The 60,948-nt window shown below is 41.3% G+C and overlaps 1 protein-coding gene and 2 long non-coding RNA genes across 3 annotated transcripts; 1 reads left to right on the plus strand and 2 right to left on the minus strand.

Annotated features, from left to right (window-relative positions):
• Positions 1 to 27,356: 27,356 nt before the first annotated feature.
• On the minus strand, positions 27,357 to 29,470 carry LOC129776595 (succinate--CoA ligase [ADP/GDP-forming] subunit alpha, mitochondrial). The gene is made up of 4 exons (XM_055782328.1): positions 29,261 to 29,470; positions 28,545 to 28,990; positions 27,951 to 28,235; positions 27,357 to 27,889 (listed from the first exon to the last, which is right to left on the minus strand). Exons 1-4 carry the CDS (start codon positions 29,295 to 29,297, stop codon positions 27,674 to 27,676), a joined length of 984 nt encoding a protein of 327 aa, XP_055638303.1. The 5' UTR covers positions 29,298 to 29,470; the 3' UTR covers positions 27,357 to 27,673.
• Positions 29,471 to 50,673: 21,203 nt separating this feature from the next.
• On the minus strand, positions 50,674 to 52,056 carry LOC129778479 (uncharacterized). The gene is made up of 3 exons (XR_008743446.1): positions 51,944 to 52,056; positions 51,448 to 51,884; positions 50,674 to 51,391 (listed from the first exon to the last, which is right to left on the minus strand). It is a non-coding gene; the product is annotated as an uncharacterized LOC129778479 (long non-coding RNA).
• A 2,478-nt stretch (positions 52,057 to 54,534) lies between these two features.
• LOC129778380 (uncharacterized) lies at positions 54,535 to 55,621 on the plus strand. Its single transcript, XR_008743428.1, has 3 exons — positions 54,535 to 54,647; positions 54,707 to 55,143; positions 55,200 to 55,621. It is a non-coding gene; the product is annotated as an uncharacterized LOC129778380 (long non-coding RNA).
• The last annotated feature ends 5,327 nt before the right edge of the window (positions 55,622 to 60,948 follow it).

Here is a 60,948-nt window from a genome sequence, read left to right on the forward strand (position 1 = left end):
ATGCCAAAAGTTGTTTAATAGTTTTTATTTTACTGTCTAAAATTTTCAAAAGGATCGGTCTACTGGGCGAATTTCTACAGCGTTTTTTCCGTGATGCAATTTGATGTGACACACCCTTTATGTAGATGACATACTAGTAGCGACCAAGAACGATCGGGATATAACACGGTTGGAGAATGCGTTGCGGGAGAAAATCGAGATTACGTCTCTGGGCGAAGTTAGTCATTTCTTCGGTATAAAAGTGAGGAAAGATGAAACAGGTGTATTCTGTCTCAGTTAGCAAGCGTTCATACGTGAGATTAGTTGTCGTTTTGGGCTTGAGGATGCAAAGCAATCAAGGTACCCCTTAGATACCGGATATTGGAAACAAGAAAGTGAAGCGTTTCCTAACCAGGCTCAGTACCACAGTCTAGTCGGTACACTTCTGTATGTGTCAACAAATACGAGACCAGATATCGCGGCTGCAGTGTCAATACTGAGTCGCAAAAGTAGCTGTCCAGCACAGCATGATTGGATCGAGCTGAAGCGCATAGTGCGTTACCTCATTGGAACAGAGAACTACGAACTACGATTGGACGGTAGAACAGCAAAACAATTGAAGCTCACTGGTTTCAGTGACGCAGATTGGGCAGGTGATTCACAAGATAGGAAGTCAACCAGCGGATTTGTGTTTCAAGTTGGTCTAGCGACGATTAGTTGGGCGAGCCGTAAACAGAATTGCGTGGCGACGTCTACCATGGAAGCCGAGTATGTCGCACTCTCGGAAGCAGCATCAGAAGCTGTTTGGCTACGCAGGTTGTTGGAAGAATTGGGCGAGACGCAGCAAGAAGCTACAGTGATTCATGAAGATAATAGAAGCTGTATGGTTTTTGTTGCGTTGGAAAGGCAAAACAAGCGGAGTAAACACATTGATACTAAGATGCATCATACCAAGGATCTCTGTGGCAGAGGTATCATTCAGCTGCAGTATTGTTCAACCGATAACATGATCGCTGACATTTTTACAAAACCGTTGGGAGCAGTAAAGTTTAATCAGTTCGCAAATAGGCTTGGACTCATCAACCCGAAATAGAATCCGAGTTCAGTGATTCAGCGAGGAGGAGTGTTGGAGTGTACGCTAAATCACTGCACGCATACTATGACAGAGAAAAGATTGTATCACCTTCTTATGTATACCACCTTTGTTGTGTCATACGATATTTTCCTATGTACAGTTAGTCCGTAATAAAATACAGTTGAGTAAACACGTTTCGTACAAACGAGTCCGATTATATTTATTCCTATACGCGGTTGTTAATTCCCTGTGGTCATATCTCTGGCCATTCCTCATTCCGACAATAATGCGCCTAACTAGCATATGCAAGCAAAAGTGGAGGCCATATACATACATGGCAAATGCTTACCGAATTTGTTTGGATGAATATGCAACTTTGACCGGCTATAATAGCGATTATGTTGAAATTGAATTGCGATCTAATATGAATATATTCATGAATTGTCAACGCACCAAATACGACTTTTGCCATACTCATATACGATTTATTACAGACATAGAAAAAACAAATGGCGCAAAATATTTTCGTGAAATGTTTATTATAGCCTCACGAATTGCCATTTTTATATATGAGTATTTATGTTAGTAGAAATAATAATTGTTTGATTAACTTATGTTGGGAGTGAAATATGAATGTTTAAAATGGCACAGATTGATGTTTGGTGAAAACTGCTCCGATGTTGGTTCGAACTCCGGTCGTCTGGATTATCATCCACCAGCTATCTCGCGCGGCTATCTGAAATTTAATTCAACAGCGGTTAAAACTTTCGAGTGCATCAGCATTTCATTGACATTTCAATATGATGTAATATGTTCTATATTAGGATCTAATATGATTTACTGTTTCCTGATTTACGTCAGCATTCAACACGATTTACTACAGTACTGAATCGATTTAAATTATACGCTTATACAACACACAAACTGCATCAGCGTAATATACGCATATGATGCAGATCAAACTATATTTTACGACAATGTACATCATAAAAATGATGTTTATACCGAATTGCGACTTAATTTGATAATGGTATATAAAATCGAGTTTTTACATTTTATGCGATTTCAAATATACACGATACATACTTTGATTAATATTATATGCGATTATGATTTATTCGGATTTCTTGTAAGACTTGGCACGTGCAAAATTATACGATTTAATGTTTGCTGGGAGAGTAGCTTACAGTACTGGTGAAAAACTTCTTTCCGGTGAAAGAAGTGAAAAACTTCTTTTTCACTGGTGAAAAACTTCTTTTCGTGCTCATAATGAAAGGCAACACGTACTTGATGTTAGAATTCAACAAATGGCAGGGGACCGGATACTTTACGTTCCCAAGGTAAGCGATGGCCACGTATATATCACCCACATCAAGTTCACGAAGAAGGTCATTCTCTGACAAACAATAAGGGAATGTCCAAGCCGCTCCTCTTTCAAGTAATATGGTGACCTGGGAGATATACAGTACGAGGTGCTTGCCGGAAGTTGCGAAGGTGATATGGTCTTTATGCCGGACCTGCGATCAGCCCATTATGCCAAAAGATCACTGGAGGATGGATCGGCTGGAGATAAACATTGTCGCGAAGACCGCCAACCTTCCCAACATCCCCCAGCTGTGACCGATAGAAAACTTTTGGGCGAATGGCCAAAATGAAGAGACAGTCGACCACCAAAGCCACGAAAAAGTAAAAGAACACGCCGATATGCATCTTTTCATCGGCCATGGTTGAGGTTTCGGTCAACTTCCGTAAGGCCGCCAAGCGCATCATTTACGATACTTCATCAAACGACCCTGCCTCTTCCTGTCCCGTACACACTAGTTCTTCCGGCTTATTTCACACGTTAAGCCCTGACCGAGCTAGGGAACCAAAGATGAACTTTTCATCTGACTCACGTTGGTCCCTGCGGATCAAGAGGGGACTTTTATAAAAATAATTTTCTAATTTTGTTGCTGTCGTTTCCATTTGATACTCTCTAAACAAAAAGTCCACTGTCGGTGCGATGAAACCAGCTCAACGTATTAACCTTTGAAAGCATTGGAAGCTCTCTTGAACAGTCTGACAAACAAAAGTTTTTTTTTTGAGGTTCATCCATTTAATAAAATCAACATGATCAAATTGTAATATTGAAATATATTGATATCGAGGGACATCAAATGCGGGACGTTTCGCGGGATGTAATAATTGTTGAAATGCGGGAATGTCTCGGGTAACGCGGGACGTCTGGTCAGTTTATTATAACATCAAATTGATATTATTGGATTATTTTCTTAATTTTTTTAGAATGTTTTTGTTTTGGCGTAGGATAACGTCTTTCGGGAACATATTGGGGTACAAATTGAAAATCGAAAATCGAGCACATCTTGAAAATTGTACAATTTCAAACGCGTATCGCTCAGTCATTTCATGATGGATTGATCCAATTTTTGCGTCAATCGATTTCGGCACTCCATAACAATTTTTTATATTGAATAGAATAATATATGTCATGAAACTAACTATCGAACAATTGAAAAATCTCAACCCCTTGTTACGGTTGAAAACAACCGGAACAAAATAGAGCCATTGATTCAATAATAAGAATTGAATGACAGTTTAAATCGCGCAACCTAAAATAAATCCCACTCATACTTACCCAATCCACTTTGATACCTACCTGAAAGGCAATGCATGCTGTCAAAACAAAACGGAAACAATTGTGAAACTACTAACACAATATGTACAATGAGACCTAACATTCGGTTGGGAGATTTCCGGTCCCGAATGACGAAGGAATAGCTGGAAAGGAAGCAGTAGAGAAAGAGAGAGAGAGAGAGAGAGAGAGAGAGAGAGAGAGATGAAGAGAAGAAAGAAGAATTCGAGCTTTGAAGGAAAGAAGGATGACTCGACTCCTTCTTAGCTCACGGACCGTCGAAGGAATCAAGTCGAGATTCGAGAAAAATTAAAGTTGGAATTACCTACCAAGAGTTCAAGTGAAAGTGCGGGAGTAAATAGGGGCAGGAGAAGTCACAGCTCCCAGGGACCGTCCACGCCGGGTGACATCCGCCCTCCTCGCAGAAGAAATCCGACGGTGGAGGTACCTCAGTGCCGGTGGTCAGCGAGCCCCCCTCGTAATCGTTGTTCCACACGCATACGGGTAAGTCGGTTGGACGCTTTTGAGGGCAGTACGGTGAGGTCTGGTAGAGCCTAGCCCCACTCACCGATACTGGAACCGATGAGATCGACCCCCGTGTGCGGGCACCGTGCGTGAGTAGAAAATCCGCCAAAATCTCTCTCTCTATTCTTCGGACTTACCTGGTTCCCATCTGTTCCTGTTCGGCCGCATCAATATACTAACCTTTAAACCTTAAAAGAAATAAATATAGATATATAAAGATAATTACCTTTCTCTTCTAAATGAATAACGAATCCTCATGATATAGTGGTTCTACTTTATTCCGTAATCTTCCGTTGAAAAGTGAGTCCACGGCGCGTTATCGGTGAAGAGCCGACCCTGAGGCCATAATAACCTCTGAGCTAGCCGATACTTACACCCTATCCTAACGAAAGTATCCACATCTGATTGGTCCAAATTGACGACACATGCGACGGTTCCCTAACAGAGGCATCAGAACCAAGCTACCTGGGGGAATCGGCATTGCAAATACATAAAAGTAGGGAGAGCTTTTGTTCCCACCGAAATGTGTTCCCTAACAGAGACATCAAAACCAAGTTGCCCGGGGGAAATCGGCATTGTAAATATATGCAAGTTGGGGGCATTGTTTATATTGCAAATAAGGTGAGTGATACGATTGATTCTAGAAAATAAAATTTAAATGTTAAACTTTAATGTTGGTTACTTCGTGAAATTTCAATGACCGATCGTGTATTGTGATAAATTTAGCACAAGTGTAAGTGTAAAATTGTATATAGTAGCATGTGTGTTACAGATGACTTGATATATGAAACGTGTTGGTATCGCTACATCGACAGACAGGCATTACGCCCTTTATACAACCAGCCTGCGCTGACCACACCCGATGATCTGACAGGGGATTGTTGATATTCAACAAAGCCAGGAAAAAACAAAAGAAGTTGAACAATTCACAAAGGTCCATTTTGTTAAAAGAAAACCACCAGCAGAGTGATAATTACAATTTATTGAATTATATACTAATTTGTGCTTAAATATAATAATATAACTTAAATTAATCATAATAAGCTATAGGTATTGAATGTAGTTAAAATATTAAATGAAAAATCCTAATAGTAATTATGTTTCAGCTGAATCCTAAATTGTGTTAGATAGAACACAGGAAAACACTATTTCTAGGGAACATTCGCGATAAAGTAACAAAAATATTATGATACTATATATTAGAACTATTTACACTTTCTGTTAGTATTGAAGGATCTACAAAAAAAACTAAGTTGTACTAAATTTCGTGGTACGATAGCTAGAAGAGCCATTAACAGTATGTACTGCTGAAATTAATCTATGTTTAAGACTAAATTTGTTTCCTTGTAGAAATTTTGTAATCTCTTCTAAATGAAGCGATTTACGGAATCTTCGTGTTACTACTATCGAACAACAAAACGATTTATTTCAATTTTCATATATAGAAACCAAGGTGTGTTCCCGCTCGAGAACGTGTCGTCCGGTTTAAGCTGTCTGTTTTGTTGTGTTCATTTTCACCCAAGGAAAGTTCATATGGCGATAAAAGTTGGGAAAGTGAAGAAATATTCGAAAAGGTGATTTCCCTTATGCTTTACATATAGTATTAGGTGTTATAAGTCCAATTAAAATTCGCATTGGGTTGAATAAACACTCAGAAAGAAAAAAATATAAAAGGAAATTAACTTACCCATTTCAAATATGTGTTCTCTATATTAAAGTAACATGTTTTTACTGATGAGAAAAATTAATAATTGTGTTCGGTATTGATAATTATTTTATATTACATTGATGAGTTTTTTTTCTTTATTCCATCCATACGTAACACAGGAGGCATCTCGTCTACGGTCACAGGGTGGTTTTCATCATATCTCATTCCACTTCGGCATCTTCTATCTTTTACGCATCATCTAACGACTAATTATGATCCTTCTGTCATCATCACTCGGTTATAAACACTGGTGGAGTGAACAAACAATACCCAAAAACCAAACAGAACGTCCCTTTTCAGGGCCACCAAATCATTATCAAAGAGTTTAATTCTTCAAACATATCGAAAATGAACAGATATCCTAACGGAATCCTACGTCAACTATGCGGTCGTGTCTAAGGCACAACCCTCCTGTGACTTTTGACGTAGGACTACGTCTAACCGGAAGATATAGGGGGTGAAATGGAAATCTAGGCACTGAACAAGTAGGAAAAAATGCAAGATTTGGAACGCTTATAACTCGAGCATTTCTCAATAGATCGCAAAGGTTTTTGCATCAATTGATAGGAAATATATCTACGCATCTATCATAACGAATAACATTTCATTTTTCTTGAGATAAATAATTGAATAATTGTGAAATATCAAGCATTGTCAAAATGCACTATGTGCCCATTTTTGATTGGTCCACTTTGTGCTCCTCAAATCGAACCGACCAAAACGGGCAACCAGAGCAGCAGCGAAATAGAATGAAGCACGATTGGAAAGGAAAAAGAAAAACAGGAAGTGGGTTATATCTATGGTATAACCGCAAGGGTGACGTAGGACTATCGTTGATTTAGAGATCATTTGTTTGAAGTTGAATCTAAATCCATCCTGAATGAATGAATAAATAAATATTTGGGTGACTTCAAAAACGAGAGTGTTACTTTGAAGACTCAAGGTTTTATGCATCCAATATTGGATACAAAAAACCTTGTTCTGAAGAATAATCTTCAGAAGCTTTCCTGTTAACTGCACTTGATTGACAAATCACAAAACCAAATGTATGTGATCGCAGTATTATATGGATAGAAAACATTAAAATAAACTCGCTTGAATGTAATTTTCAATTCCAAGGGGAACTGGCAGATTATTTTTCAGCAACGATCATTTCTTTCCATGTTTCCTCTCGATAACCAGCAAACGAAAAGAGTTGCGCGCGTGTATGTGTGTGTGTGTGGCGGCTGCTTCTATGTCTTCCCGAGGAACCGTATTTCGATGCTGATACTCTCTTGGTCACCTTCTCTTCTCCTTCTGATCGATCGGCTCTTCTGCGCTCCCTCACAGTTAAAACAAACTGATTGCATTTCAGGTCAGGTCAAGCCAGGTAATGAATACCTCGATCCCTCGCCGTTCAGCTCGTTCAGTAACGATGTTGTCTTGTCGATGTCCTCAGGCGTCGTGCACAAATTACGTAACGCAAAAATCTGGATTTTGAACCTCCCCCCCCCCTTTCGTAACGCAATTTCCTATCTCTAATAAACAGAAAGTAACGCAACATCTAACCCCTCCCCCCTTATCGCGTTACGTAATTTGTGCACGACGCCTCACGAAAAATGAATGGGTTTCACCACCAGAATATCATTTCAGTATGCTTTTCGTGCGTGATTGAATCGAGAGAAGGTGTGGTTTACGATGGCAATTTGGAAGGCAAACTAGAGGAGAATGAACTTTCTGAGTATGAAAATTTCGGCGACTGAGCAATAATCGATTGAAAATTATATAATTTTGGCGATACGAAACATTTTCCGTTTTTCATGTTATGCATCCATTATTGGATACGAAAATATCCTACTGATGGGAAAGAATAATCTTCAGAAGCCTTCCAGCTAATTACACTTGATTGAAAAATTACGAAATCAAATGTATTTGGTCGCTGTGTTCGCCATATAATTAAAAAACATTAAAATAAACTCTTTCGCATGGATGTATTCTTCAATTCCCAGGGAATTGGCAGATTATTTTTAGCAACGATTAGATCTTTCCGGAATTTTCTCGATGCTGTATGGCATCCAAACGAAAGTTCTCGTTTCAGTTTGGCCTGCAAAAAACTTTTCTGAACTCTAATCCATCAAATTTGGAGCCCTGAAAAGGGCCGTTGATTATATGCTAAGCTAATATAGCACCCTCTCCTTGGATTCGACGGGCCAGCTGAATGTCCTTGGGCATGATGTGACGCGTTTTACGTGGATAGCACACAAATTGGTATCTTCGAATAAGCCTCCTGCAGCGTCATAACCGCGGAACTTTGGAAGGGCAAGTCGGTTTTGAAGTCCTGAGCAATTCCACGAACCAAATGCTGCAAAGGTAGCTTGCGGATCAGCAATTCGGTCGACTTCTGATAGCGATGAATTTCACGCAAAGTTCCCGGTCGATAGCGATGTGGCTTCTCCACCTATCCTGCTACTGGTGCGCTTATCCGAGCTGCTTTCGTGTGCCTTACCACTGAAAGACTAACCTGCTATCTGCTTGGTCTCAAACAAACGAGTCGTCACGGTGCGAGAGTAGAGTAAGAAATGAACGAAAGCAAAGGAAGCGTCATTTTATAACCTGTTTTCGAAGCTATCATTAAGCTATTGAAACAATTTTCCGACTCAATAAATAGCAATCATATAACTCTTGGACATTTTATCTTTTGTATGAAATGATTATCACTGTTCCGTCGATCCGAAGCAGAATGAATCACGCATAAAGAAGGAATGGATTTTTTCTTGGAATTTACTCAGCAAAAATAATGCCCTTTCCCAACACTTAAAAACGACAAACGGTAAACAGTTTCATTAAAGTGATTTCTTCGATATGGGGATATATTCACTACATCATGTCATGTATTTCATATTCTTCATTATGAAATCCATATCCATGGCACCTATCGGTATCGAATTATCATCGACACCACGATTTTCGCTAAATGCTCCTTTCAGTTCGGCCTGTAAAAAACTTTTCTGAACTCTAATCCATCAAATTTGGAGCCCTGAAAAGGGCTGTTGATTATATGCTAAGCTAATATAGCACGCTCTCCTCGGATACGATGGGCCAGCTGGATGTTTTGCATGGATAGCACACAAATTGGTATCTTCGAATAAGCCTCCTGCAGCGTCATAACCGCGGAACTTTGGAAGGGCAAGTCGGTTTTGAAGTCCTGAGCAATTCCACGAACCAAATGCTGCAAAGGTAGCTTGCGGATCAGCAATTCGGTCGACTTCTGATAGCGACGAATTTCATGCGAAGTTCCCGGTCGATAGCGATGTGGCTTCTTCACGCTTCCTGCGGCTGGTGCGCTTATCCGAGCTGCTTTCGTGGTGCCTTACCACCGAAGAACTAACGAGCTGTCTGCTTAGTCCCGATGAAACGAGTCCTCACGGTGCGAGAGTAGAGTAAGAAATGAACGAAAGCAAGGGAAGTGTCGTTTTATAAAACATAAAAGAATCGAATGTAAACCCCACCCTCTTTATTGTATAAGCTTACTGTATACTCACGAATATAATAAGGGTGGGATTTAGATTCTATACTTTTATGGTTTATAAAATGACGCTTCCTTTGCTTTCGTTCATTTCTTACTCTACTCTCGCACCGTGAGGACTCGAGCTCGTTAGTCTTTCGCAGACAGCTCGTTAGTCATTCGGTGGTAAGGCACACGAAGTCAGCTCGGATAAGCGCACCAGTAGCAGGATAGGTGGAGAAGCCACATCGCTATCGACCGGGAACTTTGCGTGAAATTCATCGCTATCAGAAGTCGACCGAATTGCTGATCCGCAGCTACCTTTGCAGCATTTGGATCGTGGAATTGCTCAGGACTTCAAAACCGACTTGCGCTTCCAAAGCTCCGCGGCTATGACGCTGCAGGAGGCTTATTCGAAGATACCAATTTGTGTGCTATCCATGCAAAACGCGTCACATCATGCCCAAGGACATCCAGCTGGCCCATCGTTTCCGAGGAGAGCGTGCTATATTAGCTTAGCATATAATCAACGGCCCTTTTCAGGGCTCCAAATTTGATGGATTAGAGTACAGAAAAGTTTTTTACAGGCCGAACTGAAAGGAGCATTTAGCGAAAATCGTGGTTTCGATAATAAGTCGTTACCGATAGGTGCCATGGATATGGATTTCTTAATGAAGAATATGAAATACATGACATGATGTAGTGAATATATCCGAAGAAATCACTTTGGTGAAATTGCATTATAAAATTATTTGTGTACGAATGCCGCAATCGATAGTCGACTCTAATTTGCGTTGGGTAATTTCCTCGGAGGACTCGATTCCTCCTTTGAACATTAATAATCTCTTTCTGGCAAAACGATGTGGTATGAATCACATTATTTGAATGATAGAATGAAGAAGTTTTCTGCCAATTTCCTTCAACCTCCAAACGTATCTTTCTCCCGTTTGTCGTTTTCGCGTTCGCTAATCCTTTCTCACAACACCCATTTCTCGTTTGAGAAATTGTTGAGTAAACATTGTTTGCCAGTGCGCGTAGAGCGGGAATTCCTAAAGATTCATTGCACCTCTAATAAATTGCCGAAAGACGTGGTCTTACGTTGATCGCACTTGATTGAAAAAATCCAAAACGAAATGTATTTGGTCGCAGCATTATATGAGTAGAAAGCAAATAATCGCTCAAAAATGACTTGATTTTCGCGATGTGAAACTTTTTCCGTTTTTCATGATGGGGAGAAAAATATTCAGAAACTTTCCTGTTAATTGCGATTGATTGAAAAATAACAAAACCAAATGTATTTGGTTGCAGTGTTATATGGATAGAAAACATTAAAATAAACTCTTTCGCATGAATGTATTTTTCAATTCCCAGGGGAACTGGCAGATTATTTTTCAGCAACGATGATAGCAACGAGAATTCCGCGCGTGTATGTGTGTGTGTGTGTGTGGCGGCTGCTCCGATGTTTCAAGCGGCACCGTGGCATCACTCTCCTCCTGATGGATTCCCTTTTGGCCTTAGGTGCACAAACAGGCTCTTGGTGACACCGTTCATCAGCGCTTTCATGATAAACGAAATTAGCTTCACAACAACAGCGACAACATGCTCCAATCGCTGTTCAATCATAACTGAGTGGGTTTACGAGCGGCGCTCGCTTATATACCGATTGGTGATTTCAATAGCCTGTTTTGAAAGCAATTTTAAGACTATTGAAACAAGTTTTTGGATGAAAAAGTAACAAGTATATGACGCGTAGACATTTTATCTTTCAAATGAAGTGTTTATCATACCATTTCGTTCAGTTGTTTAAGAGCTATTAACGCTCAAAATCTCGGTCTCCAGCGTAACGCTTTCGTTCTCGAAACTTTGGTTTTACACCCCGGTATAGAAATGAAAGACGTAGTCCTACGTCAAAAAATGAACGAAACATTGGTCGCAATCTCACACATGCGTAATTCTCGAGCCAGTCAGTCAGCTTAAAAGTCCCCGCTCCGCTGCCGTAACGATCATTCTCATTCAAACCGTACATCACATCGGTTCGCATCACAACACATCAACAAACCAACCCAAGCAGCCATGTCTGGACATGGTAAAGGAGGAAAAGTGAAGGGAAAGGCAAAATCCCGCTCGAACCGTGTTGATCTGGAGTTCCCCGCAAGGGTAGCTAGGCCGAGCGCGTTAGTACCAGTGCACCAGTCCACCTAGTCGGCGTTATATAGTTTCGGCCGCCGAAGTGATCGAGTTAGCTGGCAAAGCTGCTCGCGACGATAAGAAAACCCGCATTCGGAACAGAACACATTCGGTTCGGTGGACATCAAGACAACAGGCAGTTGCAGCGAGTAGCGAGTGGTAAACGCAATCGCAAAACGGCATCAGGTAGCAGAAGAAAAAAGTTTGTTCTTTATACAAACTGCTTTGGTGGCAAATCCAGAACAAGGCGGCATCGAGGGCGTTCGAAACCACTAAGTTTTCTAAATTGGAACCATTCCATAAAACAAGGCGCTTTTCAGGGCCATTAAACCTTCCAAAAAAGAGTTTAGGAAATACAGTTCAATGCTTTCTAAAACAATATCCAAAATAATAATAAAACACAAATTGATTTTTTCATAATTTGTTTTCCAGGATATGATGAGTATGTGAATTTGGCAGTTGTTCTGAGCTTATTGATTTTCATCAATTCCTCAATTGCTTCTAGATTGTAAGTACAGTAATTTACACTTATCTCGACATTTAGCTAATTGGACGGACCAGTAATGCGACATATTTAGTTGGACATTTTTGCAAACATAGAGTTCGGGGTCCAAATTATGACCCCACATTGAAAGTCGACACTGTACCACTGTCATCGCAAATGTTCAATTACAGGTTAATATCGCCTCCAATCCGACACTGAGTGGCGCTTCGACACGTCGCATTGAATGTAATTTACTGTACAACATGTCACAAAGCTGGATGGGATGAAATTTTCCATCTGAAAGCTGTGGCGAGTGGCAAACGCAATCGCTAAATAGAAAGGTTTAGCCGAACAAGATGGGGATATCGAGTGATAACAAAACAATAAACTCTTTAGATTGAAGATAATTTTGTGATCCTGAAAAGGACCCTTTTTAGCCTGCATGTGAATCCAACGAGCGAACAAATCGTAATGAATTTTTTTCGTTTCTTTCGTTTCTTTGTTTTTAAGAGGCTTTAAACTTTGCAGTTCATTCGCCTCCAGCCCAGTGAAGAGCCACAATAAAACCAGTCCAGAGGGGACTGGCGAAAGGGAAACCAACAAAATCACTCATCAGACCTGTCCGCTCGACTCTCGGTTAAAGAAGAAGGTAGGAAGGGATCCTATGCTTCATAAGATATTTAATATATGCTGTAAAGAAAAGTAAAAATTTACTGATCCGAGGACCAAATCAGTAACGAAGCACAAGTGACCTAGCGAAAGGCGTGTTCCAAAGCCAAAAAACAAAACGGCCCCTCTCAGGAGGATAGGAAGGAAAGGAGTGGAAAGGATTTGGGTGGGATTAGTGGATTGGGAGGGGGTGGGAGTGGTATGGGAAGGAAAGAGGGGAGGAGTAGGTGTGGGGTGGGGTGAAATGAAATGAAATACAGTTTGAATAGATAATAAAATATAGTGGTTTTGAATTTAATGGTATACAGTATAGCTGAAAAATGGAGAGGTTTATTTAATGAATTTATTCTCCTTGGTGAGTGTGGCTGTAGGAATAGGAAGTTGATTAAAGTATAATGTAATGGATAGAAGATAGATGTGGGTATGAAAGTATATATTATATTATTTGTTATTTAATATTATTGAATGTGTGTATATACATGTATGAATACCTTCCTTCCGACCCGTACATACATGTGTATACACACATAAACACGCATACATGACTGTGAAGTGGCGAACTTTAATAAGCACTTTCCAAGGTATTTAGTATTTCGGTTTAGATTTTACCAAAGAAGTCGGTTTCTTTCAGAAACGCAATTAAATTGGTTTCTTGGGTCTCGTCTCTACTGAGGATATCTCGGAGACTCTGACCTATGTTGTGTCGGACTCGAGCATCTTTGGTATGTTGACATTCAAGTAAAAAATGGGTAACGGAAACCGGAGCTTCGTTGCAAGCACATTGGGGTTTTTCGGCTCTGCAGAACAAGTGTGAGTGGGTGAAGTTAGTGTGCCCAATTCGAAGACGGGTAAGGACTTGCCTTTCCCTACTATTGAGGCGGTCATCCCAAGGGAGAGTGGAATTTTTAATTTTATGAAGATGAGTGGGACGGCTGTTTATCCAGCCTATGTCCCAGCTTTCACGGACTTGCTGTTTTACCCAGCGGACAATGTCAGATGGAGGACAGGGCATGTCTGGGGGATCTATTTTGCTGCCCTTGCCGGCCAGTATGTCGGCGGCTGTGTTTCCACGGATTCCTGAGTGACCAGGAACCCAGCAGAAGGAGATGTTTTTATTTGAAGCAGCCTCTTCTGTTTGCTTAATCCATGGGTGTTTGCTGTTTCCACTCAGAAGATCGTGGAGACAGCTAGCTGAGTCTGAGAATATTGTGGTAGGAAGAAACTCATGGGTGCATTCTTGGGTAGCTATTAAAAGGGCGAAAGCTTCCGCACTGAAGATGGAGCATTGCGGTGGAAGAGAAAAGCTACCAGTGTATCTACTCTCAAAGACTCCACATCCAACTCCATCGGCACTGACTGAACCATCTGTGTATACCTGGTGGTTGATTTGAAAATTGGATGCAACGAGGTTATTGAAGCAGGCTTTGACTTTTGGAGAAGGGTCTCCCGCTCGAACTGTCTTGAGAAGTTCAAGGTTAATGTTCGGCGGTTTGACGTTCCAATTTCTTCCCGTCGCAGATGAACGTTCACATATATCGGGAAGATCTTTGTTCGTGAGATTTTTGAACCATGTTTTAGCTCTATGTATTAATGGGACATTGTGGTCGCTTTCGGGGAGTGACAAGTGACGGATGGCTTTATTCGTGATGGCTTTTGTTACCAGGTGGGTGAAGGGAAGTTGCCCACTTTCTGCCATTACAGCAAGAGTAGGACTGGTGGGAAAAGCGCCAATTGCGAGCCGAATTGCTTTATTGTAAATTGGTTGAATGGTGTTTAACACCCTGTCCCCTCCACGGCTGAAGGTGCCTATTCCGTAAAGGATTTGTGGGACCAACCAAACATTTACAACATTTAGCAACGTCTTTCTATGACCAGAGGCTAGGTTGCCTGCGATAGACTTGATGATGTTCAATTTCTTTCTGGTGGCTATTTTGGTCTTTTGGGAATGTGATAGGAAGTTGAGTTTCTTGTCGAAAGTAACCCCTAGTATTTTCAATGTCCTCATTGTAGGGATCGGGATTTTGTTGAGCTGAAGATAGGTTCTCCTTCTGAGAGCTTTTCCGATATGTATGTGTTTGGATTTCTCCGGGGAAATTTTAAAACCTGTTTTTAGAGCCCAGTTTTGGATGGAGTCTAAGGTTTTTTGAAGCCTCTTTCTCTGAATTAAGCCGAAGCAGCTCGTAGAGATAAGAGTGATGTCATCTGCATAGACTATGACCTTTATATGGTCCGGGATAATCTCGAATAGAGATTGCATGGCAATGTTGAAGAGGGTTGGTGAAAGTGCTGAGCCTTGTGGGAAGCCGTTTTCTGGGATTTTTAGAGAAGATTGGTGGTTGTTAATAACGGTTTTGAAAGACCGGTTTTCTAGAAAACTTTTAACGAAGAGACCTAATCTCCCACGAATCCCCCAGTCGAAAAGGCTTTTCAGCACTGGGTACCTCCATGCCCGATCGAAGGCCTTGGATAAATCCAGGGAAACAATATCAATGTGGTGTAATTTTTCAGTTGCGTCGTCTAGGATTTTTTCGATTGCTACAAGGCAATCTTCTGTACCTTTTCCCGCACGGAAGGCGAATTGTCTGGGATCAATCAGCTTATTTGACTCTAGAAAAGTCGTTAAGCGTCGATTGACCATTTTTTCCAAGACTTTCCCAACACAACTTAGGAGAGTGATGGGGCGGAAATTGTCAAGAAGATGGTTGTTCATGTCTGGTTTCGGGATACAGATCATTAAACCCTCTTTCCAGCAACTGGGGAGGGTTCCACTGTCCCAGACTTTGTTGAGGAGCTTCAGAAGTGCTTTTTTCCCGAGATGGGGTAGATTCTTAAGCATAGGGTAGCTAATGTCATCAGGTCCTGTGGATCCTTGTTTGACTTTGTTCAGTACCCAATCGAGCTCTTTGAGGGAGAGGTTTTTGTTGAAGTCAAATTCCACATCGGTATGAAAATCAATGGGAATTCTTTCGCATTCCGTTTTGTGGGTTAGAAAGGTTTGGTCGTAGTTTTGATTGGAGGAGGCGGAAGCAAAGAAATCTCCAAACGCCTCGGCGATGATTTTCCGGTCATTGGTGTATTGACCGTTAATTAGAAGATTATATTCTTTGCTTCTTTTCTTTCCATGAAGCCTGCCAATCTTACTCCATAAATCCTTTGTTGACGCGTTGGGATTAATTTCGCTGACGAATTTAACCCAACTGTTGTGCTTGGCTGTGTTGATAGCAGTCTTAGCTTCTTTGCGAGCCCTTTGGAACTCTGCAAGCAGAGTGGGTCTCAGTGGGCTGTCCGGATGGGCCTTTCTTAATTTGCGTAGGGCCTTACGTCGACCTTTGATCGCTGCCTTCAGCTCAGGCGACCACCATGGGACACATTTCCTGCCAGGGATGCCACTGGTTCTGGGGATGTGCACCATTGCAACTTCTAGGACAACTTTGGAGAATTCCTTGGCTGTCCAATCTCGTTTAGCGGAGAGGCGGTTTTCAATGTCAAACTGATAGCCAGCCCAGTCAGCGTATTCAAATTTCCATCTTGGCCTTGTTGAAAACTCTGGAGAAGTTTGGCCGAAGGAAGTGAAGATTGGAAAATGATCGCTTCCGCAAGTATCATCGTGGATGTTCCAAGAAAGTTTTGAAGATAGTTTGTCTGATACTATAGTGAGATCGATGGCTGAAGTAGTACCAGAATAATGGATTCTGGTGTGTTGGCCGTTGTTAAGAAGGAGAAGAGAATGGTCGGATATGAAATCCTCAATGATGGATCCTTTTCGATCGAGGTATGCACCTCCCCAGGCGTATGAGTGGGCGTTGAAATCACCCATAAGCATGATTGGGGCGGGAAGTTGGGCGAACAGATGGTCCAGTTGGCCGCGTAGAGTGTTCGGATCGGAATCATTAGTGATGTAGATGCTAACGACGGTGATTGGAAAGGGGTGTTTAATGCGCACTACCACTGCCTGAAGATCAGTGGTAATGGGAAGAAGATCATGTGGAGTGCCATCTTTGATTGCGATTGCAACTCCGTTTTTTGAGGGGTTGGGACCCTCTTTGAAATATGTGATATATTTTGAGATGAAGTGTTTATCGAAGTTGTTTGGAGTCATAGTTTCTTGAAGGGCTATGACTGTGGGATTAGAGTTTGAAATAAGCATTTTCAGTTCTAGAATATTTCGTCGGATACTTCTGATGTTCCATTGTATCCCGAATTTCTGTGTTGGAGTGAATGTGTTGGTGTTTTTAACTCTAATTCCTAAGTCTTAATTGTGTGTATGTTTGAACTATTCAAAGAGAATTAGTTCGATGGTCCTTTACCCTTGGAAAGAGAAGCTTTCTTTGAGGTATTGGTGTTGTTTTTGTTTGGTGTAGAAGTCTTTGGAGTGTTTGTTGTGTTTGTGTTGTTTTTTGTTGAATGTGCGTTGCTGTTGTTGTTATTGTTGTTTTTTGTTTGATGTGTGTTGTTGTTGTTGTTGTTGTTGTTGTTTTCTGTTGGGGTTGTATTGTTATTTGTTGTTGGTGTCTGTCTTTGTTCATTCTTAGTTCTTTTCTTGTCCTTGTTTGTTTGGGTCTCATCTTCAGATTTTTGATCTGACTCTGAGGATGATCCTTTAGTTATTTTTCTTTTGTTTTTGTTTTTGTTTGGAACATCAGACGTGTCCATAGAAATGACTGATTCGCTTTCGGATTCAGTTGATGAACTACCAGTTGTTGAATCTGTCATGGTTGTATCGAATGTAGTGTCAATTGGGGGGGTGCTTTCGCGACTAGAAGTGGCCGAAGCGGCCGAGGCGCAGTTACATTTGCAGTTGCAGCTGGGTGCTGGCTTTTGCAAGTTGGAAAGTCTGTCTTGCAGAACACTTGCGAATGTTGGAGCATTGTTTTGAAGTTGCAGCTGTTCCTTTGCCTCTTTGTATGAGATTCCATTGTCGATTCTTATTCTGGTGATTTTATTTTCGGTTTGCCATACGGGACAATTCCTACTAGAAGAGGAGTGGTTCCCTTGGCAGTTGACACAAAAAGCTGAAGCATCGCATACTTTGTTTGCGTCTGTTTGTTGTTCCGGATGTTCATGGCCGCAGTTTCTGCAAAGCGGATTTTCGCGTTTGCATCGCTTGTTCGTATGTCCAAATTTGTAGCACTTGTAGCATTGCATGGGATTGGGATAAAAATTTCTAGTCCCGGCTCGAATGAACCCAAAGTAAATAAAATTGGGAACGACAGTTCCGCGAATGGTCAATATTAAAGTGGCCGTTGGCACAACAATGTTGTTGTCCTTTCTGGTGATGCGTTTGACGCCGATCACACCTTGAGCGGTGAGTTCTTTCACCAGTTCGGATTCCGGAAGGTCGATAACTTCGCGGCAAGTCACAACGCATTTGCGTTGGTTTAAAGTTGGGTGGAAGATCACTTCTACAGGAGTATTATCAATCAGTTTGGTAATCGAAAGTAACTTACCGACTGTATCCTCATCCCTGGTTGTCAAGATGTACTGGAGTTTCTTTTTATCATCTCGCTGTGGTTTGGCGCTGTTGAATTTTTTTACAACTGCCTTGATGGTATTGCTGACTGTGAAGGGGTTTGTTGGAAGCACCTTGTCTCCTGTGGCTCTCAGAAGCAGTATCTGGAGATTACCGTTCGAGGGGTCCGCCCATAGTGGAGCGGTGGCTTCGGTGGGCCTGCCCTCATAGAAATTTGTAGCCCGGCCTCCCGGAGGCCCGGAGCTACTTGAAGCCATGCTTCTGCTTGACTATACCTAGGTTATAGTCAGCAGGTACGGATATGAAATCACTAAAATTCCTTATTGGGAGATATTCACTAAGGGGTATGTTCCCAGAAAATTACACTTTGTTCTAGTAAAGCACTTTGAAAAGCCACCAATGGGTGCGGAAAATTGCAAATCACACTTAATATAATAATTGCTTCCGTCACTTCACTTGCTTGTATGCGTGTTTTTCTTTTTAGATTTTATTTAATAATAAATATTCACTACACTACAATATAACTGGCAACACTGCCCGAAAGAAAAAGGGGGCGTGGCGTCGGTGACGCCGAAAAAGCGCGCGCTTTTTCCGGCAAGCCGGTGAGCGCCCGCTCTCCACGGTCGAAGCGAGCTATTGCCTTTTCCCGCTCTCCTTCTGCTGTCACCTTAAAACTTATTCTAACAAATCTCCTTCCACAATCGCCAGGGGGAACGTCCCAGTCCGCTGTCCAGAAACGCCAAAACTCCGAGCTGCTGAAAGAAAAATCGACCTTCTCGGTCGGAGGTTAAAATCAGTATGATGAATTTTTTTTTGCCATAGCTCCCTTTTAACGCTCATTCGTTCGTCTCGTTGGACTCGCCCCTCTGGCTGAGTCTGCCGATTTGTCTCTATCCTGTGAGTGTGTACCGCTAGAGTATAAAACACGCGGACCCCAAAAAAATATCTTATTTTCTTTCAAACCGTAAACCCGTGTGGTTGTACGGCATCGGCATCGTGGACGTAACAAAGGAGGACAAGTTAAGGGAAAGGCAAAGTCTCACTCGAACTGTGCAAGTCTCTAGTTCCCTGTTGGTCGCATTCACTGATTGCTCCGCAAGGGTAACTAGGCCGAACGGATTGGTGCCGGAGCACCAGTATACCTAACAGCGATTATAGAGTTTCGGCCGTCGGAGTGCTCGAGTTGGCTTGCAAAACTGCTCACGACAATCAGAAAACCCGCATCAAGAACAGAGCAGCTTCGGTTCGGCGCTCATCAAGGCAACAATTAGTTTCAGTGAGTGGCAAAGTGTTTCTCCGGCACGTCGCATCAAATGTAATTTACTGAACAACATGTCACAAGCTGGATGGGAAGAAATTTTCCAACTGTGAAAGCTGTGGCGAGTGGCAAACGCAATAGCTAAACAGGAAGGTTTAACCGAACAAGATGGGAATATCGAGTGATAACAAAAACACAACACAACCAAAGGTTCTTTTCAGAACCATCAACATATTCATGAAGAGTAAACAGTAAACTAATCCATTTTTAAGGTAGATAGGTAGGTATTCACGTAGGAGAAGAAAATAAAACAATATATTTAAAATATATATTTAACAAAAGCTGTCCCTTTTGTATAGTCCTACGTCACTCCGGTTATGTCCCCGACATTACCCACCCGTCTTTTTTGTATTGTTTTTTATTTGTTTATAATTCTTTTTACATCAATGGAGAATGCGATAGTGCTTTTTCCTAAAATGCACATTTTTATTCAGAAAGTAGCAGACGTTTTTGATTAGCACGGCAGTGGCGGGGCTAGAACCGCTATCTTGGTTTTAAACGATTCATACGCTCAGTACGCATCAAGCTGTAGTAGTATGCACTACACAAATGGCGGAATTTTCTATTGCAGCGCACATTTCACTAGTCACAGTGGGAGTTAACGATCGAGCATCGCATGGAATTTGCAGACCAGGCGAATATTATGCTGCTTGGCTGATAAACAAAACATCGGATCCGCTAGCGAAGGAATTGGAAGCGTGATCATAAAATAAACATCATCCGAGGCCCGCCCGCATGGTGCTGAGTTGACATATTTAGGGTTTAGCTGATAAACGATCATGTTAGCATTAAGAGAAGAATAAAGTTAGTCTTAGTTTGACCGTCAAATGGAATACATCATTTTTTAAAAAGTAATCCCGTACCCGTTTATTTTAAGTGGCGCCCGAATAGGGACCCTTGTAGTGGAAAACGGATAACGTCGTGAGTGTTGTGAAAATTTCCTCAATCCGAAAAAAGTGAATATCCGATAGGAACATCATATCCGGTCCCAGGAGCCGGCACCACACCCGACTAAGCGAGATTGCAGACACCGAGGGACACTCCCCGATCGGTACTACGGACCGTAATAGCTAAAAGCAAAACGGAGCATCCGGAACTACCTGCTGTAGCCTCCTCCACATCGAGGGTCAACCTACTACAAGTCCAGATTTGCAATTGCTGGCCGTACTAAGGACATGGTCCTCCATGTAAGTTAATTATCCTCATTAATAATAATTTAAAATAAAAACCAGTGTGATTAGAAACGTGCGTGTGAACAACGTGTGAAGTGAGATATTTTTTTTTTGTGAAAATTTTGATTTATTTTCTTTATAAAACTGAAGAACGTTAAAAAATCCAGGTTAGATTTCTATTTTTCAAAGATAATGAATCCTGCCTTCGTTCCACCACAACTGCCAGTAGCAGGACAAGTGGAGATGATGGAAAATTTCACAGAATTAGGGAGAATTCCCGATTTTGTAAAAGGACTCAATAATTTTACCGGGAAAGCCAATGAATTGATGAACTGGCTTATGGACGTCGAGAGTATTTTCGCGATGTATAGAGATTTATCTCAAACATCGCTTCAATACAAAATTATTGAAAAAACAATTCGTAGGAAAATTTCCGGCGAGGCTGCTGATGTTTTAAATGCCAATAATATTTCTTCCAATTGGAGAGATATCAAAAGCACCATTCTGATGTATTATAGTGATAAGAGGGAATTAAAAACTCTTGATCACGAAATTACAACCATAAAAAAGCTTCCTAATGAAACTCTGAGTATTTATTACGGCAGAGTGAACGAACTGCTATCATCGATTATTGCACAAATACAAACTGACGAAAAATACAGAGGGAATGCGACAGTCCATATTCAATATTTTAGAGAAAAGGCATTAGACTCCTTTATCTGGTCTGGAACGTCCACTTTCAATGCTTCTTAAAACTGCAGAGCCTGGTTCATTGAGCAAGGCTTATCAATTTTGTTTAGAATATTATAATCTAGACGTGCGTTCAAATTTCAGGAATGAAAGTAATTCGCACTTTCCTCCAAAACCAAAAGAGCTTGATTATTTAAAAATTGCACATAAACAGCCACCACAAATTCCCCTAAGGAGGCAACAATTTGTTCAACAGCAGCAAGCATTCATTCCTCGGCCACAATAATTTATTCCACAGCAGCAACCATTCAGGGGAAACAATTTTTATTCTCCTCGCTTTCCCCCAGCGAATGTTTTTAGGCCTGGACCTTCACAAAATTTACCACGTCCCGAACCGATGGAAGTAGATCAAAGTTTGAGGACAAGAAATATTAATTACGGCAATCGACCAAGTTTCAATTTCAAAAGACCAAGGGAACTATCAGGACAATTTCAAAATTTCAAAAGACAGGCACATCCTTTAGAAGGATCGCCAGAAGAGTATTACCAAAATTATGACGAATACTATGATGAATACTATAATCAAGAAGATCAATATTACGACCAACAAGGAGAAATCGAAGATTCTCCTAGTGCTTCAAACAATAACGTTGTCTCCGAAAATAATGAAACAATCAAAGATACAACTACTTCTCCTGAAAGTAATTTTTTAGGGTGGTGCCCCCAATGGTAAGACCAGCCTTGCCATATATTAATCTGAGAACCACAATCGGAACCTTTCCTTTTCTAGTTGATACTGGTGCAAACATTAGTATCATCGACCCTAAGCTAGCTTATTCATACAGAATTTCGAAACCATACAATTTTACAGCAAATTCGATCTCAAGTGCGAATGGTAAATTCAACGCAACTTCTGCTATTGACATCAATTTCTTCTACCCAAAAATTAATCATTCTGCACGATTTCTTTTACACAAATTTCACTATTTTTTCTACGGAATAATAGGTACAGATATTTTAGAACACCTTAATGCACACATTGATCTTGGAAACAAAATTTTGTATTTACAAAAGGAATTCGAAACATTGACAATTCCTCTTCTTCAATATTGCCCAACAGAAAATTCTTCTAACAGCCTATTCAGAACTTCACATTTATCTTCAAATGAAAAAGACAAACTGCATAAAGTGCTTGAAGCCAATAAATCAGTTTTCCACGAAATCAACTCAAAATTAACTTGTTCAACAAAAGTTGAATGTTCTATAAATACAACCGACGATATTCCGGTACACCAGCGAGTTTACCCATATCAAGCTGCCTACACTGAAGAGGTCAACAAACAAATCAGTAAACTACTTGCTGATGGTATTATCAGACCTTCACGTTCCGCTTGGACAGCTCCTGTTTGGATAGTTCCAAAGAAAACGGATGCGTCTGGTGAGAAAAAATTCAGGATGGTCATTGATTATAGAAAAATCAATGAAAAGACAATTGCCGACAAGTATCCAATGCCCGAAATTAAATATGTTATAGACCAGTTGAAAGGGCAAAAATATTTTTCTAATATTGATTTGGCATCTGGCTTTCACCAGATCAGGATGAAAGAAAGTGACATTGATAAAACAGCTTTCTCCATAAATAATGGGAAATTCGAATTTACTAGAATGCCGTTTGGGCTAAAAAATGCTCCAGCAATTTTCCAGCAAGCCATTGACGATGTGCTCAGAGATCAAATTGGGAAAATTTGTTACGTCTACATAGATGACGTAATAATTTTCGGTAAAAATTTAGATGAACATTTGAAAAATTTGAATACAGTTTTGACGCTTTTGAATGAAGCCAATTTGAAAGTTCAACTTGATAAATCCGAGTTTTTGCGGACTGAAACAGAAATTTTTGGTTATATAATTTCATCCGATGGAATAAAACAGTAAAAAAATTGAAGTTATTAATAAATATCCCGAACCTAAGATAATGATAGGATACTACCGGAGATTTGTGAAAGATTTTGCTAAAATAGCAAAACCCCTCACAAACCTTCTTCGAGGGGAGAGAAATCCAGCCTCTACCAAAAAAATTTCAATGACTGAACCTGAGAAGCAATGTTTTTTGAAAATGGAAAAAATACTATCTTCAGATGATATTCTTATCTACCCCGTTTATAATAAACCGTTTACTTTGACGACTGATGCTTCAGATTATGCCATGGGAGCAGTATTATCTCAAGGTGACGTCGGAAAAGATTTGCCAATACATTTTGCTTCGCGATCTTTATACAGAACAGAAGAAAAATATTCAGTTCCGGAGAAAGAGATGCTAGCAATATTTTGGGCTCTTCAAACGTTTAGGAATTACTTATATGGTGCTAAATTCAAAATTTTAACTGATCACCAACCGCTTACATTTGCTTTGTCCCCGAAAAACACCAATGCCAAGTTAAAGCGTTGGAAAGCTTATCTCGAAGAACATGACTACCAAATCGTCTATACACCTGGAAAATCGAACGTGGTAGCGGACGCTTTGAGTCGTGTTGTATTTTCAATGACCGGTACTCAGCAATCGGCTGAAAATACCGATGACTTTTACATATTATCTACGGAAGCCCCATTGAATGTATATCGCCACCAGGTAATAATCAAAAAAGGACCTGATAAAATTGAAACAAAAAAATTATTTGGAAATTTTACTAGAATAACAATATTTGTAAACGAAATAACTAATCAGTCTTTATTACAGATTCTGAAGAATAATTTCGATTATACAAAACTGAACGGACTGTTCACCACAGAAGACATAATGGGACAATTACAAGAGATCTATCGAGAACATTTCGGTCAACAGAGATTATTGAAAATTAGGTACACCCAGAATCTATTGGAAGACATCGAGGAAGAAGACCAGCAATGGAACGTCGTCCGGAATGAGCACTATAGAGCTCACAGGTGTGCTGAAGAAAACGTGTTACAAATTCTTCGCAAATTTTATTTCCCTAAACTTCGTCAAAAATGCAAAGATTTTGCAACCAACTGTCAAATTTGCCATGAATGCAAATATGACAGGCGTCCTATCAAATTCCCGATTCAAGAAACTCCTATACCTAAAAGCCCTTTCCAAATCGTACATATAGATATACTTTTCCTGGAAAATAATCACTTCCTTACCTATATCGATAAATTTTCAAAGTTCGCTCAAGTGACACACATAGAATCCAGATCTGCAGTTGATCTGACACCAATTATAAAAGATATACTTTTAAAATATAAAACGCCTGAAATTCTTGTAATGGATGGTGAAAAATCCTTTATGACTGGTGAATTAGTCAACTTTTACAATTTGCATAAAATAACTCCATACGTCACAGCAACTGGTCGAAGTGAAATGAACGGTATAGTAGAACGTCTTCATTCGACTATATTGGAACTTTATCGAATCAACAAAACCGAAAATCCAGATAGATCTATCCTTGAATTAATCCAACTTTCTGTCCAAAAGTACAATGCGACTATCCACAGTACAACACAATTTACACCTTATGAAATAATACTTCCTTCTCCTCGGACTACTGAAATAATTGAAACTGCATACAAAAACCTTCGAAAAAAACAGAAAAAGGACATACAATACCATAATAAAAAGAAAAAACCTGTAGACATCGAGCAAAATCAAGACGCATACGAGACAACAAGACAAAGACTTAAACACAAAAATAGATATAAAAAAATCAAAATAGCACAAGTTCACAGAAGCACGATTACTACTGACAAGGGACGAAAAATACATATAGACGACATAAAAATCAGGAAAATTTAACTGGACATTTGACTTTCTTCTTTTACAGACTGACGATTTGCCTTCTACTATACAACTGCACAATAGACGCAAACGAAAAACAAATTTCAATAAGAAGCTTAAATCAACAACCGCTATTTGTATATGACCAAGGAATAGGAAGAATTCGCTATGATTTTCACTATTATATACACCACTTCAACATCACATCTCTGCGAGTTAATATTGACATATTGCAATCACAATATAATAAAGTAAAAACGAATCAGTTCAGCCATCTTATCCAGGATAAATTCCATAAAATTAATGATGGATTGAAAAAACTATCTCTCACTAGAAGACATAAAAGATGGGATACTTTAGGATCAATTTGGAAATTCATTGCAGGCAGTCCCGATGCAAATGATTTAAGAATGATTAATTCAACTATCAATAATATAATTGATGAAAATAATAAGCAGGTCAAAATAAATAGAAAAATTACAACACAAATGAAAGAATACATATGTAAAACAAGTGAAGCAATATCCCTCTTTAATTCAAAGGCTTTGGAAATTCATTCCATTAATATTCTTTCGTTTATAATAATATTCGTAATATCTTTTTGAAAAACTAGAAAATATATTAGACAGTATGACATTAGCAAAGTTAGGACTTATCAGTGAAAAAATTCTAAGCACTGATGAATTAGACGTAATAATACAGGATCTAAGAAGCCAGAATTTGACAATTCACACTAATCTCGATGCGCTGAACTACATCGAAACATCCGTGGCCACCAACGATAAAGAGATGGTACTTCTTATCAAAACCCCCGTTTTGGACAACCGGATCTTCAGGAAAATCCATGTTTACCCAACCATACAGGATAACAAGCAAATATACCTTACAAACAGGCTATTTCTAGCACATTCCAGTGGGAATTACATTACGAAGAATCTGAATCAAACAATTTTCGACAGAAATGAAATCAAAAGAGATGTATCTGAATGTGTACCAAAACTACTAAACGGTGATCAAGCCAAATGCAATTTTACATCCTACATTCCTAAACAAGAGGTTCTACATCTGGATAATCAACATATTTTGATGAACTCAATAGATAACATCCATGTGGAAACCACGTGTGGAATAACTAACAAAACCCTGAACGGATCATTCTTGATCACGTTCCACAATTGCACCGCCATACTCAATAATGTAACCTACAACGCAAACAGGATAAACCTAGGTGGAAACCCGACTTATCTACCATTAGACAGTATCGTTGTCGAACAACAACACAAAATAGTCAACATCAGTTTGGAACATTTACATAATCTGCATTTAGAAACAAGGCAAATATTGGACCATATATATAAAGGCTTACACTGGAAAACAACTTCAATTCTGGGTTCATTCCCTATTGTAGTTTTTGGTATCATTATTCTGTTCTTCCGTTTTCACAGATCTGAAGTTAAAATCACAACCCAAACAAATCAACCCACAATTACTGAGAACAGCAGATACAGGGAGCCGACCATTGAAGATGTGATGGATACGGAGCATCATCACTAAGGAGGGAGGAGTTAACGATCGAGCATCGCATGGAATTTGCAGACCAGGCGAATATTATGCTGCTTGGCTGATAAAACATCGGATCCGCTAGCGAAGGAATTGGAAGCGTGATCATAAAATAAACATCATCCAAGGCCCGCCCGCATGGTGCTGAGTTGACATATTTAGGGTTTAGCTGATAAACGATCATGTTAGCATTAAGAGAAGAATAAAGTTAGTCTTAGTTTGACCGTCAAATGGAATACATCATTTTTTAAAAAGTAATCCCGTACCCGTTTATTTTAAGATGGGAAAAGTGGGAGACAAACAAACCTTCCGCTACTATTTGATGCGTACTGAGCCTAGAAATACTTTAATATCAAGATTGTGGCTCTAGCGCCCACCCTCATATGTTCGTTTTTATGTGTTTAATTTTTTTATCATTTTCATCTGTTTATTTGTAATTTATATGCTAATGGTCCATTCTCATCGGATGTTCCGGATGCTGCGGATAATGCGTGCTGATTAACTCTCTCCTTAGTAAAAAGCTAGGTTATTCATTTTTATCAAATTTTGAAATGTTGCATTTCAGAGAAGAACGATTCGGATACATACCCCACAATAAAACACTTCAACGAATGGTAGTAGTAGTTATTATTTTGAATCTTTCACACATTTAATTTTTTGTTACATCCAATGTCATTAGCAGTGTGTGTCATGATACATTTACCAAAATGTATATTTTATAACATTAAAAAAAATGATAATTTTGAATTCAGAATTTTCGTAACACTTTTGAGTGACACGTTTCAATATGATAACAAAAGTTCACTTCTAATAACGATATATCGATGCGAAATAATTTATTGTAAATAAAACAAAGACCTTATTATCATGAAAATTGATCCATGCGTGTTCTAGGCTGTATATTCACTTTTGCGTTGCACAGGATATTTAGGCAAGTTCTAGTCTCTTCATTTCCTTATGTAATTCTTTGCCCATTTGAGCAGGACTTCTTGTAACGATGACACCAGCTTTTTCCAGAGCATTTATTTTATCTTGTGCGCCACCTTTGCCACCCGAGATGATTGCTCCAGCATGACCCATGCGACGTCCTGGTGGCGCAGATAATCCGGCAATAAACGAAACAACTGGTTTGGCTTTGATACCCTTTTGATCAGGAAAACGATTATGAAACGTAGTACATAGTATAAATATTCGATGTTCTCACCTGATTATATTGCATCAGATAATCTGCAGCCTTTTCTTCTGCAACACCACCGATCTCACCAATTAATATTATACCCTTAGTTTCGGGGTCTTTTATAAACACTTCAAGGCAGTCAATAAAGTCGGTGCCATTAAATGGATCGCCTCCGATGCCGACACAGAGTGTTTGACCCAAGCCAACTTCGGTAGTTTGGTGAACTGCTTCATACGTCAGCGTTCCCGAACGAGAAACCACTCCGATTTTACCTCGTTTATGAATATGTCCGGGCATTATTCCAATTTTGCACTGTAGAAAAAAGTTATTTTGGATTAGGAAAACATTTTAACACATTAGAGTTTCTGACAAAAATTTTACTTTGTAAGCACTAAATCAAATTCAATTCAAATTTTACAACTCATTGGCCAATTGAACAGATTGGAACGAAATTTAATTATTATCATGCTCATCTTCATAGAAATTCTGAAAATCTCAAGACATGAAAATCAACTCAGCAAAATTTACATTTCCTTATCTTTGGTGCCGTTGAGAGGTACATTTTTTTTGGTATATGGAAACAACTAATCATTTTTTCATTTCAAATTTTGTATTGCTTACTTGTTCTGGAGCGATGATTCCTGGGCAGTTTGGGCCTACTAAGCGAGATTTGTCTTGCGCAAGAAGAGCATGTTTCACTTTCACCATATCATGCTGTGGAACACCTTCTGTAATGCATACAACTAATGGCATCTCTGCTTCAATCGCTTCTATTATAGCTTTAGCTGCACCAGGAGGTGGTACATAGATTACAGTGGCATCTGCGCCTGTTGCCGCTTTCGCATCTTTAACAGTATTAAATACTGGAAGATCCAGATGAGTGCGGCCACCCTTGCCAGGAGAAACTCCGCCAACTAATTTTGTGCCATATTCTATAGCTTGTTGGGAATGAAAGGTGCCTTGTTTGCCCGTAAAACCTTGACAAATCACTTTTGAGTTCGAATTTAACTTAAGATTTTTTCGTGTCGATTCATAGCTCGCGAAACGAACGCTTGTTGTAAAACTATCTGTGAATAAAAAGCGAACCATATCAATTGAACTCGCCTAATATTTACGACAATCAAGAGTGAATGTTGGATTCTGCATTAGTATTGATAACGACACGATTATATTCAAAGAGAATTCATTGCAAATAATAAAACACAAGCACGCCATATGTAGCGGCTGGACAAATTACACATAGGAAGTGATAATTTTAGAAACAAGGTTACATAATTTCCCAATACATTCCAACAATGAACGAATTTCAATTTTGGCCAGGCGAAAAATTTACTTACCTTTAAACCGAGAAAATAGTCTTGCAGATGCAGCCATTTCAAAATATTACTTTGGTTCACACACTTTTTAATTGCGACTATCTCAGGAATATAAAAATTTATTCTAACGGCTTTAAATAGAAAAAGTCGCGATTAAAATTGTTTTTTTCTATTAATCGGCCTTATCTGGTTGGTTTTACGTCAATATAGAGAAACGTCTAATGAATTGATTTGACAGAGAGGTACATTCACGGTTGTTGTATAAATACTGGGGTAGAGTAGAAGGTGAAGTATATAAATTTAGTGAACAAGACTGATGACGTCATTAATTACATCGAATATGAAAAAACAAAAAAAGTCACAGGAGGGTTGTGTCCAAGACACGACCGCATAATTGAGGTAGGATTCCGTTAGACTATCTGTTGTTTTGGCTATGTTTGAAGAACCACATTGCTAAAATCTTCGATAATGATTTGGTGGCCCGGAAAAGGGCCGTTTTGTCTGGTTGTTAAGTATTGTTTCTTCACTCTACCAGTGTTCACAACCGAGTGATGACGATAGATGGATGGTGATCAGTCATTGGATGGTGCGTGTCACGATAGAAGATGCCAAAGAGGAACGAGATATGATGAAAGCCGCCCTCTGTGGCCCTGAACGAGATGGCTCCTGTGTTATGTATGGATAAGTAGTTAGCGCTCAACTTTCGTGTCGAGCAGACGCGTGTTGTTACTATTGCCACGAAAGTCGATCTCATACTATTTGAAAAGTTATCGTCAGCTGTCTTCAGCCCACGTGGCTACGGTGAACCGTTATGTGGCTACGCGATGATCCGTCGCGAAAACACCTTTCGCATTGATTATGCGAATTTACCGAAAAAACCTGAATATCCAAAAATCCACGAGTTCTGTGGCACGGTGCTAGGTCTAAAGCAAGGGGAAGTGACGCGTATACAGTGTAGTAGAACACTGGGTTGCGCATTTGTGAAAGTCGTTACCCTCGAATTAGCGAAAAGAATATGCGACGACAACGATAACAAACACGAAGTGACTGTAGATGGGAAAAAATACCGTCTACGAATAACGATGGAGGACGGAGCGGTCGAAGTAAAGTTGTACGACCTATCAGAGAAAGTGACCGACCAAAAAATCGCTGAATTTCTCAGCAGATACGGAGATGTGATCTCCGTACAAGAGCGAATATGCGGCTCTGATTTATACTTTCCGGGAATTTCCACAGGCACTCGTGTTGCGAAAATGGTGGTGAAGCGCAACATCGATTCGTGGGTAACGATAGAAGGTGAAAGAACTCTTCTATCGTATTTCGGACAACAGCAAACTTCGCCACTGTCGTGAGTTCATTCATAATGGAGTGACTTGCGCGCAGAATAAGAAATTACAGGTGCAGAAATCACACGCTGATCTGTGGCACGGTGCTAGGTCTAAAGCAAGGGGAAGTGACGCGTATACAGTGTAGTAGAACACTGGGTTGCGCATTTGTGAAAGTCGTTACCCTCGAATTAGCGAAAAGAATATGCGACGACAACGATAACAAACACGAAGTGACTGTAGATGGGAAAAAATACCGTCTACGAATAACGATGGAGGACGGAGCGGTCGAAGTAAAGTTGTACGACCTATCAGAGAAAGTGACCGACCAAAAAATCGCTGAATTTCTCAGCAGATACGGAGATGTGATCTCCGTACAAGAGCAAATATGCGGCTCTGATTTATACTTTCCGGGAATTTCCACAGGCACTCGTGTTGCGAAAATGGTGGTGAAGCGCAACAGCGATTCGTGGGTAACGATAGAAGGTGAAAGAACTCTTCTATCGTATTTCGGACAACAGCAAACTTCGCCACTGTCGTGAGTTCATTCATAATGGAGTGACTTGCGCGCAGAATAAGAAATTACAGGTGCAGAAATCACACGCTGATGCTGCGAAACAGCCTGCCCCAGCAACACGAGCAGCGAACAAAATAAAGATGCCGACAATGCCACTAGCGAGACCAAAACAGCAGCTGCTATTGTCCTCTTCAGTCTCCATAGAAACGGGATCAGACCTAGCAGAACGACACGCATCAACAAGTGCGATTGTGCCATCGGGCAGCGGGTCAATAAACGACAGACAAGTTCAGCGACCCCCTGCTAGTGGCGGAGTGGATCGCGAAGCTGCTAGTGGTAAACCCGATGGCAACAAAATTAATACTCCGTCGAAAACAGTCAACAAACGAAGACATAGTTATTCAAATATAGCAGCATTCCCCGCATCATCAAGTGCGACTCAGCCATCGGGCAGCGGGTCACTGAACGATACTCAAGTTCAGGGACTCCCTGCTAGCGGCGGAGTGGTTCGCAAAACCGCTAGTGGTAAATCCGATGGCAACGAAACTGACTTCGTCCACTTCTTTCACTGGTCGAAGACTTCGAGTACGACCGCCGGGTAGAAAACGGCTGGAAGAGAGCGATGACGAGAGGGCCGAATAAATGTTGAAAATGAGTCAGCACGTCAGCTATAATATTGCAACTGTAAATATTAACACGATCACGAATCTCACTAAGCTCGACGCACTCCGAACGTTTTGTCGCACGATGGAGCTGGACATCGTTTTCTTACAAGAGGTGGAGAACGAACACCTTACGCTTCCTGGGTTTAACGTTGTGTGTAATGTGGATCTAGCGAGAAGAGGAACAGCAATAGCGTTGAAAGAGCACATTCAGTTCTCACACGTCGAGAAGAGCCTGGACGGTCGTCTCATCGCATTGAGGGTACAAAATACAACGATATGCAACATTTACGCACCGTCGGGATCAGCGTTGCGTACCGAGAGAGAACGTTTCTTCAACGGCACGATAGCTTATTATCTCCGACACAACACCTTCGGCTTCGGCAGTGCGATGCAATACATGATAACAAAAGTCCTGCTCTACAGGCAACGGTACAGCAATTATCACTGCACGATGTATGGGTGAAGCTCTACCCCGCAACTCCCGCTCCGATAAAATGAAAGAAAATATTATCATTACATTTAATATAAGATAGTTATCATTATCGAACACAGTTATCAATTTTCCTCACCAGTAAAAAAGTATTACTTTATTATAGAGAAAATATATTTGAAATGGTAAATATAATTTCATTTATAATTTTTACTTTCTGAGTGTTTATTCAATCCATTTTTAGTTTCGCTTTAAACCCAACGGGACACGGAACTCCTTCACTTTTCCCACTTTTTCTCGTCGCATGAACTTTCTTTGGAAGAAAAAAAATTGTAGGAGGTTGTGTCCAAGATACTACCGCATTGTTGACGTAGAACTACGCTGTTATTTTATATAAGTCGCTTGTTTATACCTTCGGATATTATTCTATAATGCTGTGAAATTTTAGAAACAACTGATTGATGATTCATTCTTGCCCTCGCAAAACAATCATATGTCGCAATTTATTTCATGTCAATGCATTGAAAATTTACCTCGAAGGCTATTCCGGTGGCCTTTTTCGAAATTGACATAGACTCGGCTACAGTCGATTATATACATGTTGCACCAGCACCATTATTCCATATCTCATAACTACATCAATATATCTTTGGCACCGCATGTAAACAACAACAATGACAACACTTGCAAGTATCAAATATCATGCTACATGTTATTTAGTATTGCCTCAAAGGAATCGCACCTCTAGATATCGTTCGTACAAACTAAGCGTAAACCAAGCGCCAAACAAGCGTTCACCATAGCATGCATACAGAGCCGTACATTGGTGGCTTGAAACTACTAGCAATATAAACATTTCTCATCATTTTGCGCTACTCTCAAGAGAAACGCTTCTGTTAATATTTGTTGTGATCGCAGTAGACATTGCCTAAACTGTAACCAACGAAATGTACTTCTGTTATATATAACGTAGCAACGTAGTTTGTTGATTTGAATAAAATTTTCATTAGTCTTCTAACACCCAACCTGAACGGTCTAGTTTTACATTTTTATCCGCAAAAGGTTATGGGCCCAGGACAGGTCATAGCCGGAAGAAAGAAGATTTTTTTAAAGTAATTAGTCAACCCAAGATGAGCCACGGAGGAGACGGCAATGGAAACGGTGCTGGAGTTCCTGCTGCTGGAGTACAAGCTGCTGGGAGCGGACGAATCAGCGGAGTTTCGTTACCGTTTATCGAGAGGCTCAAGGGACGAGAAAATTACACCACGTGGGCGTTCGCTATGAAGATGACGCTCATCCGCGAGGGATCATGGAACGCTGTGTCGCCGCCGGAAGGACAGCAAGTCGACGCGGAAACGAGTTTACGAGCGATGGCCACGATCTGTTTGAGTCTGGAGACGACCAACTACAGTCTGGTCCAGGACGCGAAGGACGCCAAGGAAGCTTGGGAGAAGCTGCGGAATGCTTTCCAGGACAATGGTCTGACACGGAAAATCGGGTTGCTGAGAAAGCTAACGTCGATTCGGTTGGACGAATGCGGCAGCGTGGAGTCGTACGTCGATGAATTGATGTCCACGGCACACAAACTTGCGGGAATCGGATTCAAGGTCGACGACTCATGGCTGGCTGCGTTGTTGCTGATGGGACTTCCGGACCATTACGAACCCATGATTATGGGGCTCGAGGCATCCGGCACTGCGTTGACGTCGGACGCGGTGAAAGCAAAAATTTTGCAAGATGTGAAGCTGCAGAACGGACCCAAAATCGCCGGTGGGGACGGAGCGTTGTATTCAAGTTCAAGACGGCGTGGAAGCAAAAATGGTGCGGCCAAGAAGGACGACACGTGCCACAATTGCAAGAAGCGTGGGCATTTTGCAGCGAAGTGTCCACAGAAGCAAAATACATCGAAAACGTCTGGCAAAGCTTTGTGCAGCGTTTTTGCGATGGGCGATGTAAGCCAGAAGGAGTGGTACTTTGATTCCGGGGCCACGTGTCACATGTCTCGGAATGAAACTGGATTTGTGAAGCAACAGCCAATGGCGCATCCAGTGGGAACGGCGAACAACGGTAGCATGATGTCAGTCGCGAAGGGTCTGGTCAAGCTGGAGCTCAATGAAGGACCCATCGAAGTGAAGGAAGTGCTGCAGATTCCGGAATTGGCCACGAATCTCCTTTCGATTAGCAAGATTTGCCAGAAGGGAATGACGGTGGTCTTCGATGCCGAAAGGTGTGAAGTTCGCGAGAGCAATGGCAACGTGATCGCATCTGGTACACAGGTAGGCGGCTTGTATATGCTGAACCAGAAGCACGAGGAAGCCTTGCTGGTACCGAGTAACGGAATTTGGCACAGACGTCTGGGACACCTCAATCGTCGAAGTCTACGAAAGCTTGCGACGATGGCAGACGGCATCGACTTGGCAAATGACGTCATCCCAGAGTGCATCGCTTGTATCGAGGGTAAGCATGCACGTAATCCATTTCCTTCCAGTGAGTCGCGAGCCGAAAGGCTACTGGATTTAGTCCACTCGGACCTGGTTGGACCCATCGAAGTTCCTTCTCTCGGTGGCAGTCGTTACGTGATGACGTTTATCGACGATGCGAGCCGGAAGGTTTTCCTCTATTTCCTGGAACAGAAGAAAGCAGCATTTGGAGCTTATGAAAGTTTCAAGGCCATGAGTGAGCGCCAAACCGGAAGGAAACTCAAGGTTCTGAGAACGGATAACGGGACCGAATACGTAAATGCATCCTTCAGAAGCAGCATGGTGAAAGATGGAGTGCGCCACGAGAAAACTTGTCCGTACACCCCTGAGCAAAACGGTGTAGCGGAAAGAATGAACCGGACACTCATCGAGAAGGCCAGAAGCATGCTGAGTGATTCGCGCCTGCCGAAGGAATTTTGGGCCGAGGCGGTTTCGACAGCAGCGTACCTCGTTAATAGAAGCCCGACGAGGTCCATCGAAACAACACCAGAAGAAGCTTGGACCGGTAAGAAACCCGATTTGCGACACTTGAGGGTTTTCGGATCGCTTGCGCTTGTCCACGTTCCGAAGGAAAGAAGGAAGAAGTTCGACGTGAAATCCCAAAAAGCAGTTTTCGTGGGATATGCTGACGGTACCAAGGGGTATCGATTGTACGATCCGGTCAAGCGTGACATCCGGATTGTTGAATAACAGACACGCGATCTAGATAACTAGATAAGTTTTTCATTTCGACATATCCTTTACGATGCTCTTGAGTAGTAGGCTCTTTATTTTTCTGTAGCTATAAAAACACTGTCATTAAATTGTATCTTTCTCTTTATCAAATAAACCATTGCTGCGCTAACAACTCTGTACCTCATCAGGTTATGGGCCCAGCGAGCAGGTTACCATAGTAACGGAAGTTTGTTTGAAAGTGTGCGCGTCGCGAGTAGTTTCGTTTGCGAGTGAAAATTTTTTTTCGGATCGTATCAAATGGAAGACGACCGCGTCCAAAGAGTGTATCTTTTCGACGGGAGAAATTTCTCGAATTGGAGCTTCAGGATGGAAGCGTACCTGGAAGAAATGGGTATACGTCATTGCGTCGAGAAGAAGCTGGAAGAGGAAGATTTTTTCGGAGAAAATGAAGCGGACACGGTTGCTGTGAAAGCGGAGAAGGAGGCGAAGCGAAATCGACGGAAGCAGGAGGACGCCAAGTGTAAATCAATACTGATCCACAAGATTGCCGATTCACAGCTGGAATACATCCGCGGAAAAACATCCCCACGAGACATCTGGTTGACGCTGCAGAACACGTTCGAGCGGAAAGGAGTTTCGGGAATTTTCTTTCTCCTGAAACAGTTGGCCGGGACGAAGTACGACGATCGTCGGCCAATGGAAGAGCACATTTTGGAGTTCGAGAAGATTGTTCGCGAATTGGAGTCAGCGGACATCAAATTCAACGAATCCGTTATAGTGTTCTTTTTGCTGCAGTCGATGCCGAAATCCTACGAGCAGCTCATCACCGTGCTGGAAACGTTGCCCGTGGAACAATGTTCGTTGGAGTTCGTCAAAACGAGGCTGCTGAGCGAAAATGTTAAGAGACAGCATTTCGTCGTGAAGCAGGAAGTTGGCACTGCGTTAGCGGGAAAGAGCAGGAACTTCAATTTTAAGTGTCACTCTTGCGGAAAACCAGGACACAAGCGTGCGAACTGCCCAGAACAAGTGAAGCAGGAACGATCGTCGAAGAAACCGGAAAAGCAGCAAAAGAAGCAGAGTAAAGCCCATTCAGCGGAAACCGACAGTGACATCGCCTTCATGACGAGCGAATCAAAGTCGGGTAGCGGTGATTTCCAGTGGGTACTGGACAGCGGGGCGTCCGAACACATGATGAGTACCAGAAGCTATCTTAAAAATGTTCGGCCGCTCGACACGCCTGTGACGATAAACGTGGCAAAAAGTGGGGTTAAACTCACTAGTGCTCTAGCTGGTGAAGTTGAAATGTTCTCGACTGTTGGAAGCAAAAAGCTGAGCTGTACGGTGCACAACGTTCTCTACGTGCCGGGACTGTATACAAACTTATTCTCGGTGAAACGGATTACGGAACGTGGCATGGAGGTAACTTTCGGAAGCAATAGTGCGCGGATTATGAAGCAGTCGGAAGTGGTCTGTACAGCGGACATCAAATTCAACGAATCCGTTATAGTGTTCTTTTTGCTGCAGTCGATGCCGAAATCCTACGAGCAGCTCATCACCGTGCTGGAAACGTTGCCCGTGGAACAATGTTCGTTGGAGTTCGTCAAAACGAGGCTGCTGAGCGAAAATGTTAAGAGACAGCATTTCGTCGTGAAGCAGGAAGTTGGCACTGCGTTAGCGGGAAAGAGCAGGAACTTCAATTTTAAGTGTCACTCTTGCGGAAAACCAGGACACAAGCGTGCGAACTGCCCAGAACAAGTGAAGCAGGAACGATCGTCGAAGAAACCGGAAAAGCAGCAAAAGAAGCAGAGTAAAGCCCATTCAGCGGAAACCGACAGTGACATCGCCTTCATGACGAGCGAATCAAAGTCGGGTAGCGGTGATTTCCAGTGGGTACTGGACAGCGGGGCGTCCGAACACATGATGAGTACCAGAAGCTATCTTAAAAATGTTCGGCCGCTCGACACGCCTGTGACGATAAACGTGGCAAAAAGTGGGGTTAAACTCACTAGTGCTCTAGCTGGTGAAGTTGAAATGTTCTCGACTGTTGGAAGCAAAAAGCTGAGCTGTACGGTGCACAACGTTCTCTACGTGCCGGGACTGTATACAAACTTATTCTCGGTGAAACGGATTACGGAACGTGGCATGGAGGTAACTTTCGGAAGCAATAGTGCGCGGATTATGAAGCAGTCGGAAGTGGTCTGTACAGCCAGTCGCAGAGGGCGCCTGTACAAGCTGGACGTGGAACTGAAGCATCCGGAATCGGCGATGACAGGAAGTGTGGAAAACAGCCTACCGTTGTGGCACCGGCGTTTCGGGCACATCGGGAATACGAATCTGCTGAAGCTCATCCGAAGTGGAATGGTCGAAGGCATCGACGTGGACAGAAGCGTGAAACCGGAATCCGAAATTTGCGGCTCGTGCATGGTGGGAAAGCAAAACAGGTTGCCGTTTGAAGAAGCCGATTCGCCTCGATCGTCTCGTCCGTTGGAGCTGATCCATACGGATGTTTGCGGTCCATTCACACCATGCTCATGGGATGATCAGAAGCTGTTTGTGACGTTCATCGATGACTACACACACTTCACCGTGGTGTACACGCTGAAGGCGAAAAGTGACGTGCTAGACGCATTCCGGAAGTTTGCTGCCATGGCCACGGCGAGATTCGGAAGCAGGATTGCCAGACTTCGCAGTGACAACGGTGGTGAGTACATCAACGCCGAATTCATTGATTTTTGTGAGCACACCGGAATCGTCATGGAACCCACCGTTCCATACACACCGCAGCAGAACGGTGTTGCCGAACGAATGAATAGGACGATTATGGAGAGAGCGAGGGCGATGCTGGACGATGCAGGTTTTAAGCGTTTGATGTGGAGCGAAGCGGTGTTGGCTGCGGTATATCTGATCAACCGAAGTCCTACGTCCGCCTTGCAGGAATCGAAAACGCCGTACGAGATGTGGTTCGTGCACAAACCAAATGTGTCCAAGCTGCGAGTCTTCGGAAGCAAAGTCTACAGTCATGTGCCGAAAGAGAAGAGAACCAAGCTGGATGCTAAAAGCCAAGTGTGTTTCTTGGTAGGCTACGCAGTCAACGGCTATCGTTTGTGGGATCCTGTTCGTCGCAAGGTCATTGTGTCTCGAGATGTGGCTGTGGAAGAAACTAAACGGAAACGTGAGTATACGGAAGTCTATACCGAAGATCATTTAGTATCGGACCAGCTACCCGAGCAGCTGCCTGAACCAGTTGCGGTGGAAGTTCCAGTCGTTGAAGATGTTCGAGTGCGACGAAGCGATCGTGAACGGAATCTACCAACCCGATTCGGTGACTACGACATGTGCGTTGCGTTTGCATTGAATGCGCAGAGCTATGTAGGAGAGCTGCCTGGTACGGTTGAGGAATTGCGGAAGCGGGACGATTGGCCGGAATGGGAACGTGCAATTAACCACGAGATGGCAGCGATGAATAAAAACCACACCTGGGATCTGGTGGAACTCCCTCCTGGCTGTAGGACGGTTGCAAGCAAGTGGGTGTTTAAAATTAAGGAAAATGAAGACGGATCGAACGGCAGGTACAAGGCGCGTCTGGTGGCAAAGGAGTGCTCTCAGCGGGAGAGCTACGACTACCAGGAAACTTACGCTCCGGTGGTCCGGATGTCGACTGTGCGGACCTTACTGGCGGTTGCGGTGCAGCGGAATCTACATCTGCACCAGATGGACGTGCGCACTGCCTTCTTAAACGGACGACTGAAAGAAACGGTCTACATGCGGCTGCCTCCCGGATTTGAGAGGGGAAGTTTGGTCTGCCGACTGAACAAATCTCTATACGGCTTGAAGCAGGCACCACGCAGCTGGAACGAGCGGTTCAACGAGTTCATACTGAAGCTGGGATTCCGTCGTTCTCAGTACGATAGTTGCCTGTACACGAAGAACGAGAACGGCGTGCAGGTCTATCTGGTGCTTTATGTGGACGATATAATCCTGGCGTCGAATTGTCTGGAAGAGATTGGAAAAGTTAAGCAGAAACTGTCGGAGGAATTCGAGATGGATGACATGAACGAGCTTCACAGCTTTCTCGGAATCAAGTTCGAACGAGATCATCAAACGGGTAAATTAATAATTAATCAGTCTAAATACGTTTTTGATCTCTTGAAGCGATTCGGCATGGAAGGATGCAAGCCTGCATCAACCCCAATGGAGTCGAATCTGAAGCTGGAAAAGATGAAAGATTGCGACGTCTCGACTAAGCATCCGTACCGAGAGTTAATAGGATGTCTGACCTACTTGATGGTATCCACGCGGCCTGATATCAGTGTGGCCGTGAATTATCTGAGTCGCTTCCAAAACGGCGCCACCGAAGTCCACTGGGTCCATCTGAAGCGGATTCTTCGGTACTTGCAAGGTACGAAGCACTTCAGCCTGGAGTATCAACGGAGTCCAGGAGCAGATCCTTTGGTTGGATTCGCCGACGCCGACTGGGGAAGCGATATCCTCGATCGCCGATCAACCTCGGGATACATTTTTCAAATGTTCGGTAACACTGTCTGTTGGACCACCCGGAAGCAAGACACCGTTTCACTGTCGTCGACCGAAGCAGAGTACATTGCTCTTAGCCAAGCAGCATGTGAAGCCATATGGTTGAGGAACTTGCTAGGAGAATTCGACGTTGTTCTGAGTGCACCGTTGGTAATACACGAAGACAATCAGTCATGCATTCGTATTGCCGAGGAACCACGCGACCAAAAGAGGATGAAGCATTTAGACATCAGGTACAACTTCATTCGCGAGTGTATCCAGAATCAGCACATCCAAGTGCGGTACATACCAACGGGGCAACAACTTGCGGACTTCTTCACCAAAGGCCTTCCGGTGTGTACGTTCAAGGAACATCGAGCAACGCTGCGTCTGAGAGGGGGTGTTGAATAACAGACACGCGATCTAGATAACTAGATAAGTTTTTCATTTCGACATATCCTTTACGATGCTCTTGAGTAGTAGGCTCTTTATTTTTCTGTAGCTATAAAAACACTGTCATTAAATTGTATCTTTCTCTTTATCAAATAAACCATTGCTGCGCTAACAACTCTGTACCTCATCACGGATCAGCCGCGACGTCGTCATTGTTCAAGAGGGAGAACCGCAACAATTGGTCGAGATAAGCGAGAATCAGCAGCAGATACAGTTCACGGAGCTGTATTCAATCGACGAGTTCAACGTCCGTGTGGAACCGGATGTCGACGATGATGATTTCGATGATGAAGTTGAAGAAACTGCAACATCCGACAGCGATTCAAGTGATCCCGAGTTCCTTGACGCCGATAATGAACCTGCGCTCCCGTCGCAACTTGGTAGACCAGCTGTTGAGCAGCAAGGGTTTAGGCGCAGCGACCGGGAGCGCCGAATTCCAGGCAAGTATTCCGATTACGTTACCTATAGTTCGTTTTCTGGCGAAGTTGTTTCCCCCCACCCCACACCGGTGTGCTCCAAGACATCGATCGATGACCCTCAAACCTACGAAGAGGCGCTGAATGGACCGGATCGCGAGAAGTGGATCGCGGCCATGCGTGAGGAAATCGCCGCTCTGGAGAAGAACGAAACGTGGGAGCTAACCAGCCTTCCAAGCGATAGGAAGGCAATCCGAAACAAATGGGTCTTCAAGACGAAGCGGGGACCAACTGGTGACATCGAACGATACAAGGCACGGCTGGTTGTTAAAGGGTGCTCACAGCGGCCAGGCATCGATTACGACGAGGTGTATTCCCCCGTAGTACGGTATTCCACCATTCGTTATCTGCTGGCGCTGGCGGTGAAGCATGACCTCGATGTGGAGCAGATGGATGCGGTCACTGCGTTCCTTCAAGGCAAGCTATCGGACGAGGTCATCTACATGGAGGCGCCGAAGGGATTTGCTGGCACCTCGAAGCAAGTCTGTCGGTTACGGAAGGCACTCTATGGGCTGAAACAGTCAAGCCGTCTGTGGAACAACCAGCTGGATCACGCGCTGAAGGAGTTCGGACTGAACCAATCAAAGGTTGATCCGTGCCTGTATTTCCGGATCAGCGGTGAGAAAATGATTTTCTTCACTATTTACGTGGACGATTTCATGATCTTTACCAATGATGCCAAGCTGAAGCAAATGTTGAAATCGTTCCTTCACAACCGCTTCAGAATGAAGGATCTTGGTGAAGCTTCTTTCTGCCTGGGACTGAGGATCACGCGTGACAGAAAGAACGGCAAACTGTGGGTAGATCAGGAGCACTACATCGACAGTATTTTGCAACGGCTCAACATGGTGAATTGTAACCCAGTTTCGACACCAGCAGAGGCGAGCGTCAAACTGGACAAGTCCATGTCTCCGGCGACACAGGAGAAGATGCGCGAAATGAAAGAGATTCCTTACCAGGAGGCAGTGGGGTGTCTCACCTATCTGGCGCAGGCAACGCGGCCGGACATCAGTTTCGCAGTAAACCAAGTCGGCCAATTCAATGCGAATCCCGGACGTAGCCACTGGAACGCTGTTAAGCGTATCATGAGGTACTTGCGAGGCACGCGTTCGAACCGTCTAACGTATTCGAAGCAGAATAACACAGGCTTGGTTGGCTTCACAGATGCCGATTGGGGAGGAGAACCGGACTCCAGAAAATCCACCACCGGATACGTCTTCACGTTCATGGGAGGAGCTGTGTCGTGGAACGTCAAACGTCAACCAACAGTCGCATTGTCCTCGTGCGAAGCGGAATATATCGCGCTTTCCCGCACAGTCCAGGAAGCACTTTGGTGGCACCAGTTCCAGTTGCAGATTTTCGGCATGCATCAAATTCCCATCCGATGTGACAACCAATCAGCCATCTGTATCGCTCAGAACCAAGGGTACAATCCACGAACAAAGCATCTAGACATCAGGTATCATTTCGTCCGAGATGTCCTGGATCAAGGAGTAGTGGAGCTGGGATATGTGAACACGAAGCAGCAGCCCGCTGATGGGTTCACAAAGGCCCTGGCAATCCGGAAGCTGGAAGAAAATAAAAGGTTAATTGGATTCGTTGCTTAAGGAGGAGTGTTGTGATCGCAGTAGACATTGCCTAAACTGTAACCAACGAAATGTACTTCTGTTATATATAACGTAGCAACGTAGTTTGTTGATTTGAATAAAATTTTCATTAGTCTTCTAACACCCAACCTGAACGGTCTAGTTTTACATTTTTATCCGCAAAAATATTACTGGCCTCGAAAAGAATTGCATTACATTCTTATGCTCGAGATAAGCGCAGCTGTCTCCCTTAGTGGAGGAAGTTTTGCTACTGGCCTAATCACATACAAAATTCCAGAACATTTACTTTTCTTGATGGTTGTTATTTACTTTTTTTTGTTAATAACAACCTCGAAAACAGTAGCAATGCTTCATTATGATCAATATTAGCGCAAATGCAATCCTAGTTGAAGGCAGTTTTACGACTGGCACGCGAACCCAAATAACTTATAACATTCCAGTAAGATATTCTAGATACTTAGTATTCTCAAATAATTTTTTGGTGCACAATTTTAACGTATGCTTCGCTGCTAACGTCAGTTTAATGCATTGATGCATTCTCAAAGGCACAAACGATGCCCTTATGAAGACGGAAAATAAACAATGTTAACTGCTTGGAAAAAGACCGAATTATGACACACAGCTTGTACTCTGCTGTAACACCCATCGATGCGAATTCGTTGATGAGTTTGTCAAGAGCGACCGCCTTCACCACCAGCGGATTGAGCTTGATTTTGGTTGCTGCATGGGCGTTTACATTTTCCAAGGGTACAAGGGTACAATCCACGAACAAAGCATCTAGACATTATTAGCGCAAATGCAATCCTAGTTGAAGGCAGTTTTACGACTGGCACGCGAACCCAAATAACTTATAACATTCCAGTAAGATATTCAAGATACTTAGTATTCTCAAATAATTTTTTGGTGCACAATTTTAACGTATGCTTCGCTGCTAACGTCAGTTTAATGCATTGATGCATTCTCAAAGGCACAAACGATGCCCTTATGAAGACGGAAAATAAACAATGTTAACTGCTTGGAAAAAGACCGAATTATGACACACAGCTTGTACTCTGCTGTAACACCCATCGATGCGAATTCGTTGATGAGTTTGTCAAGAGCGACCGCCTTCACCACCAGCGGATTGAGCTTGATTTTGGTTGCTGCATGGGCGTTTACATTTTCCAAGGGTACAAGGGTACAATCCACGAACAAAGCATCTAGACATCAGGTATCATTTCGTCCGAGATGTCCTGGATCAAGGAGTAGTGGAGCTGGGATATGTGAACACGAAGCAGCAGCCCGCTGATGGGTTCACAAAGGCCCTGGCAATCCGGAAGCTGGAAGAAAATAAAAGGTTAATTGGATTCGTTGCTTAAGGAGGAGTGTTGTGATCGCAGTAGACATTGCCTAAACTGTAACCAACGAAATGTACTTCTGTTATATATAACGTAGCAACGTAGTTTGTTGATTTGAATAAAATTTTCATTAGTCTTCTAACACCCAACCTGAACGGTCTAGTTTTACATTTTTATCCGCAAAAATATTACTGGCCTCGAAAAGAATTGCATTACATTCTTATGTTCGAGATAAGCGCAGCTGTCTCCCTTAGTGGAGGAAGTTTTGCTACTGGCCTAATCACATACAAAATTCCAGAACATTTACTTTTCTTGATGGTTGTTATTTACTTTTTTGACGTAGGACTACGTCTTTCATTTCTATACCGGGGTGTAAAATCAAAGTTTCGAAAACGAAAGCGTTACGCCGAAGACCGAGATTTTGAGTGTTAATAGCTCCTAAACAACTGAACTAAATGGTATGATAAACACTTCATTCGAAAGATAAAATGTCTACGCGTTCTATACTTGTTACTTTCTGATCCAAAAACTTGTTTCAATAGTCTTAAATTTGCTTTCAAAATAGGCTATTGAAATCACCAATCGGTATATAAGCGAGCGCCGCTCGGAAATCCACTCAGTTCTAATTGAACAGCGATTGGAGCATGTTGTCTCTGTTGTGGTGAAGCTCTTCATTTATCATGAAAGCGCGGATGAACGGTGTCACCAAGAGCCTGTTTGTGCACCTTAGGCCAGAAGGGAATCCATCAGGAGGAGAGTGATGCTACAAACGGTTCCCCGGGAAGATCTCGAAGCAGCCGCTACACACACACACACACATACACGCACGGAATTCTTTCCGTTTGGATCGAGAAAGATCCGGAAAATAATCTGCCAGTTCCTCTAGGAATTTAAAATTACATTCATGTGGAAGAGTTTATTTGAATGTTTTCTATCCATGTAACACTGTGACCAAATACATTAGGTTTTGTGATTTTTCAATCAATCGCAATCAACAGGATAGCTTCTGAAGATTATTCTTCCCCATCAGTAGGATATTTCCGTATCCAATATTGGATGCATAAAACCTTGTGCCTCCAACGTAACGCTCTCGTTTTCGAAGTTCTCCAAATATTCATTCATTCAGAATGAATTCAGATTCAACTTCATGCAAATGATCTCTAAATCAATAATAGTCCTACGTCACCCTTGCGGTTATACCATAGATATAACCCACTTCCTGTTTTTTGTTAATAACAACCTCGAAAACAGTAGCAATGCTTCATTATGATCAATATTAGCGCAAATGCAATCCTAGTTGAAGGCAGTTTTACGACTGGCACGCGAACCCAAATAACTTATAACATTCCAGTAAGATATTCAAGATACTTAGTATTCTCAAATAATTTTTTGGTGCACAATTTTAACGTATGCTTCGCTGCTAACGTCAGTTTAATGCATTGATGCATTCTCAAAGGCACAAACGATGCCCTTATGAAGACGGAAAATAAACAATGTTAACTGCTTGGAAAAAGACCGAATTATGACACACAGCTTGTACTCTGCTGTAACACCCATCGATGCGAATTCGTTGATGAGTTTGTCAAGAGCGACCGCCTTCACCACCAGCGGATTGAGCTTGATTTTGGTTGCTGCATGGGCGTTTACATTTTCGACCGACGCACCGAAATCGCCTACTTCGTTGTTGTTCGGTGCGGTGTCACATTCGCGAAGGCTCGGTTCAGTACGAGCGCTTTTCACTGCACCAACACCGCGTGCATCATTAGATGACGCTTGCCTCGAAATTTTATTGCCCCTGGCAATGCGTTCGTTTTTTGCAGGGCTCGAACCTGCCTTCCTCTTCTTCTTGCTCATCGCACACTACGCGGAAAGAAGAACACACGATACGAAAGAAGAACACACGATACGAATAACGCGAAAAACGAACAGAAAAATTAAACGACGATTTCCAAGTTGGATTACCACTGGTGGGGTCCAATCTTAGATCGAAGCGCAGCGAAAGCAAAGTGAACTGGATTACTCAACAGTCCGATGCCGAATGAAAGTTTGCCTTCTTCTTTCTTTGTTTTTAAGAGGCTTTAAACTTTGCAGTTCATTCGCCTCTATAAAAAGTTTGCCTCAGCGAGATCCACTGTTTATACTCTAGGCAAGTATTCCCCTTCATTCTTCTTCTTTTCCTTTGTTCACGGAGACTTTAAATCCTACGATTTCCCCTCCGTTGGTCGTCGATAAGTTGCTCGTTATTGATTACTCTGTTCGGGAAAGCACTCAAATGGACAGAACAAATGTATGGGAAAATAGAAACAGTTTTCATGAATTTTAACCATTTATTAACAAGGGGATTCTAATGTATGGCATATTAAACAAATCTTACGGAACTTCCGATTCGTTTAGTATGTAAATCGCCAAAATCCGTTCGCGGCAAAAATAGTTATTAACGTTAACTTTATTTCATAAAAACGTGACCTGTTTTCTGATTTCACACCCTTAATGAAAGACGTAGTTCTACGTCAAAAATTGTAAGGAGTTGTATCTAGGACACGGCCGCATATTTTCGACGTAGAACTACGCAATTATATTATGCAATTCACTTGTTTACCACTTCGAATATTATTTAAGAATGCATCGAAATTTTTGTAAAAGATTATGTTCTTCGTTACAAATAAATTTGATGAACATCCTTTTACGTTTGATATGATGCCTAGGACTACCAAAATATGTGAACGGAAAAATTGTCAAACGATCATTGTCTTTTACATTTCCCTCTGAAATAATTGCACATCTAATGTTTACGTAGTTTTCGAGCCGCGCAAGATTATGCACCTCTAATATCTGAAATGATAATATCAGGCTTCTCAGTTTAAAAGTTCGTTTTAGGGAAACATATTCCGGACTGCACAACGACAAGCGAGAAAGCGAGAAGGTACTCAACACCAAAAATACCCCCGACCTGCATGTATTTGCAAAGCAGATTCCCCCAGGTACATGAATTTTGAAGTTCTTGTTAGGGAAACACAGCTCAGTGGGGAAAAATACCCCCGACTTGCATGTTTTGACAAAGCGGACTCCCCCAGACACATTGATTTTAAAGTCCGTGTTAGGGAAACACAGCTCGGTGTTCATCTCATGAAAAATAACATTTTATTAACTGTGATAGACGCGTAGAAATATTTCCTATCAATTGATGCAAACATCTTTCCGATCTGTTAAGAAATGTTCGAGTTAAAAGCATTCGAAATACGGGTAGGGTTAGCACACAAATCGGCAGGACAAATGTATGGGAAAAAAGCAAGTTCTTCCAGTTTTCATGAATTTAAACCCTTTAGATATTAGCGAATTGTAATGTACAGCATATCACACAAATCTTAGAGAATTTCCGATTCGATTGGTATGCAAATCATGATAATTCGTCCACAGTGAAAATAGTTATCAACGTTAACTTTATTTCATAAAAACCTTGAGTCTTCAAAGTAACACTCTCGTTTTTGAAGTCACCCAAATATTTATTTATTCATTCATTCAGGATGGATTTAGATTCAACTTCAAACAAATGATCTCTAAATCAACGATAGTCCTACGTCACCCTTGCGGTTATACCATAGATATAACCCACTTCCTGTTTTTTCTTCTGCTACCTGATGCCGTTTTGCGATTGCGTTTGCCACTCGCCACTCGCTGCAACTGCCTGTTGTCTTGATGTCCACCGAACCGAATGTGTTCTGTTCCGAATGCGGGTTTTCTTATCGTCGCGAGCAGCTTTGCCAGCTAACTCGATCACTTCGGCGGCCGAAACTATATAACGCCGGCTGGGTGGACTGGTGCACTGGTACTAACGCGCTCGGCCTAGCTACCCTTGCGGGGAACTCCAGATCAACACGGTTCGATCGGGATTTTGCCTTTCCCTTCACTTTTCCTTCTTTACCATGTCCAGACATGGCTGCTTGGGTTGGTTTGTTGATGTGTTGTGATGCGAACCGATGTGGTGTACGGTTTGAATGAGAATGATCGTTACGGAAGGAAGGAAGGTATTGTATTATAGAGACTTTAAACTTTTGCAGTTCATTCGTCTCTAGCCTTGAGAAAGGCCCTTTGAAAACTCTACTCTATTCTACTCCAGCGCTACCACCTCCGCCCTCTTGCCTTGAGAAAGGCACTCGATCCCTCGCCATCCAGCTCGTCCAGCAACGATGTTGTCCAGTCGGTGTCCACACAAAGAATGGATCGTTACGGCAGCGGAGCGGGGATTTTTAAGCTGACTAGCTGGCTCGAGAATTACGCATGTGTGAGACTGCGACCAATGTTTCGTTCATTTTCTTCTTTTTCCTTTCCAATCGTGCTTCATTCTATTTCGCTGCTGCTCTGGTTGCCCGTTTTGGTCGGTACGATTTGAGGAGCACAAAATGGACCAATCAAAAATGGGCACATAGTGCTTTTTGACAATGCTTGATATTTCACAATTATTCAATTATTTATCTCAAGAAAAATGAAATGTTATTCGTTATGATAGATGCGTAGATATATTTCCTATCAATTGATGCAAAAATCTTTGCGATCTATTGAGAAATGCTCGAGTTATAAGCGTTCCAAATCTTGCATTTTTTCCTACTTGTTCAGTGCCTAGATTTCCATTTCACCCCCTATATCTTCCGGTTAGACGTAGTCCTACGTCAAAACGTGACCTGTTCTCTGATTTGGCACCCTTCCTGAAAGACGTAGTTCTACGTCAAAAAATCGTTTCAAGTCATTTCAAGTCATTTTAACACAACCGCTTCCATATACAATTTTACAATGCATGATCGGTCATTGATATGAAATTTCACGAAGCAACCAACATAAAAGTTCCAAAAATTTAAATTTTATTTATATTCTATCTACGATTACGAGTCTACATAAGTTCTATTCAGTTGATTGAAACATCAATCAATCCATCGAAAGATTCTTATTGGATTGAAAATAACAAAAAAATCGCTCATCGCTCCCAACTTATTCGCCAGCACGTATGCAATCAGCAATGCCCACGCTAGTTACAATGAGCACTATCTATTTGTGGGCGTCGTTTGTTAAACTATCGACCACGAGGGTATTTATATGCTAATTTCCCAGGTACCTTGAATTTGAATTCTCTGTTAGGGAACACATGTCGGTGGAAACAAAAGCTCCCCCTACTTTCATGTGTTTGCAATGCTGATTTCCCCCAGGCATCTTGGTTTTTATGTCTCTGTTAGAGAACGCACTTCGGTGGGAACAAAAGTTCCCTTTACTTTGACGTATTTGCAATGCCGATTTCTCCGTATCTTCAATTTCGACCAAACAGAACGAGGTATATCCATTTGGAGATTTTTCGTTTGTTTAATAGTTAGTTTCATATGATATATTATTTTATCCATTGTGGTGAATTGTTATGGAGTGCTCAGATTGTTGCAAATATTTCGTAAATACATCAGGAAATAACTGACTAATAATTTAAAGTACATGAGCCGCCGCATGTGTCGTCAATTTCGACCAAACAGAAGTGGGTATTTCCGTTAGGATAGGGGTTGAGATTTTTCAATTGTTCGATAGTTAGTTTCATGACATATATTATTTTATTCAATGTAAAAATTTGTTATGTAGTGTCGAAATTGGTTGACGCAAAAATTTCATCAATCCATCATTAAATGACTGAGCAATAAGCGTTTGAAATTGGGCAATTTTCACAATGTGCTAGATTTTCGATTTTCAATTTGTACCCCCATATGTTCCTGTTTCCGAAACGGTAACAATATGAAAGACGGATTTCCGTAAACTTGAACAGACTCTTTATTATTCATTATTAAATTTTCATTAAATTTTCCCTGTGGGTTGAACAACGTTTTCTATAATTATGTATATCTTTTACAATTTATAAGTTCAGTGACCCACGTTTAGTGTCTCCTCTGAATTCCGCTATGTGCAGAAAGCGGTTTACTAAGGTATCTTTTATGGATCTATTGTTAACTCTAAAATACTGTGATTCAGCTATATAATTTGTAACCTGTGATTTACGTTTAGTGAGATTTAGTTTAAGAATTCTTTTTAATTTCAGTTTTACCTAATATTCACCAAACCGTACTAATAGTTTTAATTCACTCTTAGCTTAGTATTAGGATTTTAGTGATAAAGAAAAGATCAAAGGAATGCGAATGGAGCTCTAGAATTTTATGATGAATGTTATCCTTATTTTGTTCTATTGTACTCGTTTTTCATTTGTCCGTGCACTGAGAGGAATAGTTAGTAAATATGACGAATTTTTTGGTACATGTTACCAATTCTCTAGTCATTTTCTACCCTACAAATCATTGGTACATATTACGAAAGAAAAATGGTAGGCACAAACATCAAACAAACTACGATTTGTTGGTCCAACATTGGCGCAATATCAGTGAAAATTGCTTCTCATTTGTGAGAGATAATCATCAGGGATAATAAAAATGTTTTTTAATAATTATTTTTAATTTAAAAAATTCTATTTGATTACATTTAACTCGACATACTTAGAATACATTATAATAATAATATATAACTTATTCTATGAGCAGCGTACACGAGGAAAGTTCCCGTTCCTCTACCTGCTGCATCGCTCTAGCATTATTTAGGGAGTGTCTGTAGCACCAGCACGTTTCATCCGCATATTGTTCTCTCGTGTCTCTATGAAGAAAAGAAATACATATGTTAATAATATTAAATATGTATATATGTAATGAAACGTACCATCAACAAAATGCTTACCTCCGAATCGCTTCATCTCCAAAATAGAAATGGCGATTGCAAAGTGCGCACATCACAGATGTTAGGTATGACAAAAAATCAAAGTTACTAATGGTATGAAGTAAAATCTACGAATCTCTAGTAGGAACGTTCATTGCGTCTGACATCGCTTTTACGTAATTTTGGTAATATTTACAAAACATTTGTATATTTTACCAATGTTTTGGCTACTAAAGATTTGGTAGCTGCTTTTACTAAACTATTTCTCCAGTGTGTCAGTGGTAACGAGTTTAGGTACCCACATTCCGTTTTGCCTGCCAAGATCGGGTCGATGAAATGTCAACAATCGACCTCAAATGATGCCACCTTGCAATCGAGTTATCGACCTTTCATATGCATTCATCGAACAACTTGACGCTACTTTTTCGCCAACATGTGCAAGGCGTCGACCTGCTTGCAGCGCTGCTTCCAGCACTGCTTGCTGCTTGTTTGTATTGGTTTGTTATTGAAAATGAAAAGGAAATACATTGATCGATTTTAATCATTTTATCGAAAAAAAATAATAAAAATCCATGTATAATAAAAATAAGGTATATAATGGAATCGGTGCATCCGGGTTGTCTGGATTGACGATTCAAATCCGACTGAGTACATTGATGAATACCTCCTTGCCCTTGATGACACAGATATGTGGCTGAGGAGGATTCTTCAATGTGCGTGAAGCACGGGATCTCCGATGGGGAAAATTGATCGAAATACTATCGATGGCCAGGTCCTGCTGCTGTTGCTGTTGATGCTGTTCCCCGGAATAGCACCCTGGACTTAAAGGATACTGCTGCGGGAAAGCTGATGCTGTTGGCTGGTGTGACAGAAGTGGAAATAAGCAATGTGGTGATGAGGGAAATCATCTTTCTCATTCGCCGATTGATTGAGTCGGATGTATTCATAGCTGAAACAAAATAAAATGATTAGTAAGTGAAAAGCAGAAATGAATTCCCTACTCACCAGTTGTATGATCCGGATAAAAATGCGAACATTAAAATATCATGCGATTACGTTCGCTTACCTCGCCTATTTTCATTCTACTATACAACGGAATCAGTGCATTCGGGTTCCTCCGGGTGGTAATTCAGCTGAGCAAGTTGATAAATACCTCCTTGTCGTTGAGTTTTCGTGTCTGAAGAGGATTTTTGAATGTGCGCGAAGCACGGAACCTCTAATGGGGAAAGTTCTTCGCAATACCATACCATGGTCAAATTCTGCTGCTGCTGCTGTTAATGCTGTCCCCCAGCATTGCCAACAGGGGTTGGAGGTTACTGCTGCAGGAAAACGGATGTTGTTGGCTTCTGTGATAGAAGTGGAAATCCGCACTGTGGTGATGGGAGAAATCATCTTTCTCACTTACCGATTGATGGAAGCAAACGAGTCGAATGTATTCATAGCTGATAAGACAAGATAAAATAATTAATAATTAAAAAGCCGAAATATATTTCATACTCACCAGTTGTATGATCCATTTGTTTTTGTTTGAGATGACAGTTTAGCGGAGTGGAAAAAAGAACCACCAGTGATGCCATTTAGTTTGTTTAATTATTCAACGAACTATCCGCGTTGGCGATATTGGGGAATAGGCATGACAGTATGGATTTGCAGAAGGAATGAATACACTTTTAAAATGAAAATTATGAATGAACATGATTTTTCCTTAATCAAATTAGTACTCTATGTAAGTGAAAATCACCATTGCCTGCAAGTGGTGAAAAAACGTCATAAAAAAATATGTTTTGAGATAATTTTATATTATAATGACAAGTTTTTTTGAGAATATCTGAACGTCTATAGAAAATAATTCAAATTAGGGTCATGACAACGTACTTTAAGTAGAAAAAATTATGCCAAAAAAAAAAAAGGTGGGTACCCACAATCCAATCGACGAAAAAAACATCGACCTAACAACGACCGTAACGCTGTTACCTATTCACGATGACGACGATTAGGTATCGACATCTGGATACGGTATTAGTTTGTATGAGGCAAACTATTCTCTATCATATTAGTCGGCCCGAATCAGTTTATATTTGCTAAAATTTGTATGAAATTTTTTTCTTTGCATATGTTTTTCTGCTTAAAGTACGTTGTCATGACCCTAATTTGAATTATTTTCTATAGACGTTCAGATATTCTCAAAAAAAACTTTTCATTATAATATAAAATTATCTCAAAACATATTTTTTTAATGACGTTTTTTCACCACTTGCAGGCAATGGTGATTTTCACTTACATAGAGTACTAATTTGATTAAGGAAAAATCATGTTCATTCATAATTTTCATTTTAAAAGTGTATTCATTCCTTCTGCAAATCCATACAGTCATGCCCTGAGAGAGAGGAGCCAGCTGAATGACAGATAGTTTGTTTTCTTCTTATTCTTTTTACGAATTCTCATCAAGAAAATTCAAATCGGACAATTTCAATCAAGCAAGTTGTTGTCATTCATTTATAAGAAAAGTGTTGAAACTTGACGTGAACTTTTGTTTGTGAGATCATTTGTGCGTTTTTATCCGCGATTTTATTTTTGACTTAGGACTACGCCTAACAGGAATATATGGGGGATAAAAATTTGAGCACTTACATGATCAGGAAATAATAAAATATGTACCAGGTCAGCCCACATCATGACTTCCAGCAGCATCGGCTCATTCGAACAAGTTTTTTTTTTACTTTTGATAATTCCGATATAGTTGTCTAAAAGAACTATTTCGATGATTTCTAAAAAATATCCGAAATAAGAAGTAAACTGATTTTTATGATTTGCTTACCGGTGGAGTTCTTGTGTGAATTAATGGGTGTTTTGCGCTCATTTGTGACTTTTTCCGATCATTCATTCAATTTTCGTGAATTCTTTCATTCTTTAACTGGTTCCAGTTTGATTTATTGCTGCAAGCTCGGTGAATCGATTTTTGCAATGTGAGCCATAATTGTATATTCTCCGATACAATTTGAATATGCAGCGTATGTGGAATGTACAAAATAAGCGCTAATCTCCCAATGAAAAGAGTCAACATTGATTTCTCCCAGGTGCATTTTGAGGGAATTTTGTTTGTGTCCGATGGAAATAAGAATAGGTTCCATCAAAATGATGCTGTGTCTGCATTCTTAATAAGCACTCTGCCCTTCCTCACAATACCCACTTCCCGTTTGTTTTTCTCAAGATTCATTGTACCCCTTATAAGTTCTCGAAAGATGTAATTTTACGTTGATCGCACTTGATCGAAGAAATTACGAAAAGAATGTATTTGAGCGCAGTATTTGATATACTCTTTCTGAAAAGAACTGGATTTGATTTGCTGAAAACACTCTCGTGTTGTGCGTTATGTGTGGCGACGGTAGTTTTTAACGAAGCTGCTTCTGATTTCTATGGCTTCGGCTTGTATGCAGCGATGCTCGAGGATTTGTTTGACTTTTGCTTCCGGGCAGCCACACCAGCTCGATGCTGACGCTTTCTTGGTCGCATTTTTAGCGATACTATTCTTCTCTTCGGTGGACTCCTTTTTGGCCTTGCTTGAACGAACACGATGCTCCAGTGCCCTTCATTTGCACAAACATGCTCTTGGTGGTGACTCCATTCATCAGGATTTCGGAGCTGCTACCTGCTTATATACAGATTTTTGTGATTTCAATAGCTTGTATTCAAAGCAATTTTTGAGCTTTGGAAACAAATTTTTGGATCAATAAGTAACACACATATAACACGTAGATATTTTTTCTTTCGAATGAAGCGGTTATCATACCATTTCTTTCAACCGGCAGGTATTATTGCTCAAAATTCTGTTTCTCCAATGTAACACTCTCGTTCTCGAAGCTTTGAACTTACACCCCGGTATAGAAATGAAAGATGTAGTCCGACGTCAACATTATTTTCTTATAAAATGTCTTGCGAAAAAATATCATGTTAAAATTTTCTACATATTCCAATACTTCCCCTTGGTTCACCGTGACTGGTTCGCGCTGACATAAGGGCGATCACAACAAACGCGAGCTGGCTCCTCTCTCTCAGGTCATGCCTATTCCCCAATATCGTCAACGCGGTAGTTCGTTAGTCGAAAATACTGAATAATTAAACAAACCAAATGGCATCACTGGTGGTTCTTTTTTCCACTCCGCTAAACTGTCATCTCAAACAAAAACAAATGGATCATACAACTGGTGAGTATGAAATATATTTCGGCTTTTTAATTATTAATTATTTTATCTTGTCTTATCAGCTATGAATACATTCGACTCGTTTGCTTCCATCAATCGGTAAGTGAGAAAGATGATTTCTCCCATCACCACAGTACGGATTTCCACTTCTATCACAGCAGCCAACAACATCCGTTTTCCTGCAGCAGTAACCTCCAACCCCTGTTGGCAATGCCGGGGGACAGCATCAACAGCAGCAGCAGCAGAATTTGACCATGGTATGGTATTGCGAAGAACTTTCCCCATTAGAGGTTCCGTGCTTGCGCACATTCAAAAATCCTCTTCAGACACGAAAACTCAACGACAAGGAGGTATTTATCAACTTACTCAGCTGAATTACCACCCCGGAGGAACCCGAATGCACTGACTCCGTTGTATAGTAGAATGAAAATAGGCGAGGTAAGCGAACGTAATCGCATGATATTTTCATGTTCGCATTTTTATCCGGATCATACTACTGGTGAGTAGGGAATTCATTTCTGCTTTTCACTTACTAATCATTTTATTTTGTTTCAGCTATGAATACATCCGACTCAATCAATCGGCGAGTGAGAAAGATGATTTCCCTCATCACCACATTGCTTATTTCCTCTTCTGTCACACCAGCCAACAGCATCAGCTTCCCCGCAGCAGTATCCTTTAAGTCCAGGGTGCTATTCCGGGGAACAGCATCAACAGCAACAGCAGCACGACCTGGCCATCGATAGTATTTCGAGCAATTTTCCCCATCGGAGATCCCGTGCTTCACGCACATTGAAGAATCCTCCTCAGCCACATATCTGTGTCATCAAGGGCAAGGAGGTATTCATCAATGTACTCAGTCGGATTTGAATCGTCAATCCAGACAACCCGGATGCACCGATTCCATTATATACCTTATTTTTATTATACATGGTTTTTTATTATTTTTTTTCAATAAAATGATTAAAATCGATCAATGTATTTCCTTTTCATTTTCAATAACAAACCAATACAAACAAGCAGCAAGCAGTGCTGGAAGCAGCGCTGCAAGCAGGTCGACGCCTTGCACATGTTGGCGAAAAAGTGGCGTCAAGTTGTTCGATGAATGCATATGAAAGGTCGATAACTCGATTGCAAGGTGGCATCATTTGAGGTCGATTGTTAACATTTCATCGACCCGATCTTGGCAGGCAAAACGGAATGTGGGCAGTTTCATCAAAGTGATTTCTTCGATATGGGGATATATTCACTACATCATGTCATGTATTTCATATTCTGCATTATGAAATCCATATCCATGGCACCTATCGGTATCGAATTATCATCGACACCACGATTTTCGCTAAATGCTCCTTTCAGTTCGGCCTGTAAAAAACTTTTCTGTACTCAAATCCATCAAATTTGGAGCCCTGAAAAGGGCTGTTGATTATATGCTAAGCTAATATAGCATGCTCTCCTCGGATACGATGGGCCAGCTGGATGTCCTTGGGCATGATGTGACGCGTTTTGCATGGATAGCACACAAATTGGTATCTTCGAATAAGCCTCCTGCAGCGTCATAACCGCGGAACTTTGGAAGCGCAAGTCGGTTTTGAAGTCCTGAGCAATTCCACGAACCAAATGCTGCAAAGGTAGCTTGCGGATCAGCAATTCGGTCGACTTCTGATAGCGACGAATTTCATGCGAAGTTCCCGGTCGATAGCGATGTGGCTTCTTCACGCTTCCTGCGGCTGGTGCGCTTATCCGAGCTGCTTTCGTGGTGCCTTACCACCGAAGGACTAACGAGCTGTCTGCTTAGTCCCGATGAAACGAGTCCTCACGGACGAGAGTAGAGTAAGAAATGAACGAAAGCTAGGGAAGTGTCATTTTATAAAACATAAAAGAATCGAATGTAAACCCCACCCTCTTTATTATATAAGCTTACTGTATACTCACGAATATAATAAGGGTGGGATTTAGATTCTATACTTTTATGGTTTATAAAATGACGCTTCCTTTGCTTTCGTTCATTTCTTACTCTACTCTCGCACCGTGAGGACTCGAGCTCGTTAGTCTTTCGCAGACAGCTCGTTAGTCATTCGGTGGTAAGGCACACGAAGTCAGCTCGGATAAGCGCACCAGTAGCAGGATAGGTGGAGAAGCCACATCGCTATCGACCGGGAACTTTGCGTGAAATTCATCGCTATCAGAAGTCGACCGAATTGCTGATCCGCAGCTACCTTTGCAGCATTTGGATCGTGGAATTGCTCAGGACTTCAAAACCGACTTGCGCTTCCAAAGTTCCGCGGCTATGACGCTGCAGGAGGCTTATTCTATGATACCAATTTGTGTGCTATCCATGCAAAACGCGTCACATCATGCCCAAGGACATCCAGCTGGCCCATCGTATCCGAGGAGAGCGTGCTATATTAGCTTAGCATATAATCAACGGCCCTTTTCAGGGCTCCAAATTTGATGGATTAGAGTACAGAAAAGTTTTTTACAGGCCGAACTGAAAGGAGCATTTAGCGAAAATCGTGGTTTCGATAATAATTCGTTACCGATAGGTGCCATGGATATGGATTTCTTAATGAAGAATATGAAATACATGACATGATGTAGTGAATATATCCGAAGAAATAACTTTGGTGAAACTGCATTATAAAATTATTTGTGTACGAATGCCGCAATCGATAGTCGACTCTAATTTGCGCTGGGTAATTTCCTCGGAGGACTCGATTCCTCCTTTGAACATTGATAATCTCTTTCTGGCCAAACGATGTGGTATGAATCACATTATTTGAATGATAGAATGAAGAAGTTTTCTGCCAATTTCCTTCAACCTCCAAACGTATCTTTCTCCCGTTTGTCGTTTTCGCGTTCGCTAATCCTTTCTCACAACACCCATTTCTCGTTTGAGAAATTGTTGAGTAAACATTGTTTGCCAGTGCGCGTAGAGCGGGAATTCCTAAAGATTCATTGCACCTCTAATAAATTGCCGAAAGACGTGGTCTTACGTTGATCGCACTTGATTTAAAAAATTCAAAACGAAATGTATTTGGTCGCAGCATTATATGAGTAGAAAGCAAATAATCGCTCGAAAATGACTTGATTTTCGCGATGTGAAACATTTTTCGTTTTTCATGTTATGCATCCAATATTGGATACGAAAATTTCCACTGATGGGAAAAAAAAATAATCAGAAGCTTTCCTGTTAATTGCGATTGATTGAAAAATAACAAAACCAAATTTATTTGGTTGCAGTGTTATATTGATAGAAAACATTAAAATAAACTCTTTCGCATGAATGTATTTTTCAATTCCCAGGGGAACTGGCAGATTATTTTTCAGCAACGATGATAGCAACGAGAATTCCGCGCGTGTATGTATGTGTGTGTGTGTGGCAGCTGCTCCGATGTTTCAAGCGGAACCGTGGCATCACTCTCCTCCTGATGGATTCCCTTTTGGCCTTAGGTGCACAAACAGGCTCTTGGTGACACCGTTCATTAGCGTTTTCATGATAAACGAAATTAGCTTCACAACAACAGCGACAACATGCTCCAATCGCTGTTCAATCATAACTGAATGGGTTTACGAGCGGCGCTCGCTTATATACCGATTGGTGATTTCAATAGCCTGTTTTGAAAGCAATTTTAAGACTATTGAAACAAGTTTTTGGATGAAAAAGTAACAAGTATATGACGCGTAGACATTTTATCTTTCAAATGAATTGTTTATCATACCATTTCGTTCAGTTGTTTAAGAGCTATTAACGCTCAAAATCTCGGTCTCCAGCGTAACGCTTTCGTTCTCGAAACTTTGGTTTTACACCCCGGTATAGAAATGAAAGACGTAGTCCTACGTCAAAACATTTGCTTGCAGATTGTAAGATTGTGTTCGTATCAGCTTTCGCGTCCGTCCTTCTCTTCGCTCGTAGCAGGGGTACGACTAAAACGTCAAATCCCTCATATTGCCAGTGTACCCAATATTGCTGCGGTTTACTGACATTTTGGTTCAATCAATTGCTGTTGTTTACAACTCGGTCCGGTTATATAGTCGAATAGTGGCTAACTTTAAACTCCATGTTAAATGTGAACACCTCCATGTGAAACCGAAATATGAAAATCGCTCATGCAGTTAGAATAAAGCAGCGCATTTTTCGATTTCAATCCTCGTAAATGATATGTTGATAAACAAATGACGCCATATTGATTTTGATTTTGGGTAGCCTATATTTAATTGATGTCTAAAGCGGACCTTACACGGTCAAATTTATTGACAATATGATGACATTTGAGAGCATAATGACAGCTGAACATGGCCGACAATGCAGAAATCCGGATTTTCTGATTTTCGGGCATCAATATCGTGACATTTCATATGGATGCATGATGTTGACGTTTTACCTCACGGACTTCCAGACTGAGTTGCCAGATTTGGAAGCGGACATTTAATGTTTGATAGTCTTTTTTGCGATTGCAATTAAAATTTATAAACTTCTGAAATTGTAGGAATCATAAATGAAAGCTTTTGGTTTGGAAAACTGATATAGTAATTTACATTTAATGCGACATGCCGGAGAACCACTCAGTGTCGCATTGGAGGCGATTTGACCTGTAATTGGACATTGAAGATGAGAGTGGTACAGCGTCGACGTCTGGCGGCGAATGTCAATGTGGGGCCATAATTTGGGCCCGAACTGGATGTTTACAAAAATGTCTAACTAAACGTGTCGCATACAGGTCTGTCCAATTAGAAAAATGTCGCATCAAATGTAAATTACTGTACCTAAAATAGCAAAATACAGTACTTTTCGCGATACAAATCAAAACCTCAAAGTAACTGACAATGTGATGGTGAGAGAGTGAATGAAAATTAACAACGTCTTAGGAATGTTTTTAACATTGAACTCGGTCATTCTTTGCGCTAGCGAGCGGGGCAGCCACTTTAGTCTAAGTTGTGTGTTTCTTCACACTCTGCTATAAAATTTGGAGAATGAGAAGATCTGGGAAAATCACAGGTGAAAAAACATCTCGTGTTAATTCAAGTTACAGTAGAATCCCGATTATCCGTGAATAGTCGGGATGATTTTTAAACATAGAAACAATGTTTTATCAATACAGAAATAGATACAGATACAGATAATCGGGGTACAGATACAGATACAGATAATCGGGGTTCTACTGTCATAGTCTTATTTATCGAATAAAAACATTTGCTTGCAGATAATATAATTTGCATATATTTTCACAATCTAAAATAATTTGGCATCCCTGAAACTGAAAGGATCAGTATGTATTTGTGAAGCGAGTATTATGATGTGTTTTTGAGAAGGAAAAACGAGTTTTAAAGTGTAAATTATGAATGAAAATTAACTTTTCCAAATCAAATTAGTATTCTATGTGAATGCAAATCACTTTTTTTCTGCAAGTGGTGAGAAAATCCCATACAAAAATTGTATCTGAAACTGACGTTATATAATAATAATAAATTTTAGTAGGAATATCTGAAAATTCATAGAAAATAGGTTAAGTTAGTGTTAGGACTACGTGCTTCAACTAATTATTTTCATTCAAATTTTACCAATTGAAAATTGCAATTTAGCCTTCTAATCTGATGGAGAATAGTTTGGATCCCAAACTCGAATGTCACCACTAGCCATCGCGGATATTTTCGTTGTCTCGGGTTGAGGGCGATATTGACCGTGTAAGGTGGCAAAATATTGATTGAGGTTAGATCGGATGTCGAAAGCCTAGCTGTCACGATATTGAAGACACTTATTGTCAATCAGTTTGATCGTGTAAGGTGCCCATAGCCCCTGGCTCGTAGCCCGAATGACAGCTCGTAGCCCACCCATCAATGTATATGAATATAGAAGGTATGCTTCGGTGAATAACAATGTGAGGCAATACAAGGTGTAAGTAAATAGGTGTGTTGCAATGGTTTATTAATACAAGGTAGGCAATACACTACAATCCCTCCTTTGATTTAAGAATGCAAACAAGTTTAAATATTTATTTAGATCTGTTTGGTCTTTACAGTTAATACGGTATATAATCTTGATACTTCGTCGGTACATTTCTCGGACGTCTTGTTACAGGTGATCTGGATGACACGGATGCCTCGACTGATGTGTTTCTGACTCGACTTGACGAATTTACGTTGGATTTACAACCAGATGGCGCAGCGAGTAAAATGAGGATGTTTTGTTTTTTGGTATGAAATTCGTTCAACTTTTCTAGAAAAATCAGAATTTATCTTCAAATTCCCCGGTATTATGTATTCTTTCCACGCTGAAAAGGTTAGAAAATCATCATTCTACAAT

Source organism: Toxorhynchites rutilus, chromosome 3 (assembly GCF_029784135.1).
Source record: "Toxorhynchites rutilus septentrionalis strain SRP chromosome 3, ASM2978413v1, whole genome shotgun sequence".
Taxonomy (NCBI): domain Eukaryota; kingdom Metazoa; phylum Arthropoda; class Insecta; order Diptera; family Culicidae; genus Toxorhynchites; species Toxorhynchites rutilus.

Bases quoted from the DNA above. Each gene is read 5' to 3' on its own strand.
- LOC129776595 (XM_055782328.1), bottom strand. From the start codon at position 29,297: ATGGCTGCATCTGCAAGACTATTTTCTCGGTTTAAAG. The intron at 28,991-29,260 runs GTAAGTAAATTT...TTTTATTCACAG, and splicing joins ACTATTTTCTCGGTTTAAAG to ATAGTTTTACAACAAGCGTT. The intron at 28,236-28,544 runs GTAAGCAATACA...TTTTTTCTACAG, and splicing joins GAATCATCGCTCCAGAACAA to TGCAAAATTGGAATAATGCC.